Source organism: Embiotoca jacksoni, unplaced genomic scaffold (assembly GCF_022577435.1).
Source record: "Embiotoca jacksoni isolate LCO1_2020_lvr unplaced genomic scaffold, fEmbJac1.0.p SCAF_12, whole genome shotgun sequence".
Taxonomy (NCBI): Eukaryota; Metazoa; Chordata; class Actinopteri; family Embiotocidae; genus Embiotoca; species Embiotoca jacksoni.
Genome location: NW_027185252.1, coordinates 17,230,471 through 17,301,271, shown reverse-complemented (window position 1 = coordinate 17,301,271; position 70,801 = coordinate 17,230,471). Strand labels below are relative to the sequence as shown.

General features: G+C 41.9%; 5 protein-coding genes across 9 annotated transcripts; 2 read left to right on the top strand and 3 right to left on the bottom strand.

The window, feature by feature from the left end:
- The first annotated feature begins 23,481 nt into the window (after window positions 1-23,481).
- On the top strand, window positions 23,482-26,500 carry nanp (N-acetylneuraminic acid phosphatase). The gene is made up of 2 exons (XM_069145211.1): window positions 23,482-23,586; window positions 25,045-26,500. Exons 1-2 carry the CDS (start codon window positions 23,497-23,499, stop codon window positions 25,684-25,686), a joined length of 732 nt encoding a protein of 243 aa, XP_069001312.1. The 5' UTR covers window positions 23,482-23,496; the 3' UTR covers window positions 25,687-26,500.
- polr1b (RNA polymerase I subunit B) lies at window positions 26,500-34,557 on the bottom strand. The gene is made up of 15 exons (XM_069145210.1): window positions 34,016-34,557; window positions 32,589-32,756; window positions 32,341-32,487; window positions 32,115-32,247; window positions 31,867-32,003; window positions 31,371-31,594; window positions 31,105-31,276; window positions 30,240-30,411; window positions 29,868-30,149; window positions 29,627-29,760; window positions 28,639-28,809; window positions 28,394-28,550; window positions 28,118-28,314; window positions 27,781-28,031; window positions 26,500-27,640 (listed from the first exon to the last, which is right to left on the bottom strand). Exons 1-15 carry the CDS (start codon window positions 34,190-34,192, stop codon window positions 26,758-26,760), a joined length of 3,405 nt encoding a protein of 1,134 aa, XP_069001311.1. The 5' UTR covers window positions 34,193-34,557; the 3' UTR covers window positions 26,500-26,757.
- Window positions 34,558-37,415: 2,858 nt separating this feature from the next.
- On the bottom strand, window positions 37,416-44,478 carry ttl (tubulin tyrosine ligase). The gene is made up of 7 exons (XM_069145209.1): window positions 43,644-44,478; window positions 43,327-43,405; window positions 42,957-43,189; window positions 42,466-42,601; window positions 42,095-42,364; window positions 40,849-40,992; window positions 37,416-40,487 (listed from the first exon to the last, which is right to left on the bottom strand). The coding sequence occupies exons 1-7, from the start codon at window positions 43,810-43,812 to the stop codon at window positions 40,289-40,291; spliced, it is 1,230 nt and encodes a 409-aa protein (XP_069001310.1). The 5' UTR covers window positions 43,813-44,478; the 3' UTR covers window positions 37,416-40,288.
- Window positions 44,479-46,095: 1,617 nt separating this feature from the next.
- fignl1 (fidgetin-like 1) lies at window positions 46,096-48,818 on the top strand. The gene is given in 2 exon segments (XM_069144088.1): window positions 46,096-46,458; window positions 46,460-48,818. Coding segments are annotated over 2 exon segments (1,938 nt in total). The 5' UTR covers window positions 46,096-46,098; the 3' UTR covers window positions 48,038-48,818.
- Window positions 48,819-53,832: 5,014 nt separating this feature from the next.
- On the bottom strand, window positions 53,833-70,340 carry ikzf1 (IKAROS family zinc finger 1 (Ikaros)). 5 transcript variants are annotated; one of them, XM_069145203.1, is made up of 8 exons: window positions 70,215-70,340; window positions 65,821-65,874; window positions 65,538-65,651; window positions 59,123-59,392; window positions 57,427-57,594; window positions 55,755-55,880; window positions 55,157-55,291; window positions 53,833-54,707 (listed from the first exon to the last, which is right to left on the bottom strand). In XM_069145203.1, exons 2-8 carry the CDS (start codon window positions 65,858-65,860, stop codon window positions 54,004-54,006), a joined length of 1,557 nt encoding a protein of 518 aa, XP_069001304.1. In that variant the 5' UTR covers window positions 65,861-65,874; window positions 70,215-70,340; the 3' UTR covers window positions 53,833-54,003. The 5 variants fall into 5 exon arrangements, with proteins under 5 accessions (XP_069001304.1, XP_069001305.1, XP_069001306.1 ...); XM_069145204.1 differs by having other exon boundaries at window positions 55,157-55,288; XM_069145205.1 differs by lacking the exon at window positions 55,157-55,291.
- Window positions 70,341-70,801: the final 461 nt, after the last annotated feature.

The following is a 70,801-nucleotide window of genomic DNA, read 5'->3' as shown; positions in this document are numbered from 1 at the left end:
CGAAACGGTGATCCGAGTGACCTTAGAGACACATCTGATGTTAGTGCATTGTGTACATGGAGATGTTAATTTCACATGAAACCCACCTCTGTGCTCACACATACAGAAGACTGCTGAGGAGAACGTAGCACCAGCAGCTGTCCCCTTCTTCCTCCGCCTGATGAGGCCTAATCTTATCTCGTCTCTGCATGATGACAGTGTTGCTATTCTAACCCAAACCAGGTCTGTCATTAAAAGTCACTGAAGCTTAGTTGTCTACCCCCTTGTGTTTATCTGTTCCCCCCTGTGAGAGGTCAAAGGTGAAGTAGCACTCAAAGGGAAGCTAAGCCTCTCCTCGGCGACCCCCTCCCCTGGCCTGTCTTTGGTGTTTTTACAAGAAAATAATGATGACGGACAGTCATGCACGATAGGCTGCGGCCTGCAGAGGTGGAAGTCACGCAAAGTGTTGCTTCTTGTCCCATACAGACTTCCTATCTACCATATGAACTGAGGCAGCGATGTTTTACGAAAGAGAAAGTAGGCAGCTTTGATGAGCAGAAAGGTCAGGAGTCACACTTTAATGATCTCAGGATGGAGAGGCCCTTAGACCAGAGGTTAACAAACCTTTCAGACCACGTACCACCATGTGCCAGACCGAAGTACCATGGCTCACTACAGATTCCAACATATTTTCTCATAAAATAAAAATCACTGATTTAACCAGACAATATCTTCAGAGAGGCCAAAGATAAATTCCACTCATTCTGCTTGATAAAATCCACTGAGGATTCCTAATCCAACTGTGTCAAACTAACGTTAGGATCATGCTATGTTGGACGTGACGTGACATCACTCTACGTGGCTAAACCGTAGACTGTATATAAAAGTGGACGATGCTGTCGGGTCTGAAAAGTGAAGCCAATGCAGAATTGCCTTAATCTGTATTACTACCAGAGGGCCACTAGGGGCTAACTCCAAAAAAGGTTCTGACTCCATAGACTCCCATTCAACTTCTCTAATGAAATACAAAGTCAAATAAAATTTCCGCAAGTCATTATGGGGTCTGGCGGTGCATCTGAAAATCTATAATTAGATATTAAGCCTCAAAAAGTTTTATGTTTTGGAGGCGTGTCTGTTTGATTGACAGGCTGTGATTAGAGTCTGGATACACTGTTTGTATTAGCACTCGCTCAGCCACTCTGAAGGGAGGCTAATCAGTGACCAGTTAAGTGCGTTTGTCCCGCCTCTCCTTCACTGTGATTGGATGGCTGGCGACAGTTAACAGTTTTCAACACTCAGTGACCAGAAAAAAAATCCCGAATTAACCCGAGGTCTACTGCCAGTGGGATGGAGCAACTGCAAGCTTTTCCCTATGGAGGGTACCAGACTCATGTAATCATGCATTCAATTTGGGTCTGGCTACATCGGGCTAGGACCAAGCTCCAAAAACATCCTACATTTCCCTCAATGCAATTGCATGTTTTTCATTGTAGTTTCCATGCCTCGTAATGCCGATGTCTCCTTGTTTGTACACAGGTTTTGTGTTGTGACTATCTAGTATTTCGGAGTAACCATGATGACAACTTCACGGTTATTCTCTTAGACTTATAAAAGCTTCCTCTAGAGCTACAGAACACATTATTCAAGTTTTGACAGTGTATAAATTTGTGGATTTCACCTTTAATTTCAAATACAAACAACACAAAAAGAGTCAGAGCAGTGATAGTAAGTGGTCGTTATAGTAGGCAGAGGTCCCAGTTGTACAGAAGCCCTCAGCCTTTGTATCACTTTACAGATTGTTGTCTTATGTTTGTGTCTTCATGGCTGGTAAACCCCAAACAAATCCAGCATCAGTCCTCTGAAGCATTAAACTGTGACATATTTTGCCAGTCATGTGAAAACAAAGCGTGTATAAAATGCTCAGCCACAACAGTAATGATCCGATCCTGGAGCCCAAGAAAGTGACTGTTGCAGGCAGAGCTTTGGTTTACGTGGAGACGATCGAATGGACTGTTGTTTTATTTTTAATCTTTTTTTGCTGTTCGATTTTGCATCTGAGTGTCACAGAAACAGGGATGCTGTGTCGGACTTTGTTTTTACAGGAAGATCATGGGAGTATAATCAGAAGGTCATCTCTCACATCACCTGCTGCACTATATTCTCGGTTGCTGTCTCAGGATACCAGACTGGACTCTATTCTTCCCTCCAGAGATGCTCTCTAGCTGTTTTTATGTTTTCCATGGTTCTTCAGCCTGCATACTCTCTTCTAAGCTTTCTTTCTGATGGTTCTGGTAGCCTGGATAACAACACTGGAACAAATTCACAGTAAACCCACTTCATCTTCTGTATTTTGTTCCAACACAGTTTCACAGAGTCACTAAGAAGATACTGGATATCATTACAATCAATATATAAGCTGCTAACTGCTGGTCACACTATTATTTCACCTTTATTTTATTTCTGTAAATCCCTGCTGTTATATTTGGGATGAATGAATGAAGCTGCGGTTACTTTGGATGGGCTGGATTTGCCTGACTGTTTGTTAAGTTTGAGGATTTCATGATTTTTATTAATATTTTTGCTCCTTGGCATCATCCTGACATAGATCATATTCATCATTGGAAGGTTATTGCATGAACATGTGTTGTTAAGTTAATACGTTGTGTTAGAAAAGCATTGATTACTTAATTATTAAACTTAACCACCAAAGAGTTTTAATGAATATACCCTTATTTTGCAAGTTTTATTTCCTTATACATTTTTAAATGATTTAGGCCTATGCTTTTCCCCCTTTCTTACTGACCATATTTAAATGCATTTTATACATATTTTTAAATTTGCAAATGTATTTTTATTACTGTTCCAGTTACATGTTTATTCCAGAAAACATCATGTCTGTAGTAATTATTGTCATCAGAACACAAGTTGGACTTTTTAATTAATATTGCAATTTATCAGAAATTCGTTAACGTTTTATATGACAGTCAGTTAGTCAGTTAGTCAGTTTAATTGAATTAGTAAATGGAAACCAATGGAAACATGAAAGCCTAAAACACAACAACATGGCTTGCATAATTTTAAATTGTGATTTAAGGCTGAGTAATTTGTAGTTAGAGTCAAATACTTAAAATGTTTGGTATGGCCCTTTAACAGAAACTATCCCACTTTACTGATGTTACAGATATTTTGAGGACTGCTCTTTTTATTAATGAACTGATACAAAATGCATCAAGGACATCATGTGTCCATGAGTCCAGCAGGAAAGAGCCACATGAGAGTTTCTATTATGGTCTAATCGGGCTCTGAACTGTATATTCTTAGCTTATTGTTTCATAGGGGGTTGGTATTTCCTTTTCGCCTGCGGTTGCTGCTGAAACATCATTCACAGCCCATCAAATGGTGTCAGATGGAGGCTGATTAGCTCATCTAGGAAGGTCCCACCTGATAAAAAAAAAAAAAGAAAGAAAAAAAAAAGAAGGAAATTATGATTCAGAATTGTACTCAAGTACGAACATAATGAACTGGATTCAACTGTTTAAAGTTTTGAAACTATATTTCAATAACAATATATTGATATAAGATTATTGACACACACTTGAGATATTACAGCAGATACTTTTTATTTAAAAGAACATGATCACATTGTTTGTGTTGTAAGTTGATGTCCTTGTGAGCATACCAATAAAAAAGGGGCAAAAAGCAAATTGTGCTGCCCTGTTTTATATTAAAATCATTATCCCGTGATTCCTTTTTTTATCTGGCAAATGTGAACATATGTCAGGTGTGCATGTTTGTCTCTGCATATACTGTGGAAATAAATGTGTACATACAGTATGTTGTCCTTTGTTTATATGTTTGATCTATTTTTTTGGTTTTCACTGTTATGGTTTTATTGCCTTGCGTCTGCCCTTTGTAATGCAATTTGCAAATGTGTATTTATTTTGATATTATTTATATGTTATGTATATATATTATTATACATAATGCAGGAAAATATATAACATTTCTTCTTGAAGTCATCTTTAAGTGTTTTATCTTTTTTTTTTTTGTAATCAGCGCAGTCCTCAAAATATCTGTAACATCAGTAAAGTGGGATAGTTTCTGTTAAAGGGCCATACCAAACATTTCGAGTATTTGACTCTAACTACAAATTACTCAGCCTTAAATCACAATTCAAAATTATGCAAGCCATGTTGTTGTGTTTTAGGCTTTCAGGTTTCCATTGGTTTCCATTTACTAATTCAATTAAAGACTCTGCTAACTGACTGTCATATAAAACGTTAATGAATTTCTGATAAATTGCAATATTAATTAAAAAGTCCAACTTGTGTTCTGATGACAATAATTACTACAGACATGATGTTTTCTGTAATAAACATGTAACTGGAACAGTAATAAAATCAGGGTTTGTATTTGAAATTCATGCATGTTTCATATAAATTAATAAAAACAGAGACGGTCAGTCAGAACACTTGCTGGTAAATTGGTGTTCATTTGTACTAAAAACAAAAAATACCTACTGTATGATGACAAATATATCCCACTGCGTAATGTGTTGCTTCAACCCACACTGGAAACAAACTATTTCCCCTCCACCCACATCCCCCTTCCTCACTGAAGACTGAAAACAAAGTCGAGTCCCAGCGGATCGGATTCTATAAAGAGAACGAAGGGCGGAGAGCAGCACAGCAAAACATACCTTATCATCTGAGCTAAAAGAGAACCACAAACACATGTTCTGTCTATATTTCAGGTGGTTAAAAAATATATGACCGTTCGAGGGAAGTTAAACTTGTTAAAGAATATTTGCATTCAATTTTAAAAACAGTATTCAATTTAGCAAAAAGCAGCTTCCTTTTAGAAATCAATGTCAGTTCAAGATTTATCCGTAACAATGGTTTGTGCTGTGTGATCAGGCTTTAGTCCACAATGTCTAAAAAGATTTTGATTGTCACTTTGTATCACATTAGAGAGTGGTGGTGCAGAGTGAGAATGATGCAAATAGATTTATTTGTTTATTTTGGATGACACACTTTCCCTGATGATGGTGGAATAAATGCCTTGCATCAAAACAAAAGCTTCCAGGTGCAGCTGTTAAACTTGCTTGACAGGTATTTGTCCATTCGTCGTACTTGGTTGATATGTTGGTGCCCATTATCTGCAACTTAAACAAATCAAGCGACAGTCCCTAAAAAAATGTATTCAGCATATTTGCATCAAAGCGGAGTTGAAACTCAAACTCTCGGCGCCAGATGGTTGTGGGAGCTTATGCGATAAGAGAATGGTAGTGAAATAGCCCCTATAGCCAACCACAAAAGAGCTCCTGCTAAATAAATAACCGGTAAAGCGCGGTGGACCCCTGTTGTGTTTGGAGGAAACGGTCTCACGCACTCACACACACACAAAAAAGTCTCCAAACTGACTGAGACAGTGGCAGCAGACCTCTCGAGCATGACGTTCTCATCATGTTGCCACAACATTGTCAGAATGTCTCAGCTCCTCAACATGTTGCAGATAAAGGTGACACGGGGTCCGGGAACACTTGAACAATCGATCTGAAAAGTGGCAAAGGATCTCGGGGACATGGGAGCGTGAGCAGTGAACCATTCTGCCAATCGATGCTCTTAAATATCTTTACGGACGGAGAGAAATTTTTCAATTCAAACATAAAAGCTGCACCAAAAAAAAAAACAATCGATCAAATGATTAGGTTTAATGTGAAAAGAGTGACAAATGGTAAAAAAAAAAAAAAAAAAAAAAAAAAAAAAACACGCAAAGAATGATCACCTGAGTCCTCAGTTCCCTTCAGTTAAATCATGTTTTAGCATCTTTAAGTACATTGTTTTGGTTTTAGAGCCCACATACTTTAATATTCTGGTTCTCATTCACAAAAAGCTTTTTTTAATGAGGAGGTTTTGAGTAACCCGCTTCTGCTGGCCTCGCACCAAAGCAGCAGCCTGACGAACTTAGCTTCGAGGCTAAAATTCTCCTATTTTCCTTTGAGCCGGTGGAGACCAAAACAGCTCAAATGAGAATTCACATTACATTTCTCAGAATGACAGAAACACAAATGAATATTATGTTGCAACGTGTCTGCTGCATGTGTAAATGATAAGAGTTTGCTAATGTGTTAGCAATAACAACGTTATGCTGACATTGTAATCAGTGTTTGTTTTGCTACTCCCAAAATAAATAAAAAAAAATGATTGCTGCTTTAACTAAATTGGATTCAAATGAACTAATGTTCCAATTGTATTTTCCTTTTCTTTACTTTCTCCTTTTATTGTTAAAAAGAATCCTTGTGTCTTCATCATGGGCTAATTTACAAAATGCACGTGTGTGATTGTCACTGTGGCCCAGATGAAACTACAATACCAATGTTTACAAGTCTAATTGAGGTCAAATGTATGTAGGTGCCCGTCGTCAAACACTCGGGTGTGTCTAACGGTCGACACGCTCTAATTACTCAGACTGAACTCTAATTAGATCCTCACGTTGGTGCGTCTCCATTTGGTTGGACTCAGTCTCTCCCTCTTGTCTGGATTGACCAAGGGACCTCGAACGTTTAAGATTGTTTTAATTCAATAATAAAGATCTTCTGTTGATTATGTTTCCACTGAGGCTTTTAAACTGGATTGCCAGTCTCGTTTGAAAGCCTCAGTGGAAACATGTACAGTTTGATGCGGAGTACAAGTTTAGCAGAAACCTCTTTTTGGATGTTTTGTTTCCCACGCTGCCTCTGTGTATCCACCTCCAGAGTAACATCAGCTGCTGTGGTTGCCAAGGTGCTAACAAGGTGCATAAAGCACTGCTCTGATTGTGTTGGACTGTTTGTTTCTCTGACTTAAGATTCGGGAAAAAAAAAAAAAAAAAAAAGAAGTGTTGTCATGGCTTTGGTACTCTGGCAGGGAGGTGTAAGGCCGGCCTGTCAATCTGGATTACTTCTGTCTCAGCGGTACACTGACAGCCTCAGATAACTTTTACAAGCTGGAGGAACATAGGCTTCCTCTCTGTGTTTAGATTGACTCCCATGGACAGTGACATGGATTCAACTAGTGAGTGCATTCACAAAGTAATGCACCATTTACCGTGCAATAGAATTGCAATTTTCTCAGGAGGAAAAAATAACATTGCAATTTAAGCAAGCTGTAAGATTGTCGTGTACTTGTTTTAGCTTGAGAGATGTTAAGTGCTCCAAAAAAAGAAACATGAAGTCATTTATATTCACAATTTTGCAGCTTGTTGTATCATTCTCTCTCTGCAGACCAGACTCTCTTTGTTATGTATGTATATTCAGGCAAATTTATGAATGGTAATGTGAGAACAGTTTTTGCCATTCATAAAAGTCTCTCTGTGTTCTGCCCTGCATGCTTTTTTTTTTTTTTTTTTTTTTTTTTTTTTTGGCATTGACATTCTTTGAAGTTAACATTCCTGTTTGTAACCAGGTAATTGAGTGTGTGTATCAGGCTGAATGGAACACACCAAACTAGATGGACAAGGTTGCAGCGGCAGAAGCACGCGATGCTCTGTAATATTCGGACTCTTGGAACCACACACGTACGCACATAAACACACCGGCTGGGAGATTTGCTCTGCAGCTCCAAACACATTCAGAACACCTCTGAAATTAGCACCAGGAGTGTTTAGATGTTTAGTTTAATTATTTATTTTTTTTAAATCAAAATACAAAATGCATTTTTGAGTTTTTTTGCTGTTAACAGTATGAGCTGCCTGCTTTGTAAATGCTCCTTACGCTGCATATGATTTATGAGGAGCAGGGCTTGGCCCTAGCTGTTCTTAAGATGGGAGCAGACAAGGCTGTTCAGTGGTAAGATGAGCTGTCGACTAGTTATTGTTACAGTGCAACCATCACGTGCGGCGGCTCTGCCCCGACAACTCTGTTGTACTGTCTTCTCACGAAAAGATCAAGCGAGGGAGGGGGGGATTTCACAGAGCTGCGCAATATCTAATAAAGAATCTTTCAGAAGCTGCAATTACAGTCCGTGACATTAGAGGAAGGGATAGCTTGCATAGATATGAAGATTTTTGCTGAAGAGCTCAGCTCAGTGGGACAGAGCTTGAAAGGTTGTCTCTGCACCTCAGGAGGTGACAGTCCAACAGAAAAATGCTTACAAGGAGCATTTTTCAAAGACCGACTCAGCATGAAAGTCAGATCATCAACAGTTTTGGACCTGACTGAGACTTTAGACCTGCGTTGACCTGGTATCAACCTGTCAAGGGTTTTGTGAAAGCCATAATGGAATTCCTCACACCTGGCTAAAAAACACTGGTCACTATAAATGTCTGTTAGATGGTAACTTTCAGCAGTGTCTGTCTTGTACTTTACATTTTAAAGTAATTAACTTAAGGCTAATTTGGCAGAATGTGATTCTGTCGTATCTTTGTATCAGAACATAGAGTAAAATCAGACCAAAGGTTTATTCATTTTGAGGGAAATTTATACACAACAAACTAGTTTTAAGGTACGTTTGTGACGAATGTTTGGGTGGCCTACTTTGATTGTAGCTTTGGATAATTACGGGGTTGACAGTTTGATCCCCAGCACTCCAGTGCCATCCATCCATTTTCTTCCGCTTATCAGGGGTCTGCTTGCTGTGGCAGCATCTCAAGCAAGTTAGCCCACACATCCCTCTCCCCAGTAACATTTCCCAGCTCCCACTGGGGCATCACTCGGTGCTCCCCGGCCAGATGCTCATACAAAATATGACTTCAACCTATGGTGCGCCACTTTTACATGTAAATGAGCCTGAATTATATTCTAGTCCTTATCAAGTGGGCTCACACAATGCTGGTTAAGCCTACCACTGCCTGCCTCTGTATTTCACAGTGTACAGTTTTTAGACCTGGTGTCTGGTGAGACACTCCCGTTCTCACTGGATGAATGCAAACTGGACATGCTCTACGGGCAGAGCACGTGCACCAGGGACTCCCACCAGCCGATCTGGCTAACTTCCTATTTAGTCCTATGCAAATATTATTGGAATGGATGGATCGCACAGTGATAGCTAAAATTAGTCATTTTGCAGGGCTTGTGATGCTAAAATAATTTGTCCACCATTTAGGCTGTGGCAGCATGTGGTCAGCATGTGTACACAGTGTTTTTAGTGGCACAAGGAGGGGACAAAAGCTCCACATTTCCGGTTTAGGTAAACCTATATGTTTTATCAAAAAATATATATCAAAAGTCGCTTCCATCTCTTTGTGGTCTGCATGCATCTCCTCCTGGTACTTGTGCATCTCCTCGCAGTCATTTTTAATCTCTTATGGATCCTTTTGTGTCTTTTTGTTTTAGTTTTTTCTCTTTTTGCTGCAGTTCTGCATCTCTCTGTTGTCAGTTTGAGTATTTTTTTGGTGACTTTGCATTCTTTTGTGGTCAGTGTGCATCTCTTTCTGGTCATTTTTTTTGTTTTCGTTTGCCTATTTGTGATTAGCTTAAAATTCTCTATCGTCATTTTGCAGCTCTCAGTAGTTTTGACAAATTTGGCATCTATTTGTTCTGGTTTTGGGTTTCTTGTTCGTTTAATTGACTTTGTGACTCTTTGGGCTCCTGAGCTTGTGCCCAGTTGGACATGATAATGCCTCTTATGCAAGATGAGCATCAAGATTCTCCAAAATATAGGTCTTCTTGCTTCATGTTGCTGTTTTTGTTGGCTTGACTTCAAACTGGTGCCCTGAGGAGACAGTACCTTCTGTTCCTATTCTCCATAGAAAGTATTTGTTGGCTTCTGTTATTACTCTGCTGGGTTGATATCACTGTTAAAAATAATTCAGCCACATTTGATTTCCAAATGCTAAAGTTGTGGTGTCTCACTGAGAGCCACTAAATGAGTGTAATCCCTTTGATCGAGGTCTTTTCAGTGATACTTGAGCTGGGCCTCATCCTCCACTACAACTGAAAGAGGTGTTTGGTAATTATCAGCCTGCTGATGGCGGCATTGATAGCTTCCCATTGTGTTGTGTAAGTCTCTTCTTCAGTGTTCACGTGTGTGCTGAATTTAACACTTTCCCACGAACATTGTGACACACCTTTGTTTTCCTTTGTTTACTCGTTGCTAATTGATGTCAACATCGTCCACCTTCGTTCCTCCAACGCAACGTAAATGTAACAGAAGACCAGAGGAACTTGCAACACACAAGGTCAAAGGTTAATAACAAAATGCAGAATGATTCATCAAATAGGACGACGATGGGAGTACTGCATGTTCAATATTGCTGTGTCATCATACTGTTATTGTTCCATTACCTTGAGTGGAGCTCATTTCAGTATGATGTGACTCTACCTTCATACAACAATATAATCACAATGGACTGTATGTTTTTACAAGCAAAACCTCTGTCTCACCCCGGGATATTAAGCAATGCACCTCAAGTCGAACCGCAAGTGGAAGAGAGAAGAAACTTTGTGCATGAGGTTGACAAAATAAAACATAGTGTTTGTCACGGTCTCTATGCCCCGCCCACCCTTGTGCACCATCTGACATATTTACTGAAAAGTGATTGTCTACCTGCATATGCGATATTACCACGTTTATTTTTAACGCTGGCATTGTGTTTGCACAATTGGCTCAGTTTTGATGTTTGGTTGGAAAATAACCGTCAGTACAGTAAACAACACTGTGGTGCCATTTTGTCTGACTCTTTTTATCAAACCATTCATAAGCTTCCTGGTTTTGGATGTAGAGAAATGGGGGGAAATCTTCTACCCTACACTTTAACCTACTTTTCTTACAATTTCTAAGTCAAAAGCAGGAAGATTATTATGATTGACCAGAAACACCAGAAACAATATACAGAAGGAAATGCAGTTGGCCCTAATCTGAGGAATTCAAAGATCCTAAGATTAATAGTCGTCAAGGAAACCTTCATCCGAGATCCTTTTGAGCAAAGAAAAAAAAAATGAGTTCACCTGTGGTCTGTTCTGGATAAAGTTTCATCCTCAAATCAGGTTAAAACAGGAAAGCATTGACCTGCAATGGCTTTGTTGGTGTTAAAACTGTCAAGTCTGCAGGTGCAACAACAGAAAGAAAGAGCAGTGGGGCTTCAACCTGAAACATTAAACATATTTACTGTATACTATACAGACATGTCATGAGAAACATAACCCAGTGGCAGGATTAGGCAATAAGAACCGACAATTATCTCCACTCCTAACATGGCGTACATCTTTACTCTTGACTCACTAACATAATTCAATAACCATCGTCCGGGTCATCATTAGCTTACTAGCACACCATCGCATCCCTTAGGAAGCCAAGTCCCAACACATCATTACACAGCTGACTCACAATTCCTGAGTCATGGAAAATGATCTAAATCCTAAAATCATCTCCTACACGTACTTTATGCAGCCTCAGGTTATACATTATTCACACCAACACAGGCACACATTCTCGGAAAGTACACTCATCTCTAATGTTGATAGCAGTGGTTGATAAGGAATAATACTCACATCGTTTACTTATGTAGTGATAAAACAATGAAAAAATACTCAATTACAAGCAGAACTCCTGTATTTATAATCTTACTTAAGTAAAAGTACATAAGTACTGTCGGCCAAATGTACTTAAAGTATTAAAGGTATGAGAGCAGCATTTGAATGTTGTCATGGCAGAGCTCATCTCAACACATCATACTAATGAAGCATCTAATCTATGTGTATAATTGCATATCATAGCAACTGACCATACATAGGTATAAAATATTATTGCACTTCCACATTGGCTTAAATTTTTAGGCCTGGACTCGACATCCATTTTTATGTACAGTCTATGTTTCATATTCATTCAAGTTAGCTGAGGGCTAAGCTGTTAGCCGCTGGTAGTCTGTGGAGAAAATGCTCAGTTAATGGCATCTAAAAACAGAATCTTTGAAAAAGAAATAATATAAAAATGTACCATCCTTATGGTGGGAACATACTGTCAGGTAAGGTTCGTTCCAGGTTTGACAATATATGGATGATCTGACTCGATCTGATTGTGAACCCGAGGACACTACACCTCACCGACCTATAGTGGAAACCTGACTGCCCTAAGGGCCTGTCAAACTGTCACTCATAAAAGGAGTGACTTTAGCAAATGATACCATGATCACTTGTGGAAAACATGTATTAACTTGCCAGAGCCAACCTTTTGGAACCAACCCCGAGTGGCCCTCAGTGGTATTGTACATCAAGGTACTTTTGCATTGGCCTCACTTTTCAGATTTGGAAGCTACATCCACTTTTATATGCAATTGATGGTTTGGCTTTCTATAAAGTTGTTGTGGACAAATGTGTTCGCAAGGAGTCACTTACAGAAATATGCAGCACAAATAGGGAAATGTTTTCAATTATTTGGAGTCATGTTTGTGGGCAATCAACAAATACAAGTCCAATATTCACTCAGCTTTTAGCTCTGTGCTGGCGTCGACCAACTCCTATATTGCAGTTTAGCCACCAGATGCTAGATTCACACTACATTCTCCTGTGACATGTCTGTCTGCCTTTTGTAGAAGGGATTATCAGCTTCTGTTGCTGAAAACAGCTGCAGCTTGAAACAGGCTGATGAGCGTGGTGAGAGTGAACCAGAATAGTAAAGCGTGATCCATAAAAAAAACCACATTCAGCTGAAAGAAATTCAAATTCTGACAGAGATATTTATGCTAATCTTGGTCAAATTCTGTGATGTCAAAAATGTTTCAAAAACATTCCAGATGCTTTTACACTTTCCCACCTTGTCATGTTTTACTTATATTAACGCCTATATATTTATCATTCTACATTATGATTTCCTATTGTGGAGGAAAGTTACAAGGTACATTTACTCAAGAACTGTCCTTAAGTATAATTTTTAGGTACTTGGACTTTACCTGAGTATTTCTGTGATGCTACTTTGTACTTCCACTGCACTACATTTCAGGGGGAAATATTGTACTTTTTACTCTACTACATTTATTTGACATCTTTAGTTACTTTTCAGATTTAGATTGAGACGATGGATAATATAAACAAATGTTTTTCTTTAAAGATTAAACCAGCTGTTTTCAACCTTTTTATCTTCTGAGGCCTACGTCAATGGCAGTGCATAGTCAGGGTCACATTTCAGATGTCTCTGAGTTGTTAACAGCTCCATCAAACAGTGATTTATTTTTCCCCTCTAAACTTCTCACATGGTTTCATTAAAATGAATGTTTAAATGATCCAATATCTCAGCAAAAATCAAATATTAAACAAAAGTCCAAAAACTAAAAACAGATTTGTGTATGAACTTAGTTTTTTCTTCTGAGAACAGTAACTGAGGTAAAAGGCCATCTGGTAGTTTTAGTCTTTATGCTTCAGGGAGTCCCTGTGAGCAATAGGAAAACGTTTTATGTGCTTTAACCTATCAAAAAATATCAGGGGAATGTTTTGCAAGTGCTTTTACAATAACGTTATTGTTGTTGAAAATCCATTAGATGGTGGTCAGCTGTTGATAGCCTTGTCAGAAAGTGAGAACACATGATGAGACTGCTCCAATGACATCATGACTTCTCCAAGAAGAACTCAAACAGAAAGATAAGCTCTTCAAAAAGATCACAAGAAAACGGAGAGCTCGTACTAAAGCAAATGTCAATACCATGCATAAAAGGAGATGAAGAGGAGGGAGCAGGAATGGAAGAGCTGTTGTGACACTCTGGAAGCGAGACTCAAAGGGGAGATGGCTCACAGTGATGAAAGATGGAGGAGGACAGTGCAGGAGAAGGAGAAGGAGCCACTCTGTGATCAACTGTTTAAAAAACAGGAGGAGTGGAGGAAGAAGGCCAACGAGGAAGAGGAAGAGATCCAACTCCTCAACTCCAGGAACAACCAGCTTCAGGTACGCTGCCTCAGCTGATCACTTTACTTCACAACAACAGCATGTTGGATCTTAACAGCTTGTTTCAGACCTTTTCACAGTTCAGTACAATATAATATTTACTGTCTTTCTCTTTCCAGCAGCTCACATTCAACATGAAAGATCAGTTGGACAAGAAAGATCAGAAGGAGCAGGAGGACAAGGAGAAGATACATTTTTAATACAATTAAATGGTTTAGGCTCTATGACCCATGGCTGTAATACTGCAGTATTACAATCTTTGTTTTTGGAGGAACTAATCCCACAAATCACTTGTTTAAGACTTCATTTAAATAGGAGTGAAACTGATTGACGGGCTTGCACTCTTGTGTAAAAACTCTCAAAAAGAGCAGAGCAAGAGTTGATCAATGGTTCTGAAATGCAAAGAACAACTTTGAGAAAGAAAAAAAAAAGAAGTCCAGTGTCCTCTCTTAATCATATTCATATCAATCATTAATCATTGATTAATCATATTAATCAAGCAGATACAAGACATGGCAACACAAACTGTCTGCAGAGCAGAGCAGTCACAGAACTTTAGATCTTAATGATAGCCCCGTAGGGAGGGGATTTAAAATTAAATAATTTACTAAAACTTGACAATGAGATAGATAGAAGATAAAAGTTGCCTGACAATGCCAACTAGTTTAAGGAGTCTAGGTCTCCATAAAAACACAGGCTCTTTTCAAATCGGGGGCAGAGCAGCAGGGAGATAATAATTAAAGCATAGTAAAAACTGTTTATTTAAAATCTAAAAACCTAAAATAACTGCACAATTAAGAGGTTAAAATTCCAGTGAAATAAAAAGAACAGGTTAAAAACAGTTAAAAGTCCAGCTGAAAAAGGAACTACTACAAAATGAAAAAGAGCTCAACACCAGGTAAAAGCCTGCCACCGGGAGGGGAGTCCAGGTGTGGTTGTTTCTTCTGGCTCTTCTGGTTCAGTCACTCGTCCTCTCCAGAGTTCCTCCAACCACTAGTGATACCACCACCTGTCATCTTTACGTCCTGCTCCGTTCCGTGGCCATTTTTCCTGGTTCTCTGTCGTGCCCTTCTCTGCCCCTTGCTGTGCTGCTTGCTTTGCCTTTGCCTTTTGTGTTTTAGTTTGTCTTTTATAGTGGCTCCAGTAACTGGTGTCCACCTGGGAGGGAGGGGAGATCCAGCCCTCCTGCGACGCTGTTGGCTAGTTGGGTACTGCCAGCACTCACGATTGGTCCCTTTAGATAAAAAGAGCCTCATTGAGGTAAGAGTAGTGTCCAATAGTATGCCTGGTAAAGTCTTAGGTTATAAAAAACATGCAAATAAAACACCATAATGCAAATAAAACCACCCATGCTAAAATCAATATAAAAGCAAACAATGATTCATAGCAAAATAAAACAAACGATCTACACAGCAAATATGGCTTACTCTCCTCCTGATGACATTAACCTGATGTTTGCAGTTTTGAAAAATAGATTTACTTCCATACTGATGCTTCAGTATTAATAATCTAATGATGTAATACATAATCAGTCAGAGGGACCAAATGTTTTGCTGCTAATACTTCTGTACTTTTACTTAAGTAGGATTTCTCACACATGATTTTTACTTGTAATAGAGTATTTTTACATTGTTGCAGTGGTACTTTAACTCAAGTAAAGAATCTGGATGCTTCTTCCACCACTGCTGTCCGTTAAGACTCAGCACACTCTGCTCCGAGGACGACATGCTATAATAGTTTATTATTATTACCATACTATGATGTGCAAACTCAGTGGGCCATAGCAGGGCTGATCATTTGATCTCCCTCAGCAGATAAACACTGCAGCTGTGCCCCCATCACGGACAGACAGACACACAGGTGTAACTGTGGTGCAGCAGCAGAGTTACTGATGTTACTGATGAGAGGAGGAGGTTTATGCCTGCCGGACAGAGAAGGCCTCTTTATTTTGTCCGTCAGTGCCGCCATACTGACAACAAAGGTTCCCTTGAGCTTCTGCGGGCTGGGTCAGAGGCCCCGTTCCTCTCAGCCAGGTGAGATAAAAGAAGGGTCTGGCTATCAGTGTCCCAGGGGAGTCTGTCTGCAGCCCTTATCAGCAGCTGGTGTCCTGCTTCATGAGAGAGGCCTGTTAGAAGACCTCCAGGGTGCTCATTGTGGAATGTAATTCACCAGCATTAGACAAAAGAATATCTTTAAAATTACCTATGTGTCTTCCCTTCATGTGCTGTAGATATATATATCTATATATATACTATATATATAGATATATCTCTCTCTCTCTCTCTATATATATATATATATATATATATATATAAAACTTCACTCTCAGCCTGTACTGTACCCCGTTTGCAATGGTACTGGTTCGTACAGTTTGGAGAATGCTTGCTTTATTGCCATGGAAACAAAATCCACTTGATCCAATTATGTAATGGAATAAGCCATATAGTCACCGCTAAAAGAAGACATTTTGGCAGACTATTCCCCAAGGCGGAGGACGCACAAGAAACACAACTCCATGCATGATCCAAATTACCACAACCCTGTTGTTGCATCATGTGCATGCCATTATGTCATTTCTGTTCAAATTTAAACCCAAAACATCATGGAACAAATCAAGGGCAAAGGATATTTTTAACAAAGGTGACACATCTTTTATGAATCAATCTTAACTTACATCAGTTTTATATAAATGACTGATAATGTGCCACTTTAATTTTTTCATTTATTTACATTGACACGATGTCAGTGTTTGTCAGAGGTTAGGATCCATTTCTAAGTTTATCTGGAGAACAATCATTTTTCACAGATTCTTAAGAATTTCATTTCAACTTCCATCTCATTATTAACTACATAATCTTGTTAAACGCAACTATGATTTAACTAATAAACTTACACTGTAAAGCACAGATAAATCCTTATAGGGGTCAATTGTTCCTCCAATACAAGAAACATGTTCAGAACTGTATCACAAATATTTGGCACTATAAACAGAAACCAAAATCTTCATCAGTATGGGAGTTACTCCAACTATCACCAGCTGTACCTGCAAAGATTTATGTAACTAAAAGTGGGTCATAAGAGGCAGGTAAAGGGGATTTCTTTCAATCTGATAAACAATCATTTATTTGATTGATTTAAGTGATTTTCATGTCACAAATTTGCACAGAGTGGAGATACGGAGAAACAAAATGAACAGAAAGAACACAGACTATTAAATGTCAGCTTTGAAGCACTTTTTTATTCTCTGAGGAAAAAGGAAACACTTTTCCTCTTCTTGACTCTTCTGCCAAAGTTATATGTTGGAGGTGACGGGTGGATGATCTCACAGTGAGCCCTCATGTATACAAGGACAGGCGGGAATGACACACAGAATCCATATGGAGTCATGTCTCCTCCACGTCAACGCCAGACCCTCCATCTGACAGCCTCTTTTAAACCTCTGCAATTGACACTGTGCACGTCATGTCATGAACACTCCTCCCTGCTGAATTAAAAAAATAGAAACCTTCAGATGGAAAAGTGTCGAGCAGCTACATATCGTCTGCCCTCTCCACTCCCTGTATTTCAGCTTCGCACGCAATGATCCAGTCAGAGAGGGCCAAGGATGGGGGGACTTGATTGGGTTTGTTTTCTCATCCTTTAGCAGAGAGCTGCAGAAACATCCAGGGGCAGATGGCAAGGAAGATTTAAGAAGAGAGAAGATGATGGATCTGTGTATTCTACCAACTCTAAAAGGTTTAATAGTGTTGAATGTGTCAGATTGCTAAATCTGGAGACATTTTAATAGTTTACTTTTTTAGCTTCAGAAATTTTAAAAAGTAGTGAAAAAGAATAATTTATGTGGCGAAGGACACACAGGCTTTGTAACGTCCTGGAGTCTCCATTTGCTTCCCAGCAACCTCACGGTCATTTGTTACTGTGTGCCCAAAAAACATAACAACAACTTGACATTTTTACTTCTTAGTTTTTTGACAGATTAAACAAATAGAATAATTTATTGACTTGTGAGCTTTAGAGATGCTCCTGCAGCTGGAAGTTAGACAAACACAACCAGGCTAGCTGTTTGCTCCTGTTTCCACTCTGTATGCTAAGTTAGGTGATCAGGCTGCTTCAAGTTGCTTTATTTTGCACAAAAACATGAGAAGTGAGAGGACACTGGAGCACTGGTTTCAGAAATCTAGATGAGGCCTGATTCTGGTTCTGTTAGCTGGAGTACTCCAATAGAAACCAGGAAACCAGGAAGCCTCATTTCATTTCTGAATGATCCTTGTTGTTAGAGAAATGAGTGACTGAGATGTTGAGGAAACGGTTGCGCACACGTGATCAGAAACATGAACACTGTCGAATCAGGTTTCTCATGTTCCATCTAAATGTCATCCCAAATAAGAAAGACTCAAAGCTGAACTTTGAATGTGCATATAAACACACTGAATGACAAAAATTGGTGCAGTTCTTTCAAGAAGGTTCCTCTGGACATCCGTTTCCTACACAATTAACTGAACTAACTCAGTTCTCCAGAGCATAATCTCCATTTCAAATTTTGTCTCGTGAAAATTAGGCTAATGTATAAAAAGAATGGTTAAATTCCAATAGAATATCCAATAATTCACAGAAAATTAACAATAATTAAGGAAAGCAAGAAAAAAATTGTTTTGTATTGCATAACATTTCTTAGAGTGCTTAATGTCAGTCGTCATATCATCCCTGAGATTTGGGTTACAACATTGATGAAAATCACTGATTTACATGTAGACATTTATGATATAAACTGAGACATTTTGTAAGACTTTATGTTCAACTTCAAAGCTCCATGTTTCAAACCTTGTTTGAGCAATCGCGGGAGTTCTTGAAAGAGCAGAGCTGCTGTCAATTGATTGAAACATTCAAAAATAACCTGGCACAAAGGGTTTTTCCAGAATAAATGTTGTGTGCAAACCCATGATGTCAGAGTTTCAACATGACACAGGAAACAAAAGTCACAGATTACCGACAAAACTCAGCTGACAGCTTGTTGGCTCTGAAGTCGACTTTGTTTCTAGTGTTGAATTTAGATCTTCATTTAATTTTTTTAGCCTCACTTGAACCTGCAGTGTCCCGAAACAACCGAGCTCTTATAAAGCATTCATTTAGCTCCAGACCTATTGATTAAAACTGTAAAAACTATAAAGACCCTTTAACATTTTTTACTACAGAACTGTTGGAACTCAGAATATGAGATTAAATTGGTTTTCCCAGGCTACAGTTCACCCGAGTCGCAGGTTGTGTCTGTGGTGTGGTTTTCCTCGAAACATCAAGCCTCTGATCCTCCGCTTCACCCAGTCAGCTGTCTCAACCTGTCCCATCTCGTCCTCATCCAGTCAGCCTGAAAATTGCACCACTGGGATACAGTGACGTGATATAGAAGCTCTAGTGCAACTCCTCCGGGTTAGTGGAGCTCCATCACACGCACGCTCGTATCAATTTACTCCAGGCTACTCATACCTCAGCATGAGTCCTATTCTGTTATATCAGTGTGTATGGAGTGTGCTGGAGGTCTGAGTCATCTAAAATTGCAAAAAAAAAACAAAAAAACATGTGTCAATAAGTATAAAGAGCTACATTTTCACTGTCCCTTTAACCAAAATCACCACAAGTTAAGAGTTAAAATAAGATTTCTGGCTTTAAAAATACACCTTGAAAGATGATAGTGTTTTATTTTTAAGTAAAAAAAAGAAAAAACATTACTTTTCAAGGAAGTTTATTGTGTCTTTAAGAGACATTTCTGTCAGATCCGACTTTGCTGTTTATGTACTTCTCTTGGGACATTATAATTACTGTCACTGACATGCCAGCAAAGCACTGCCAAAGAGCTCCTCAGGTTGTTGCAACTTGTTGGTCTCTGACAGAAATCAAGAGTCATAGATTATTATTATTATTTCAAGTCACAATTACACAGCAATTTTTTTTAAGTTTGAATTAACATCCTGATTCATTTATGTCACGTGATTTATTTCCCGCTGAAACACAAACCAGGAACGGAGGGATCAGTTGATGGCAGTTAAGTTGTGAGTGAAGCAGGAGGACAATTTTTCAGAAATCTGTCAGCAATTTGTTGGATTTTTTTTCTGTGGCCCTGCTGCAGGAAGGAGAGACTGATAAATAAAAGAGGGGAAAAAAAAAAAAATCATTTTCTGAGTTATTACTTTCAAAACATGAATTACGCAATGCTTTTAGATATATTTAGGCCATAGTATGACATGGAAATTGAACTTATAAGATGAAAAGACACTTTTTATTTTGACTTTCTGACTTTTTATTTAATGACTATGCATATAATAAAGTTCTCTTGAAGTTAATTTTACCTCCAACTGTGTTGTTATTTGGCACATTTGTTGGTGTGTTGTTCTTCCCCTTTATTTTAGTTTGTGTCTTTCCTTTATATATTCATTTACCTGCATTATGTAGCTGAAGTACTCTGATGACATCATTTCAGCGTGGAGAAGAAAAAAGTTTCAAAATGAAATCTATAATAAAGATTGGAGGTGTGGGATTTGGAAGAGGTGGAAAGAGGCAGGGAGACTTTATGAATAATAGAGGTGCATTATGGAAACTGTTGAATCTAGTGTTTTTGAAGGTAACAAACCTCATAGTTGTTGTTGTTTTTAGTTTTTTTTCCAAGATATTTTTTCTTTCTTTAAAGGTTTTTAGCCTTCATTGAAAAGGGCGAGGTTGGAAGATACTTTGTTTACTAAACAACAGTAGAATTTACTAATTTCACATTACTAATACTTACTAATTTCAGATTTTGAGAACTGTATTTGTATGATACAGTTTATAGTTTTGATGGATGATAAACTTGTTTCACAACTAAACAAATTCAGACACCGGTGCCACATCCATGAAACGTGAGTGTCTAAAAAGAATCTCATTCTCAGTGTGTGTAGTACAAGTTCACACGCTTCACTGTGGATACTGACTTCACATCGTCCCGGGCAGGACGGTGGAGAGATGATCCTCCAGGGTTTGGGTTCTCAGTGCTATACTCCAGTGACCACACATAGCTTGCCTCCCTCCCTGCTGCTGCGCTGGTTCAGTGGCCGGTCAGGAGAACTCAGGTGTATCAGCACAGAGACGGGGGCTCCTGGCAGCCTGCCAGGGAACCACGGGAGGTCTTTCATAAGCGGGAACACTCACAGTGTCCACGAAAACTAAGCAAAATGGATCATTTATGTTGATTTATAATTTTTCAGACTCACCAAGTTGCCACCATTGGCACAAGTGACTTAAGCAGATCAAACTCATGATCTGACACAATGTTTACGAGTGAGAGAACGCTGGAGGCCCCAAACACACAATTCACATTAGCTTCTCAGAAAAGCATATCGCTCCCTGATCGTGGAGAGCATTGCATAACCGCCTGAAGAGGCACCATCCTGCCCCAGATCATGTTGTCTTTGTTTGTGTGTACGTGCAGGTTGCCAACCTGCCATTAAGCACACCAGTGTTTCTCTATTTAGACTATAGTTCATACATTCCCCTGCCCATGATAAAAATCTCACATCTATGTGTGTGTGTGTGTGTGTGTGTGTGTGTGTGTGTGTGTGTGTGTGTGTGTGTGGGTGTGGGTGTGTGTGTGCGTGGGTGTGTGTGTGTGTGTGTGGGTGTGTGTGTGTGTGTCAGAGGTAAGGTTTCAGGATTTGAGGGAAGCACCCTGACAAAAAGAGAGGACAACTGAGTCCAAGTTATCGCAGCAGCATCGCCGGCATATTTGATCCAAATCTCTCAGAACTAAACTAAAGAGTTTTTAAATATTTAGTGCAGTTCAATGATCGCAGATAATGAATTTGGTGACACCTGGTCAAGAGTGACGCAGATGAACTATTTCTGTGTGAAAGAATCCTCATATCTGATGACCTTCACACTTCCTATTATATGTCTGTTGTCACGTAGAGCTCAGGACAGGCCAATAAAAGTCAGAGCAGGCAAATCCTCTGACTCCTAACTAATAAGCTCCTTCCTCTGATGGCCTGAAGACTCACCTGTATCTATGGCTTACACTGGTCCCATCCAGGCCTGACAACACTCCAAATCTAAAGAAGGAGGGTCATTATTACCTCATAGATGAGTGGAAAATTAAGACATATCAAAGATTCTCGGGTGTTATATTCCTGCTACGAAGAGGTTGTAAGAAGAGGAATGATGACTTTAATAAGTGGCCTTTAAGGGGGATTCGTGCCCAGCTGAGAAATAGCGTGTGACTCTGTGCAGCCACAGCCACCCACGCAGATAAAAGAGGAATGGTGTCATGCAGACAAAGACACCAGGCCCCACCGGTACCTCAGATGCCTTGCACTTTCTTGGAAGAGTCACAGGAGGACTGTTAGGGAAGTAATTTGCCTCCTTTCTCTCTCTCGCTCTCTCTCTCTCTCTCTCTCTCTCCCCCCTCCTCCTCCTCCTCCTCCTCCTCCTCCTCCTCAGAGGGGAAATTCCATCTTTACACTTGTGAGTTTGCTCTTCATACACCCACTGTTTATGTTTCGCTTCCCCTTTTAAGTTTATGGCATTTAGAAAGAAAACATTTGGAGTTCATTTGCTGAACGTTTGTCATCTGAACAAGCATATCCTTTGCATGCAAGCAACAGGTGTTGTTTGTTCTGATAGATAATAGCAGGTTAGGCCTCTTACGCCATTTCTTGATTCATAATTTATCTCTGGCATTTTTGTAATTTAGTGATTGAAATAATGAGGCCAAGTTTCTTTTAAAGACACAAACACCTGAGCTGAAATCAGAATGCTCTCAGGTAATGAGGGAAAGTATTGTTGTGATTTCTGATTATTAGGTTTGGTACAGTATCGTGCAACAGGCCTGCACACTGTTGCGTGTGAACCTCTGGCTCACTGCCAGATGACAGACAGAGTTAAAGGACAGGTTGCATGAGAATTGGTTTTATTTTGAAAGAGTTTATGTCACGGAATATGTGTTTCGAATTGGCAATATGCACAGTCCACTGTCACGCAAGGCATTTATTTTTGGTCAAGGTTGACACTAATGGTTTCCCGTTCATTTTGATTATCATCACCTTTCTAAAAAAAAAATCCCTTAGTTTCTGTCGAGAAATTAGCAGGAAACAGACAAAGTGTAGTAATCAGAGAAAACGTTTCAATGGAAAATGATGCATGAAGCCCAGTGCAATAAGGCAAACAACTCCATTTTGGAGCCAATAATGACTTTAATATTCCCGTGATGATTTTTATTGTTTCAGTGTTTATGATTAATACTAGGCTATTTATTATTATTATTTTAGACAATTTTATTGCGATTTTTCATTTGTTTAAATTAACGTTAAGGTTAAATATTTGAAAAAGTAACATTTGTACATTTGTAGTTTTGTTTACAAATGTAGGCCTATTTATTAGACTACATTTCCTTTAAGTGACGCAGTAAAGGTTTGCGCCAAATTTAAGGTATTAATTCCTTACTGGGTCGGTTGAAATAGTGTACAGAGCTGAATTTACTGCTGGCAGGAATTGTTTGTATCTTGATCTAATAGCGCCACCGCGAGGATGAAAGTCACACGTGTTAAATATCTACTGGAACTACAACTCCCGTCGGCCCCCTGTGCAGCCGGCAGTACTTCCGCAAACGACCAGCGTTGTTTTGGCGTGAACGCGGAGTGACAGCGTAATGGACGGCCCAGCTGTGAAGGCGATCCTGTTTGACTTGGACAACACGCTCATTGAAACGAGTCGCGCCGGTGCGGTGGCGATACACCAGGTGATGTCGAGTCTGCACGTGTTTCGTGTGGCATTTGAAGTCCACTCCCGCAGGCAGTTTGTAACGCCAGCCAAAAAAAAAACAACAAAAAAAAACGTCGACTTGTTGGTAACTTTCTCTAAAAACATGAAGAAACATGTCATTGAATGTGGTCGATTCGGGCTGCTTTAATGACTCGGTTAAGCGACAGTTCAAATAAAAACTGGGCATATGCTGTGTGTTCAGTACTTCCTGGTCGATTGAATAGCATTTTGTACGGTGGCCGTGAGGGGCGTTTTCCATTGTTGTATTGTAAATGTGGGACTGAGATACGACTGCAACCATGACGGTGTCACAGTGAACCAGCTTTGCTCCACAGACAAATTGCAACATTAAAATGCTGCTTACCTATTAATGCATTAACAATAAGCATGCAAATCAATAATATACCACTGTATTATAATTAGGATATTTACACTTTTGATCTTTGAAATGTATTTTATTGCTACTAAAATGCACTTTTACTGAAGTAGCAGGATTTGTATTTGTAATGGAGTTTTTACATTGTAAAGTTATTACTTTACTTCACGATATGAATACTTGTCTCCAGGGCAGAATGGGGTTTTAGAGGAAGTCACGAATCCAGAAAAAGTTTATGATCTCTATATTAAGTAACCAGCAACCCTGTGCACATATTTGATCATTTCAACGCATAATGCCTAAAAGTGCTCATCTTTTTTCTTTCTTTTTTACTGCAAAACAATCAGGCGTTGATAGTCATAGAAAATAGGCATATAGGCTTGAAGTACAGTCCACAACAGACCTACTCAAACTCACATGGATCAATGGATAAAGCCCATTTGATATAATCCATGGCCCGCATTAAGATGCCTGTCTGGATACTGTTTCACAGTTTTCGACTTTAACAATTATGGATGTAAACCAGCTATAAGCCCTTCATGTCAGCTTGGAATAGTTTTCATACTATCATAACCAGACTTGTACTGTTTTACTGTTTTCATCTTGTATTTTGCTGTCGGAAATTGATAACATAAAAGAAAAGTACATGGTTAGTTTATCCAATGTATTAATATGTATATATATTAACATTAAGAGTTATTTGTAGCCATTAATTGAGAAGATATTCTGTGCGGACCCCAGTGAACTTCATATCCGGCCCGTTTGTGATTGAGTTTGAGTAGCTTGGTTGACAGAAATAAAATTTAAAAAAAAAAATCAAATATGTGAATTTTTTTTTTTTTTTTTTAATGATCTGACTGCTATTAACACTTGTACCTACTTTTATTTTATTTTTATTTATTTTTTTATCAGAAATGTATGTTTACACATAGTAGCGGGTTGCTATAACCCAGACTCACTTAAAGAGTCCTCAGTCCCCGGGCTTCTCCCACTATTGACTGTTTGCACTGTTTCAGAAAACCACTAAATTCAATTTTCTGTTTTGTGTGAACCTTCCAGACCAGCGAGCTTTTGAAGACAACGCTGGGCCTCGATGATGAAACCGTCCGCAGCATCTGTGACAAGTTCAAGCAGAAGCTTTTCCATGAGAGCTTTGACCCCTCAGCTGGCAGATCCATAGATGATGTCCGTGTGCATCACTGGGAGGAAAGCCTCGAGGAGACTGTAGGCAGTCGCTCCACGCCCTCTCTGGCAGCTCAGTGCTACTACCTGTGGAAAAACAGTCGCCTGCAGCATCTCTGTCTGTCCCTTGAAGTGTGCAACCTTCTGAAACAGCTGCGCAGCAAATACCAGCTGCTGCTGGTGACCAACGGGGAGACCCAGACCCAGAGAGAGAAAGTGGAGGCCGTCAGATGTGAGGAGTTCTTCGACGCCATCGTGGTCGGGGGAGAACATGCAGAACAGAAACCGTTCGTCTCCATCTTCACGTTATGTTTCAACATGCTGCAGGTGGAGGCCCGGGACTGTGTTATGGTGGGAGACTCTCTGGACACAGATATTCAGGGGGGCTTTAACGCCGGAGTACGAGCCACGGTTTGGATTAGCAGTGCAGAGGGTGTTGTGTCAGATGGTTCAGTGAAACCAGACTACACCATCCCCACTGTGCTGGACCTGCCGCGTATTCTGGCACAACTGCAGTGAGGACAACTGGTGACGACTGAATGATGAGGACTTTCGTTTCATGTGGGATGTTGTGGATATTTTTTAATTTAAAGATGGCTGTCATGATAATTTTTCAGCTTTCAACAGGGGTACTTTTTATTTTAAAATGATTTTAAACACTAGCCTGGTGCCAGGACACTCGGGTATTGACTATTATACAAAGTGGTGGAAGATCCTCAACTTAAGTGCAATTCTTTTTTTTAAAACATGTACTTTGAGTATTTCTATTTTCAGCTTGTTAAATACTCCACTACATTTCAAAAGGAAATATTTTTTTACTCTGAATGAAAACTACAGTTGCTCTTCACATTATTATTTTCCATAAACTGTTTGTAAAACACAGCAGGTTGTTAAATATTCAAATAAATGATATACTGATGGTAAAGTTAGTTCCACCTCAGTAAAAAGCGACTTGTATTGATTCAAAAGCTCCATCGGTGTCTGAACTCCTTAAGGGAATGTGGCAGAGTGAAGGATCCTCATGATGGGAAGCAGAAGGAGGAGGAGGAAGAGGAGGAAGGCAGCTAGAGCAGAGTCTGCTAAGTTCATGAAACTTTACTGTAATGTAGCTGTTGGAACCCAGAAAAGACTGTAAATGAAATCTACTCTATCATATGATAAAATATCTATGAGCCAGCCTTAACTTGTGCCACCAGTCTTGTAATATATCAGTCACACTTTCTTTTGATATTTTAGGAAATGTTTCCAATACTATTTGAGGACTTTATCTTTTAATTAGTTATAGTCATACTTTTTCTTAATGGATCGGAATCCACTTAAAGAAGAGAGCAGTGGTAGCACACCAGTTTTATTCAACACTCGGAGTGACTGTACATTAAAAGATTCAACATCATCATACTCACATAGTTGATCTTTTTTGCAAAATCTTGATGAATAAAAAAAAACCTCAACAGGGAAAACATCTCAGCTGGCGGTTCTTACATCGTGGCTTAAACAAAACAAAACCCACAAAGAGAAGTTTGACAGTTTTCTCTGGATTGTGCCCGGTTAATATTAAGCTACGCATCTGTACTTTTCTTCTTGTAAAATTCACTTCACATCTAATTTGACTTTGATGTTCATTGCAGCGAGTTCAGCTACAAAGTAGCGGAAGACATAAGGAACGGACACCGTGTCAATGGAGTCACTTTTCCCACACAGGGTGCAGACAGTCTGGCGGTGGCGCATGGCCGACCAGTAGGGCGGCGGTTTCTCTAACAGAGGCGAGAGGAGGCTGCCACAGTCAACGCACACCTGAGCCACGGAGCGGTCCGAGCAGTTGAAGAGCCGGTCGTGGAGCAAGAACGAAGAGCCGTGAGCCAGCAGGGCGTCTCGCTCCATCTCCCCAAACCGGATGCCTCCCTGGATGTTCCTCCCTCCCACCGGCTGATTGGTCACTTTGTCTCGTGCTCCCGTGGTCCTCACCTGAAATTTGTCAGAGACCATGTGACGGAGCCGCTGGTAGTAGACGACGCCGATGAAGATGTCGGCCTCCAGCTCCTGACCGCTGAGTCCGCTGTAGAGCCGCTCCGTGCCGTAGTAGTTGTAGCCTCCCGCCCGGAGCATTTCACCGAAGTACTCGAGCGCCGAGTTCTCATCGGAGAAGGTGAAGGGCGTGGCGTCGTGGCTCAGGCCGTGCAGGGCGCCCGACTTGCCGGCCATGCTCTCGATGAGCATCCCGATGGTCATGCGAGAGGGGAAGCCGTGCGGGTTGAACAGGATGTCCGGGGACATGCCGGTCTCGGTGAAGGGCATGTCCTCTGTGGGCCACAGGCGGCTCAGGATGCCCTTCTGACCGTGGCGGCTGGCGAACTTGTCTCCGATGGTGGGGTTTCGTGGCACTCGCATGGTGATGCAGACCCGTTTAAAATGGCCTGATCCAGTGTCGTTGCTGCAGATCTTTATATTGTCGACAACACAGGGCTCCTGGCTCCTACAAACAGAAGAGGAAAAAGTTCAGAATTAAATCGACAATGTTACTGAATTTGGTTTTTTAGACCTATAGATGAAAATAAAATCTTAATTTCAGATTGAAAGTGTGGAGCTGATGATGAACATTATTCTGACTCTTACTTGTAGAAGGTGACGGAGGCCTGGCCTGTGTTGAGGTTGATGTGGCTGTAGTACGGGTCTCCGTACTGAAGTGTCGACCCAATGTGAGGAAGTCCATCCGCGTCCAGCTTGTCACTGACTTTGGGGTCACCTGGCTTGGTCCCAAACACCACGCTGTCTTCTCCCCTCACCTTGTCTGCCAGGTCCACCAGCTCCGTCTTGTAGATGCTTCCGTGGGCAAAGCCTCTCTCCCACGATGACTTGTTCACAATCTAAAACAATCACAGTGGGTCAGGACTCGTATCGTATATTCATTCATGTCAGGAGAGTGGAACTAGGACCATTGTGTTTTACTCACCATCGCGTCCTCCATGTCGTAGCCTGTGTAGGATATGACGGCCACGATGGCGTTGGTGCCGCTGGGGTAGTTGTCCAGGTTGTAGTGGTCGTACATGTGGGGCCGGACCAGCGGGCTCTGAGGGGTCTGCAGCCGGTACAGCTTGTTGTCGGAGCGATCCATGAACGAGTGCAGGGGGAAGCCCATAGTCTGCTTACCTGAACAGAGAACGAGGTTACTGAAATATTTCAATCTCCACCGTGTGTATGTGAGTGTTAACGGTGGCCTGCGACGTACTCATCTGACACTGGTACATGTTCCTGGGACTCTGGTTGTGGTCTGAGTAGGGGATGAAGCTTGCCACCACACTGAGCATGCTGTGAGGGAAGAGCTCCTGGTGTGTGGTTACTCCTGCTTCAATCTCCTCTTCCAAGATTCCCACATTGATGTAAAGCTGAAAAAAGACAGAAAAAATGTCAGGTGTATACTGTAAATCTCATAACCACCATATCATCTTTTTAAAATTACAATTCAACACGTACCTGTTCAAAGGTGCCGATCAACTCTTGCTTGCCCAGAGCCAAATTTTGTACGGGGCGCACCATGCGGCACGATGTTGTGAAGAGGAACAGGCCGGGATATAAACTGGCCTTTCCTGTTTTAGGAACCAGAACAATCTCTGTCCAGGAAGGCACCTTCTTCTCTCTTAGCACCTGGAAATATTTGTTGTAAACATCAGCTTTTCGCACAAATAATATGGCTGGGTGACACTTTACAAGGGGCGATTGAAGAGCTCACAGCACCGTGACATGCACAGAGTAGGAGAAGCTACAACCTTCCCGACTAAGTAATCCAAGTTACGTCGCTGGAGCAACATCAGCACCTGGGTTACGCAGGTTTTTGTGACTGCTGGTACGTGAACATTCGCTATTTCACATAGATTTTGTGCCCCACTCTGTAAATCGGCAACGGAGGCCGGAACAGAACGGAATGATTCGGAACGTCTACAGCAATGAAGGAAACAGCTGGGCGAGGTATTGTGACTCCTGTTCCCCTTTCAAGAGGGGCAGGACGTCCAAGACCAAAAAAGGCGCGTCACGTCCGGAGCAACCAGGTGGGTTTTTATTCATTCACAGGGTTGTACTCTGTGAATTCATCCCTCAGGGTCAAACTGTCCACACGGAGCCCTCTGGTTCTCCAGCATGACAACATGTCTGCTCCCAGTGGGTTCAAAACACACAAGGTTCTCACCAGATTTGATTCCCTGTGACGTCTTTCTGTTCCCCAAAAGTTTTAACACAAATTCTGATGGTCGTTCTCTTCTCAAGTTTCAGATCCATTGTGAAATTGCACATGCACACAATGTGCGTAACTCAGGAGCTGATGTTTATCAAGCAATGTAACTAGAAATCCTTCCTCATGAGGATTATATCTTCTCCCTACGTCACTCTGGTGCACCGCATTCACACGCAACACCAAGTCTCTCAACTGTTTTTATTGCACCTTGTACGTCTTCTATAGTAAACGTACCTTGAACCTGCGCAGTGAGTCGACCAAAGCTGAAGCTAAATCGGCCTCCACCCAGCCTACAACAGCCCCATCCAGGATCACAGGGTAGCAGTCTGTAAAGGCGAGGCCAGGAGATCCATCCACTGGAGTAACACCTGAGGCAGCAGAGACAGGGAAGATGTTAAACAACACATTTCAACTTACAGACTCCCATTCGGTCCATTGTGTGTTTGTAGAATTGTTGCCTGAAGTTAGTGCTCACCGAGTGAACAGAGCAGAGCGGGCAGCGACATGGTGGCCAGCGTGGGTGCCACTATTTCACAGCTGGCTGTCATGTGGTTCATGAGTCCACACGGCTCTCCGTCCGGAGTGTGGACCGGACACAGGAAGCCCCAGGACTCGGGCAGCAGCTTACGGACAGACGTGGTCCTCATCTTGGCGAACGCCGCTCCTCTGTGCACGCAGCGGAAGTGCGACAGGTAGCGGATGAAGTTGAGCTTGTCGGCCACGACACACAGGCCCGTGTCCTGCAGCATGCCGAGACCTGTGGAAGGACGGAGGACATTTGTTTTAAACGGATGAACTGAACTTTTGAACCGTAACATGGAGTCACACTCAGCTCAGGTGGCCGCACCTGTCTTGGAGTGGAGGTTCCCAGTGGCCAGCAGATACTCAAAAGGTTTGGTCAAATCGGTGCCCATGTTGAACATCTTCATCACATTTTCATTGAGCAATCTTCCGGTCAGATTGCAGGCTCTTTTGTCAAAGGCCAGCTTCACGGACACCAACCATGCAGTCAATCGCTCCTGTGAAAACAAATCACTTATGACTTCAGATTTAAATGGAAAATTAAACTTGATGTTGCCATTTCAAATGTGTGAACAGAAATGTGCTGCTTTAGTTCAATATACACAGTTTTCCACAGAGTGAAAAGTTTGTTGTAAAAAATAGATGATTTCTTCAATAAAAGGGAAAAAACATGACTATAATATTTCTGTAAGGGTTTGATAAAACTGATCAATGACAATACGAATTTAATGTTTGCTTTACCAAGTACTAATAATTCCATCTTTACAAGCTCATGAGAAAGAGAAAGTACAAGCAGTGGTGAGGACTGTTTGAGGGCTCGGACACGCTGCGTACACGATGGATCATGTTTGTTGTTAACAGTTTAGAGCAGCAACACGCCACCTGTGAGAGAAAAGCGTTGCGTCACGCTGCTGTAGCGCTTCATCTGGAATTTCATTGTCTCACCTCTTTTACATGTGATGCGCTTCGCTTCCAGTAAGAATAGACATGAAAAAGATCTGCTGATAGTGAGACTGACATCATACCAGCAATATTACTTAAAACGGACAACTTTTACTGTATTGTCAACGTCTAGGCTCCATCTGAATGTCTAATACATTCTTTCGTGAGTGAGCCGCAGCCAAACAGTGAGGAAGCAGCCAACCACACAGGCAGGCGGTGTGTCCCGGGCCCAACTTCAGAAGACTTGCCTTGAGGAACATGAGGTAGAGCTGACCAGGAGTGAGCACCTCCTGACACATGATGCTGTCGGGGTTTTCCTCCATGCACTCATGCTTGGCAAATGCGAAAAGCTTGCGGGTCATGAGACACAGCAGGTAGAACTTCCCGGCGTCGGACTTCAGGTGGATGCAGACACACTCACTGATTTGAACAGAACACAAACAAACAAGTCCTTTTACTAAACGGACCAGAAAACATATTACAGTGTGTTGCTGCGTGTGTCCTGAGAGCTCACTTCAGCAGGAAGTTGGCACACTGCTCGTTAGTGTACCACTCAGGAAGGTTCATCTTCACTCTGAAGCGCTCTCCCAGGTAGTTGAGCACCTTGCGGTGGGTGGTGCAGCCCTCCTCCGAGACTATGCGCAGCATCTCCGATGCACAGGTCTTGTAGAAGGAATTGTCCTCGAGGCCTTTGATCAGCTCCTGGTAGATCTGGAAGTCTGTGAAGTCCACCAGGGCCTGAAGACCACAGGAGAAAATAAGCAGTTATTATTACGGCACCACAAGAGTTATACTTACTATTGCTGATTATTAGATGTTCTATAATAAATAATGAAAATTGAAATATCACTATTTCAAGTTTCAGCCTGAAGTGCACATGATTACTTCATGGATTGTTGGAAATTTGAAACCCTGACATTAGTTTCTATTTTTACAGTTTCTGGCAGTAATAACTGGTGTCATTGTGATGATTTGAAAATAAAGAAAACAGGGTTAACCCTGATTAATACCTTCAGTGCAAAGCCTAGTGGGAGGAAGAAGAGCTCCTTCTGGTAGATGAAGTTCAGCATCACAGTCCCGTTTTCCAGATAATGTAGGTTCATGTTGATTGCTGTGTGCTCTTCTCTCACACAGCGCATAGAAATACCTGTGAGAAGAAAAATATGATGACGTCCATCTTAATAGACATGCAGCTCTAATTGTTTAAGTGAGAGTCGTTTACACCGTGACTGTACATTATCTTTAAGGTTGTATTTACCATACTGAGTGTACCCCTGACCCCTGCTCTTCCACTTGGGTCGTGACATGACGATCGGATAGTTCCTTCTTGGCATTATCAGCATACGGATAACCTTCTCAATTCCATTCACGATGAAATAACCTCCCATTTCCTGTGTAGTTAAATGGAGTTTGAACAATAATCAGTAACCGGGTTGCGATTAATTAATACCTGCTCAGTTTACCAGAGGAACTACCAAACCCACCTCTGCCTCCTCACGGTGCTCTACGAGCTGCTTCGGAGACATGCCGTGCAGGTTACACAGCTTGGACCTCACCATGATTGGCAAGTGACCCAGGGACTGCTTGATGACGCCTTTGGGAATTCCGTTGACCGCCCAGTTGACGTCTGCCTGAGAGGACACGCATCCAATCAAAGCTCTGACACGTGTGTCATCATGTCAGGAGGTCAGCAGTGAATTGGAAGAATAAAGCAGGTTTATTCTTGTCTTACCACGAGCTTTCCTCTGTAAGAACATCGTCGCCCCCTGCACTCGGCCGGGAACACCTTCATCTCCCTGCAGATGGACCCTTTGGCCACCACCGGGTTGAAGATGGCGGCTTCAACAAACGTGAGGCTGATCCTGTCATTTTTGAACGTGAACTCCAGCGGCGGGATGGCCTGAGGAACACGTCACGTTACAGGAAACTTTACCAAAGAGAAGCCACAGGCCGAGCATGACTGCAACTAAACCGAGTTGTCAGAGCAGGAACAGTGAAGGTGGAATTGATAACAGTAATAAGACGTTCATCTGGTTCCCCTGTCTGTTTGCTGTGCTTTCTGGGTCACTTTGAGCCATTCTTCATTCACCCTGCTTCCCCTGTGGTTCTGGATTTTAGGTGAAAATGGCTGCTGTGAAAAAAAGCTGTTCACATAATGACCAAAGAAAAGGCAGCAGCAGGGACTCCTTTATTTGCTTTCACTGAATGTCTTAGATGGTCGACAAGCAATTTATATTAAATATAAAACTATATTTAATATAAAAAGTTTTGCGCTTTTAACATTAAAGATATAAGTACAATGTATGCTACCTGTTAATTTTCAAACTGCAGTCCACTTTAAAAAGTTAACATGACTTACATGAGTCTCAACTGACATTAACTTTAAGAAAAGTCACTGTACTTGGAGGTTAGTAATGACCTTATTATATTAGTGTTATAATCTACTTAAGTACAAGTTGATGTACTTGTACTTTACTTGAGTATTTCCATTTAATACAAATGTATACTTCCACCCCATTAAATCTCAGAGGCAAATATTGGACAAGTTCCTCCACTACATTTGTTTGACAGCTTTAGTTACTTTTAAAATGACAGGTGTTATACTGTTCCTGCTAGTATCAACTATGAATATCTAAATTTAGTGATTTTGAATTTGAATGTTTCTGATAAACTGAAGGATTAGATGTTCTTTTGTGGGCTGAGAAAAATCCTCTACTTTTTAAGGTCAATTAACTATTTCAAAACCCACTTGGATTTTCTGGAAGATGCTCTGTTTTTCTGAGGTTTTCAGAGATACATGGTTCTTACAAAACAGAAACACAGAACCTTATGAAATATGATGCATCACTGTAGATACAACTGAACAGCAGTGCATAAAGTAGTTCAAATAAGCACAAGACAACAGCATTAAAACGCACATAAATTCAATAGTAATATTAATTAAAAAATAAAACATCACATATGGTATAAAACACTGACAAGGAGCATTTACTGCAGAGTGTGCACTTTTGCTTACTTTAAACTTTTTACTTTGTTGACAATATGTACATGTTTTGCTTAAGTTTAAAAAGCAGGACTTTAACTTAACATTGGAGTATTATCATTACTTGAATACTTCTTATATTGTTGACAACTTCGTGAAGAGAGAGTTTGACTGACCTGCACGAGGCGGGTCAGCCCGTCAGTCATCGCCTGGTCAAAGGACTCGATGTGAGCTTTGGTCAGGTCCTGGACAGCAGCGTGCTGCGTGTCCTTCAGCTCGCCAAACCTTCCCTCCGTCAGGTTCTTCAGACTCGGAGCTTTGGGCATTTTACTCCACTTCATTGAAAAGTCCATGGTGCTTGTTTACCACATGGGCACACTGACACGGGAAGTACATATCACTTACACCGGAAAGGAAGTCTTCTTCTGCTGCTTTAATGCTGGTTTAACTGCAGGATGCATCTCTTTTGATGCTGTCAGCGCCATCTGGTGGTGTCCGTTAACATTTCTGTTGTGTATTTCTTACGTCATAATAGCCGCTGTATATTCTGCATATTGAGAAATTTAGAATTCTTCATTTTAATCGACGCGTGCTCTGATTAGTTTCAAAGTAAAACTGCTAAAGGTGATTATGCAACTACTGTGATGGATTTAAACTTATTAGAAATATAAAACACAAAAAAAGACAACCAAATTATTTAACATAAAGTTTTTACGAGTTGTTTAAACCTATCAAAAAATAAGTTATTCCATAGAATTAATTAAATAATAAGTACCATTGCTCCTGTCCTCCAGGTGGAGGCGCTGTTGGACCAACATACAGCAGCGGTTTTAATGGAAAAGAGAAGCTCGATAATGAGTGTTGAAGGTGCTGGAAGATGTAAAGTGTTGGTGTTTGATGGTGTGTGTTGTCCCAGTAGTTTGTAGAAGAGTATAAAAGACTGGGTCCCGCTGTATTCCTCAGGCTGCACTGCGGCGTCTATTCACAGGCGCGATCCCACTACTGAGCGGCACGGGGGCTTTGACCTGCTCCGTTTCCGACCTGGACCGGTGCACCCCTCCTTAGACGACCTGGTGGTCCCGGGCTCCCCCAGGAGAACCATATCGATACCGAGCTTAGCGCGGACACCCGATCGGCATAGTCCGCTGCAGCTCAGAGCTCCTGAGCTCCACCGATCCTCCAGCCTCAGCCTCCCGGGGACTTGGATTACAGGCGCGCGCCACCGCACCCGGCGAAGGAGCTCTTCATTCATACCGAGTTTGTGCTTTTATTAATGTGACGTCATGACGGAGCACGCGCCAGCGGCATCTGGCGACGTAAAGAAATCCTGCAGGTGAAGTGTTGAAGGCTGATCATTGACTGAACAACTTTACAGATTGTTCACAAATAACGTTGAAACTTTATAACGTTGAATCCTGCAGACATCAGTCAGTAACAAGATTGTAAGATGGAACATATTCCAATGTTTTAGGTCCTCAATGAGGCTGTGACACTTACAGTAGGCTATATCACACACATATACTGTTTTAATGCCAGATAGGAGATTTCAATACTTTAACAACATGTAGTATTGCAGTATATGTGTGTATATATGTATAAAATATATCTGCCCCAGAGTCGTCCTTGTGTCTGTCTTCTTGTCTTCTAACTTAAAACCAAACATTTTAAATTGGCAGGTTGTTGATAAAAATACTATTATATTGGAAACAAGTCAAAATCTTCCAACGAGGTGTATCAGAGGAGAATCAGGTCTCACCTGCTTTTATTAGAAGATAAAGAATCTCATCAAAAGCAACTCAAGTAACCAAACAATCCTCATACAAGGCCCTCATTAACCGAAACAAGTCCCTCATACAAGATGTTATACAAGGTGGTTTGAAAGCCATTAAAACATCGGACTTTATAGAAGCACAGAAATGCTAAAGCATAAATGAATATACAGTCAAATAATCATGAATATAATCAACTGATTAAATGATAAACTTTCAGACTCAAATATCTGCTTGAGATCTAGACTGTAAAGGCCAAAGCACGTGATTCCATCTTTGGTTTTTTTTTTACCTGATAATGAGATAATGAAGCTGATTACACAAACTGTCTGATATGTAACTATAGCAACCAAATTAAATGGCCTGACATAATATTTGGGCTGAATGAGTCTTTAAAACTTCACAAACTTCTTCAGGAAAAACCTTCACACACATCCTGAGGAATAAACAATCACAGTGCTGTCTTAGTTTTAAAGTGTTGACTAATGGCTTCATTACAGATCAGTGATAATGTGTAATACAGGCCGACATGAGTGAAGCAGCAGCAGTGATGGTGTGACTGGTGTCGTTGCTCCTGTCCTCCAGGTGGAGGCGCTGTTGGACCAACATACAGCAGCGGTTTTAATGGAAAAGAGAAGCTCGATAATGAGTGTTGAAGGTGCTGGAAGATGTAAAGTGTTGGTGTTTGATGGTGTGTGTTGTCCCAGTAGTTTGTAGAAGAGTATAAAAGACTGGGTCCCGCTGTATTCCTCAGGCTGCACTGCGGCGTCTATTCACAGGCGCGATCCCACTACTGAGCGGCACGGGGGCTTTGACCTGCTCCGTTTCCGACCTGGACCGGTGCACCCCTCCTTAGACGACCTGGTGGTCCCGGGCTCCCCCAGGAGAACCATATCGATACCGAGCTTAGCGCGGACACCCGATCGGCATAGTCCGCTGCAGCTCAGAGCTCCTGAGCTCCACCGATCCTCCAGCCTCAGCCTCCCGGGGAATTATTATTCACAAATAACGTTGAAACTTTAAGCACCAATTTATAATGGAACATATTTTACATCTTCACTGAGGACGTAACACACAGACATGCACATTGTTTGAATTCTTTGGAATTGCGGGACAAAAAGTAGTATTTGGGTGGAATAAGCCTTTAAAAAGTGTAACCTATGGTATAAATATTTTTTAAAAACAAGAACAGTATAGCAATGAAACAGCTGACAACAATTAAACAATTAGCATAAGTAATCATTTATGGTTGTTGTTTTTTTCAGGAAAAAATATTAAATTCCTTTATCAATGATGTCAATTATTCAATTACGGAGACCATATGATTACCCGAAAAGTTAATAAGTAGTAAATTCAATCATTGAAATAATGGTGACTTGTAAACAAAAATGAAAAATACATTAATCCCAAAACAAATGTATTTTTTTACAAGAACCAAAAGCTTCTTCCTCTCTTCTTTCTCTTCAACTGATTTGAGTTGTTCAACTAATTATTTTTTGAAATTTCAATAAAAAATGGTTTAAATACAGTAACTGACCTATCAAAGTCCAGCCTCAGACCACCACAGAATTAAACCAGTTCAGAAATAAAAAGTCCACTTTTATTCCAGGGTTTTTGTATCATTAGATCAAAGTCTACATGTTTCAGTGACCCTGCATATTCTGAATGTCACCCACAGTCACAAAAGTGAGCTGCATTTACAGTCCAGGAAAAACAGGTGTCCCTCAGCTTGTGCAGTGTTGCTTCAAAGCCAGAAATATGTATTAGAGATACACCCCAACATTCTGGATGAAGGACAGAGGCTTGATGATAGTAATATGTTTTTATTCTACTAATATTGTTTCTGATAAGACAAATGTTCATGCAAGAGTTCGGATAAAACATCACCTAACAAAAACACAGCACACATCCCTCCGAGTTTGTAGTGTTTGCCAATCGATCGACCAGATTCCAGCAACTACAAAACATTAGTGACACAGAAAATACATCAGAAATTTTATCTTTGGTAAAGATGAGGACGTAGAAATATAAAATACATGAGAAAAACATGATCTGATGTGCAAAGAAACTCTGGATAAGAGAGCATGACATCATTGAATTGAACAGAGGTCTTGTAATGAATGAGGCCTGTTCACCACAGTACAAAGAAATGAAGGTGCTTTTAAATACTGGAGGTCCATTGCTTCTTTTTTTTTTTTTTTTTTTTTAAATCAATATGCAATTCCCTCTAAGGCACCCTTCCCTTTGATGGACGTTTCCCTACAAATTGAATTCGAAAACAATACCGATAGTTTGTTTTTAAGACAAACCCATTTACTACTTTCATTAACTTCCTCTCAAACGTTCAAACATGAATCAACCTGCACGGCTCTTTCATCTCGTGTCCTCAGAGACTGGGATTAGGACATCCCGGGAATTAGTCCATCTCTGACATTCAGCCACTTACACCCCCTTCATTCTTCAGAGTCTTCTTGTAAACAGTGATAAAAACAAAACAAATAAATGCTGACGGTTTCCCTTAACTTATGTTACACGCAACATGGCAAGCGAAGTCTCACATGTCTGAACGGAGGTTAAAAGAACACAAAATTATGACATGATGACACACATCCTCCAAAACTGAAGCCCGAACGATATATATTGACCTCGATACATGTGCACAAGTATCAGCACACATGTTGGCTGATATGAAAACTCTTTTTACAGAACATAATGAAGAGAACGATGATTGGGGTGAATTAGAAATTGCCCTATTAGTGTTTTTCTTTATATAGTTATTTATAATAATTAAATTCCCAGTGTAGTTTACTGCTTCAGTGCCCTGATGCAAACTGTTTCAAAGCCTGTCCCAATTACACGATTTTGACACAAGTGTCAAAATGTTTTACAACATCATTTGATGAGTCATTGCAAAACACGAGTTAATTTATACTGTACCTACAGAATATATTTAAAGAATATCGGCCAATATCAGAATTTTCTTGAGTCTCTAATCTCGGTATCAGCCCCAAAACTCCAGTATCGGTCGGGCTCCAACTAAAACCACATACAGTGACATAATTTGAAGTGCAGATGAAACGCGGCATTTGTCTCCTCGATGTGCAGCCGTCAGACATTTCAAGCTATCCGAGGAGGAAAAACTAGACCTAACAAACATTTCTAACAAACATAAAATAGCGCTGACGCGAGTCATGTTGGATAGATACACCTCTAAAGGTGTCGTCTACTAAAGAGATTTAGTTACAAAGAAACGGCAAATATTTAAGGACCCTGTGAAACAAGACAAAAAAAAAAAAAAGATAAAACGCAACGCTGCTAAATGTGAAACGAAGAGTGTAGAAAGCACCGTGTGCTCGGACGCACTCGGCGCTACTGACTTTTCTTTGGTAATGACGGCATGTTTTACAGACCAGTGTGTGAAGCGTGAAGTTGGATATTTTAGCCTTCCTCTGCTTTGTTATGCTTTATAGTGGCGAGTCAGTTTCATTTCAAGGGGTCTTTAAACGCTTTGAACAACCAAAAAGACACTCTGTACAGTCTACTCTACTTTCATATCAACAGTTCAGGAACAAAACCCACACAACACTTCACAATGACAGTCGGGTTTTTCATACATCAGAAACAAAACACAGACTTCACGGCAGTTCTTCTCAGCAGACGGTGCTGTTGGGGGGGCTTGTATGCTACATGCTGTCACACAAACATGCTCTTTTCTGAAGTAATTCACTAAAAATTTGCTCGTAGCAGAAGAACTTTTGGGAGCTCTCGTTTCCCTCTTTCCTCTCTGCTACCGTGAGGTGAGCGGAGTTTGTAGGGACGGACTTAAACCTGGCTTTTCTTGGGAGACGGTCTCCCTGCTCACTTGTGGCACCCAGCTGCCTTGAATGTAAATAATATGTCGCGTCCACATGGTCAAGTGAGGAGGAATGTTATCGTTCAAGGCAAACCTTGACATCTTGAATGTTTGGCTCATCAGACACATAAGGTTAGTATATTAGTCATGATAATGTTTAAACAGCTTCTTGATCACTGTTAGCCCTCCTCATTCAAACTAATTGGTCATGGTGAAGCAATAAAAAAAAAAAAAAAAAAAAAAAAAAAAAAGTGGTTGAATAAACAAGAACCGTGTCTGATGAGAAAACAGCACTCAAAACTCCTCACGTTCCCTAAGATCTCACATGTCAAGTTTAATATTGTTTTTTGTGGACTGATTTCGACCGCGCTGATTTTTTTTATTTTTTTTTTATGAGCAACAGTGCAAAGGCTTATAGAACAAGTACGAGTCACTATAACAGAGCAAGCTAACTGGCAGTCTTTTTAAGGGAGCGTGGTTGGAAATGTAAGGCACTACAGTCTCGGGTGGAGCGTCTCTGCATCCTTCCCACCTCCGTTCAGCTGCTCGGGGAGACACTGGAGGTGGAGCTGAGGGAGGATGGAAGGAGGTCTGTCCTCACTCAGAAACTCACAGGACGTTTACAGGAACACTTCATCGCCATCCTCACATTCGTAATATGCATAATCAAGCAGAGCAGAGATCACTTCTGCACTTCAGTGAATTCCCTCGTGAATTATGGGGAATTCCACGTGTGCTACTTCTCGGTTGCGGTTCGGGAGTGAGGACAGAGCGTGGAAGAAGCTTATAGCGCACAAAGAGACGAGGGGGGGCGTTTGTGCGTGTGCTCACAGTCGGGTGAAAGGGCCCACGTGAAGAGGCCCTCTCAGTTTGGGGGAGGAGCAGGAGTTGGTGGTGAACATGGAGGAGGGGGAGGAGGAGTAGGGTGAAGAGGAGGCAGATGAGGAGTCGCTGCCGCTGCTCAGGGTGAAGACGCTGGAAATGGCCACATCCACAATACCTTGACAAAGTTCTGGATATAGTTTCCTGGAGGAGGAAAAGGACAGTAGAGGTGTTCATGTATGTGAATCTGATTTTTTTACATTTCAGAATCTGATCTTCTTGATAGACTGTCCACATTATATTTTACAAATGTTCAGATCAGATCTGATCACCCGGGTGGCAATCCTCTTTTTTTTTTTTTTTTTTTTATCTTATCCAAATTGGTTGCCATAGTTATGATACTGCACCCGGAAGTAGAATGACTTGAAATAAACAGTCTGTTCTGCAGCTGTTATCATCAGTTTGATGTGAAATCTTTACATATTTCTAAATGGAAAAATAACTGTGGTAAAGACAGACACAACTGATGCTGAGAAAGGAACATTTTATCATAAGTGGTACTGACTGTGCGCAGGCTGGAGCGCCATTGATCTCAATGAGCCAAACTTTGAAGCTCTCGTCCACCATGAAGTCGAACCCAAAGAGCTGGAAGCTCTGGTAGGACAGGTGCTTGGTGCTGATTGCAGGCTCAATACACGTCAGACAGCTCCTGTGAAACCAGACACAAAAATCGTCTCAGATCACCTGGCTGTTAAAACCAAAACAGGGACAACTTCATATCACATCCGACACGACGCACTTAACGAGGAACACATTTCAGGGGTGAGTTCATTGTTATAATGAGCAGACTTCTACTGTCCTCTAGAAAGGATAATGAAAAGTAAAAATGCTTCCTGCTCAGGTCTTCTCCCTGTAAATGATGATAGGAGGTACCTAATAAACATCAGTAGCAACTCAGCGACTTACACTAAGATATGAGACAACATCTGCTAATTAGTATCAAACACCAAATGCAGCTGAGCTTACAGGGATTCTCATGAGCTTTTCAGGTATTTGACAATAAACCAAAGTAACAGAGAAAATGATGCTAAATTAGTTAAGAGAGCTGTAACAACTTTCATCTCAGGGTCTAATCTAAAGATATTTCACCATCACCCATCAATATTAACCTCATCGCGGCACTAAAGGAAAACTCAGGGGATTCCCAAAGATAGCAGGATTCAAACGTCTGTCCAACATCTCACAGCAATTCATCAAAGCTGTTGAGACATTTCAGTCTGGACCGAAGGCGTAAAATTACCTGTGTGGTCCTAAACGTAAACCGAAAGCGAACAAACTAGTAATTACTGCTGAAACTGGGTTATGTTTGGTTTTGTTTTATTTTATTTTTCCTCAAGAGTCCCATAAAAGTCCCACAATTATCAGGATGTTCTTTTTGGCGTGCAGCAGAAAACTTCTCATGTATTTACAAACTGAAATCAGCAGTTTTCATATTCACCAAAAGTCCTCAAACTACAACACAGTTTGTTTGTATCCAGCTATCTAGAGGAGTGAAATGTACTGCCCAACTAATTTAAAGTAAAGAAGAATATGTTGTTTATTCAAAATGTCTACAGGGACTAATCTTACAGTTTTTTTCTGTAAAATAAATATGCTCCTTTTTCTATTTGCGGTGGAACACAGACTGATCTTTCAATCTGAAAAGCACGATGCCTTTCAGTGCGTTCAGTTTGATATTAGAAAGCAACGCTCTCCTTTTTCTTTGGTGAGATCTAAAAATAAAATCAGCAACACAACCGATGAAGACCTACTTTATGATCTGCTTGATCTGAGGTAATATGGAGGCCTCCAGGGTGACGTTGTGAGTGTTCAGCAGGTACAGTCTGAACTCATCGAAGAACATCTCGTTCCCCTCCTCGTACCGGCCGTAGTTCTGCGACTGCTCCTTCTGGATGCAGTGGTTGGTCAGGTGGCTGGTCGTGTCCTGGAGGTCCGAGCTGTTGTAGGGCTCCGAGGAGGTCCGCAGCACGCCCTCCCGGTATAAATAGATGTTATACTGATGGTCCACCACCACCCAGCTCCTAGCAGCAGCAGCACAACAGAAAGAGCTAAGTTACAAAGTCCAGATGCACCAGCAGCTTCTCTGTAGGGTTTGCTTCTGCATTAAAAAAAAAACACCTGCCTGATGTCAAACTTCCGATGTCCCGGCTCCAGCAGCAGCGGCTTCTCCAGGTACTTCTGAATAACATGAACCTGTCCCTGATTGTCAATGTACTCCAGCAGCTGATTAGCATCGTGGGATATCAAAATACCAGCACCTGTTGCAACAAAAACATACATGTGTTGAGCTGCCACTGAGGCCACATCCTCAGTTTAGGACACAACACTGAAGTCAGCTTCCAGTTCGATTCTTCAGGAGAAAGTTAAAGGCAACCTGACATGCGGCTCTGAGCAACTGTCTGTCTGTCCTAGTCCTGGTAAATAATACAAGCAGTAGGTGGCATTAAACAGTATTAAACAAGGGAAACTATTGCATTTTACAAAGCTTGACTTTTCACAACCAGAAAACATGTCATGTTTTATGATAATGATCTAAGCAGAAATGAAAAGGAAAATGACCGGCTGAGGCCGACAAGTATTTAAACGGTCGAAAAAATGGATACAAGATTTTACCTTTAGCTCCAGCGGAGGACTTGGCTATCCACACCGTACCCTCCCCACTTTCCTTTTTAGCATGATAGGAGGCCAAGAAAACTTCCCGCTCATCTGTCTTAGGGTTGCTCTTCAGATGGCTGATGCCGTTGGTAGCTGGAGCCACAGGCGTTTTGAAGTTAGTGGGATAGATGATGTAGGACTCTGGAAACCAGTTACTGGAGTCGGACAGCTCTGGGCTGGTCTTTATTAACCTAATGGAAAAGAAGGAAATGATCAGCTAATGCAATCCCCACCTGAATAATTTACTCACAGACGAGTGAATTAGTGACATGAAATGAAGGCATCACGAGACATTTATAGATTTTCCATTGAAGAAACAGATACACACTTGACCAAGGAGGCCTTTCTGCACAGCTTGTCTGCCCCTCTGTAGTAATTCACCAGCTGCACCAGTCCTGGTTCATGTCCTGGAAAGTCAGAGTGAGGAAATGATCAAATCAAACATCCACATGTGCGCACACACACACACACACACACACACACACACACACACACACACACACACACACAGGCCAGACTGCACATCTTAAATGAGAGAGTCAGTGTTTCCACAGGATGCAGCCCTGCAGCGCTGCAGTCTCATCCCGAGTGGGTGGACACCAAACACAGCACACACACACAAACAAACAAACAAACATCATTTACCCAGACGTCCAAAGGGCAATCTGTTCCGTTCCCCGAGCATCAGGTTGAATCTGGGGTTGTCTCTCTTCAGCCTCTTCCATTGTCCAGTTGAGAGAAGGATTTTGGAAACTTCCGCATAAACAGTGCTGTTGTCGTCCCGGGTAACAAAAGTGTACATCGGGGTATTCATCGCGCCACATAGACTACAAAGGGAAGTGTATCATATAAAAAAAAAAATAATAATAATAATAATAATAATAAAAAATTATATATATAACGATTCAGCGGCTAAATAAGTGTAAATAACTATTTGTGCGGCTGTCTGGTTGTCACTGCAGCAGACAGACTGATCAGGGTTATCTCCTCCGTCCGTGCCATGATGATGATGAAGATGATGATGATGAGGAGTCAGTCATATCCACTCAAACTGCTGCTCCGAGGCTCCGATTCAGCAGTCTGGGGTTAACACGTATTTACAGAAAACACCATTACATGTGAATAACTGCAGCATCATAGACCTCGGCGCTCAGGGTTCCTCCAGCGTCCCCAGACCAGGGTGTGACCGACCGACCGACCGACCGACCGCTCCTACCGGCTCCCGGTCCCGTCTGGGTTCACGAACATCGCGTCTCCGGTTGAGCTAACGCTTCAGCTAACGGTCTGCGACCCCTGCGAGCTGTTGTCCACGGGAAGTCTTCCGGTCCCCGTCCTCAGAGACAGCGACAGTAGTAGTAAACAGTGGGCTGCGTGAAACAATTGAATTGTTAGCTGCACAGCATCACAAACACAGTCTATTCTCCCACCGGCGGCGGCGGCGTGTGCTTTATTCTCGGGAGCTGAGCAGCAGCCGCTGTCATCCACTGTCGACGGCACGAACACGAAGCTCCCCGGTTGTGGTTAATGTAGTTTACGTCTTCTCTGATATCACGGATAGTTGACGTTGAATCGTTTCTTATACACCATAACTCCAAACACACACACCTTTAAATACAATGTACATGTGAGTTTACTTTCTTCAAATTATTTCTCTCGAATTCAGTGTTTGATTGGATTTTTTTTAATATTGTGAGAACTACATTTCCCAGAATACAGCGCGGGACAGTGACCATTTCGTACCTGCAATTGTTTCGCGTGTTTTGACCACAAGAGGGCGGTGTCGACCTCAGTGTCAGCAAGCACAACCTGAGTCCCGTTGCAACCTCCGTCCGGAGAAATGAAACGTTTAAACCTACAGTCTGCGGTCTAAACTCAAGAAAAAGGTCCCCACTGTGTATGAAAGTCCAGTTCTTTATAATTCACTCATATTTATCAAGACGTTTTTTTTAATGAAGTGTTATAATACCACACTAATAGACGTTGACCGGTTACTGGGCGGAGCCGGAGAATAAATGGAGCACTCCCTTCTTGTGCCCCGTCCCAATATGTTCAAAACGGTTTTTTGCTTCGGTTTTTCTTCCTCATTGTTACGATGCTTTTATCTTACGTCAACGAGCTTAATTTAAAAGAGATAATTATGAGTTGTTTGCGCCGGTTTTCCTGTATTTTATAAACGCCCTGCTGAAAAGGCACTAATGTAGGTTTTCTGATACCGAATCGGAACGAGACAGGAAGTCGGCAGGAAGAAGAAACCGGTGGCGGGAAAAGGCGCTGATCTGCACGGCGAGTTAAACTTCCAACAAGTAAACATTGAGTCTGCTGAAGTTGTTAGCGGTGGGGCACCTTTTTATTTTGTCATAATATAATAAGAAGATACCACTGATAGTAAGTGACGTCCCTCACACTCAGTGCCGTGGCTCGTTGTGGGCTGCCGGGTGTTGTTAGTAAGCAAATTAAGCAGGTCCGGTCCATAGAGGACGTGATGGAGGCAGTCAGCTGGAGGAGAACCTGAAGTTAAAGGAACAGTGCAGCAGCTTTTGTGGTGAAAGTCTCTGTAGTAAAGCCACATATCCATTAAACTTGATAATTAACTTTTACGAGTAAACGTAGTAATTAGTAACTACTCGTAACTTGGAGGCAGTTGTTTTGTTCTCTGTGGTCTGGAGGAGTTTAGTCAAAGTAAGCTTTTTGTACAGAGGTAGTATATCATCTGGTTCATGGAGAATAACAAAGCCTGCTTTCAAAACTGAAGTGTGACGTTAAAAACGTTCATTTTCCAGGCAGAGGAGGAGACAATGACGAAAGATTGACCCATAATTCTGCCACAAAGGACACAATATTTCAGCCTCTGCTGTTTGAATTGTGATTGTGCTTTATTTTAATCTGTTCTTCGGAGTCCCTGAACACTATGCAAGAGCAATACTGAATCGCTGCAGGGTCCCGGTGTCAAATGTAAATACGTACTGCTGAATGTGATGCAATGAGCTCTAACTTCCTGCGTGTATGGGTCAGGAGTGGTGTGATCCTTGGCTCTCACTGAGGTCATGTATTTTTAATAACTCTGGTCCCCTCTCCTTCACCAGGCTGGAGCAGGCCAGGCATGAGTGGCGCACACCTGGACGAATGGCAGAGGAGGTCCTTTGACATTTCATCTGGCAACTGCACACCTGAACAGACGGCCGATGCCTACCGGGCCCACATCCTCTCCATTCAGTATGCATGGGCAAACTCCCAGCTCTCTCAGGCCGGCATGGCCAGCCTGCTCAGGACCTACTCGGAGCGCTACGCCGCAGTGCTGGACTCGGACGACCCCCGCACCGGCCTGAACAACTATGCGGAGAGCGCGCTCCATCTGGCCCGCAGTCAGAGGAACCACAGCGACAAATGGGAGTCGTCCCTCACCATGGAGAGTGTGCTGGAGCTGCCCAGCGTGCAGAAGATGGTTCAGGCGAGAACAGCGGGGGGGGGGCTTCCGAGTGGCACCAGCAGATGTTAACGTACCTGTGGGACAAGAGAGCAGAGGCAGCTCCCTCTCTGCTCCCTTTACCGGCGTCAGGTCAGAGGCTGCATTGTTTAAAACTGGAGGACCACCGCAGCCGAAATCAGAGGTCAACAACACTGCCAGTAATCCTGCAAATATTCCTGACGAGAGGCCGCGAGGCACTGATGGGGTCTCGGGGAATCCAAATTTATTCTCCCGACTTCCGGCCCGGCCACAGTCTGTGTTCAGTCATCCTTTAGTTCCACAGGTAAACCCGGGCCCTGCAGGGGCCACACAGAACCATCAGTCCTCTTTCTTTCCCACTTCCAATCAGTGCAAGCGGAAGAATTTCTACAGTCCAGACGGAGGTGACGGAGGCAGGGGGCACCACGGAGGTCAAGGTGCCGCTGACCCGCGAGCCGGGAGCAACTTCAAAACGGCTCGAGAGCAGTTCATCGTGGACCAGCAGAAAAAACAATCCCATCAGCCCCAGAGAGGGCCGACACCTGGCATGGCCGCCGCTGTGAAGAAGTCTCTGGGTGCTAACAGGCCTCGAGGTGCTTTTTCTAAATTTGTGTCACCCATCCCGCGACAGGAAGAGGAAGAAAGCGCGGCGAGCGGTAATTCCAATCAGGAGCCTCAAATCCTGGACGAGCGGCTGAAAAACTTTGAGCCGAAGATCGTCGAGCTGATCATGAGCGAGATCATGGACCACGGGCCTCCCGTTGCCTGGGACGACATCGCAGGCCTGGAGTTCGCCAAGACCACCATAAAGGAGATTGTGGTTTGGCCCATGCTGCGACCCGACATCTTTATAGGCCTCCGTGGTCCCCCCAAAGGCATCCTGCTGTTTGGACCCCCGGGCACTGGGAAAACTCTGATAGGAAAATGTATTGCCTGTCAATCAGGTGCCACCTTCTTCAGCATCAGCGCTTCATCACTCACATCCAAGTGGGTGGGCGAAGGAGAGAAAATGGTGCGAGCCCTGTTTGCCATCGCCCGCTGCCACCAGCCTGCTGTCATTTTCATTGATGAAATCGACTCCCTGCTGTCGCAGAGGACAGACGGGGAGCACGACTCATCACGCAGGATCAAGACAGAGTTCCTGGTTCAGCTGGACGGGGCTGCCACGGCAGATGAGGACCGCATCCTGGTGGTGGGAGCCACCAACCGGCCCCAGGAGATCGACGAGGCCGCCCGCCGACGCCTGGCAAAACGCTTGTACATCCCGCTGCCCGAGGCGGCCGCCCGACGGCAGATAGTGACGAACCTGATGGCCCGGGAGAAGAACCAGCTGAGAGAGCAGGAGCTGGAGAGCGTGGTGACGGCCACGGGGGGCTTCTCCGGGGCCGACATGACTCAGCTGTGTCGAGAGGCAGCGCTGGGGCCCATACGCAGCATCCAGCTCAGTGACATCGCCACAATCACTGCAGATCAGGTGCGACCAATCCTCTACGGCGACTTCCAGGAGGCCCTGAGGACTGTACGACCCAGTGTGTCAGCGAAGGACCTGGAGCTGTATGAAGAGTGGAATAAGACCTTCGGATGTGGACGTTAAACTTGGCTCATTCATCATCTTCTGCTGTTCAAGAAAATACTTCTAAAGATCTTAAACATGCTCTTTATTCCACACAAAGCACATCGAGTGGATGGACAAACTAACAGAAGCACTATCGTCTCTAAATGCAGAGATATGTGTTAGATTTCATTACACCGAGCCGGTGTTTCTATTAATTTGCCCACCTGGTGTGTGTCCAACAGTTTGTTTTAAATGACACAGTTAATCTACACGATCAGATGGATATTTTGTGACCCATTAACATCCCTCCTTCTGTTCAGCCCGATGGAGCTTAGAGAGGTGTGTGTGTGTGTGTGTGTGTGTGTGTGTGTGTGTGTGTGTGTGTGTGTGTGTGTGTGTGTGTGTGTGTGTGTGTGTGTGTGTGTGTGTGTGTGTGTGCGTGTGTGTGCGTGTGTGTGTGTGATGCAGCCGTACACTCGTGCTGAGACCGTTTGTTCTCACCACAGTCTGCATCCGAATGACTTTCAGGCGTTTGTAATGGCCACGTTGTTTTTTTGTTCACACTGATTCTCCTGTTGCTTTGTGATTTGGTGGAAACATAACTGTGTTCCAGACGGAAGCGGAGAACTTTCTAGCAATTTGCATCCTTTTTTTTTTTTTGCAACACTTCAAGGATGAACATTCAGCATGTTTATCATTCTTTTCCAGAGTTATTCTCACCTGTTTCATGTCCAGCAGGTAAAGACTTAACCTTTTGTCATTAGTTGAGTTTGTTTCAGTTGATTGCATGGCCTGAATTGTATTTATAATAAAACTCTCATATCTGCAAAAGTTTGTTTATGTGTCATAATTGAAATACAAGCAGTAAGTGGATGGATGGATGGATACAGAGAGAGATACTTAAATCGATACTTAGATAAATTGATAGAGGCCTTATTCATCCATTTATCCAGTAGACCATATATATATATATATATATATATATATATATAAAAATACAGTTAAAAGACATAAATAAATTAACAATTAAAATAAACAACCAACAAAAGTCATGGTAATATTTCAATAACAGGGCTGAGAACAGAAGGATTACTAAAATCAATCCATCAATAAACAAATAGATGAAAAAGTAAACAGAGTTCCTTAAAGTCCTGGAAGTCATGACTGAGCTGATGCACAGTCCAACCGAATGAGGAGACGGAGATCAGAGACAGGAGAGGAGCGGGACAAGCAGCTGTCCAGGTCATGAGTCCCTGGCTGAGGTGTTGTAAAGCCGGATGTTTGTAGGTAAAAAAAAGGTCTAAACCTCCCCAGTGTTTCGTGACATTTCTGCTCCTGATCCTCCTTCCCATCTGCTCCACAGAGGGCAGTGTGATCACTTCAACCTCATGGGGGGAAACTCAGGTAGCTCACATAAATTGAGCGGCAAATAGAGACAATAAAACCAAAATTACTTAGAGTTAAGGAATCATATCAATACATCAATTTACAAAAAGTGGCAGTTAAAAAGTACCACATAGTCCTCGAAGGATTATTGAGTGGGTGAGGCCGCTTGTCATGGAGTCTCATCGTCCTGAAATGTTCCTGATGTTGGTTTGTGCTTATTATATCCGCGGAAGTTGGGCAACACAGAGAAAGTATCCTGGGTCTCGTGTTAAAAAAAAAGAAGTCTTTGCCTCCCTTCCTGTTGGTGATTAAGACAGCAGTGGACTCAACAGGAAAATCTGTTACTGCAATACATCCCCTTCATCACACAATAAGCATGTGCACCGTTGTTTCAGCGATGATCTTTATACATAGACTTCAGGGTTAAGATTTGATGGAGACTATTTGTCCAGTTATTTTTTACTGCTGTCAGTGTCAGTGGATCTGAGACACACACACACGCACACACACACACACACACACGAACACGCGCACACACACACACGCACACACTGAAGAGTCCTTTACCAAGAGGTAGTTTGGTCATCAGATTTTTAACATGGTGTTTTTCAAGCTGAACGCCTCACTGCTCACACATCCTCTACCACTGACTGAGACGATTATAGGTTGTGCACACATGAAATGAAATTCTCATGTAAATTTAATGAACAAATCTTAGAAAATCTGGAAGACCATGAAAAAAGACTTTCATTTATTTTTCATCTTTTTGTCAAGTCCCTGATAAATATTTCAGACTGGTGTGGTTGGCCACTGTGTTGAAACTTTGTTGAATTAGCCAGCAGTGAAAGTAGTCACACAAGCTCCCCCGCGGGCCGCTCCGAACACGGGGACTCCTCACAGCTGGACCGGGACAGATGCACAGAATTCCTCTGGTGCTGATGGGATCTATAGAGCCCAGTGAGTATGAACTGAAGACGCTGCCATATGGTGTGAGCTTGTAGCTCAATTTGTCTGCGGCTGTGCAGCCGTGCTCACATCTGGGGCGTTGAGTGGTCACAAACACACACATCATACTGTAAGGTCATTCCTGCCTATTCTCAAAGCTTCTTATTCATATCTTGAATGCTGACATTTTGAATTAATTTAAAACGGTATAACCTGAACCTCTTGTGAGGATTTATTAGAAGTGCTGTAAGCTGTCTGTTTGGTAATGTTATCAGATTGTTCAGGTATGTTCAGGCATACATGAAGTGCTGATGTAAGAACATTTACTGAAGTAAAAGTATCTCCAAATAAAAGTCCAAATTAGTATTTAAAGTTCAGGTCTTTCATATTTAAATGAACAGCTGTGGGACACACGTCAATGTACTGGAGGATGCCGCCAGCGTCACGTTTTGCCTCACCTAAGCGTGAAAAGAGGATTAAAGAAGGGAGGTCAGCGACAGAGTACAAAGGTGATAAGGTCTGAGTATGGTTGCCTCTTAGCAAATTCAAGGTTGGTGGTGGCTAAATATAGAACAACCTCAGGACTTTCACTCTGGAGAGCCGTGTTTGAATCCGTGAAATCGTTGTTGATTTCTTTTAAGTAATGTAACCAAATTACTTACACAATGTAATGTTTGCCCAAACCTAAGGCAACTTTCATTTTACGCCCAGGAGAGGAAAAATGTGACTTGGGTCAAGGACACATGCGTCCCAGACCACCTCCGAATGTGGCCTGAGCAGATCGAATCTCACAGCGTCCTGAGTTTGTGCACACCTGTAGTTCTGCTGGCTACTTTTGAACTGACCTCGTCAGAAATCAATACTCAGCTTAAAAAAATGCATAAAAATGCCAAAACTTTTCACTTATTTTCTGAGAGGATGGGGCCTTCATGTATGGGGATGTATGTCAAGTTCTTTAGTGTGCTCGCAAAAAACAAACGGGATCAACAGTGTGACTGAAACATGAACCTCAGTCCAGATCTTGGTCCAGACTTTCAGGAGTGAAAATGCTCTCAACACAATCAACTGGTGGACTGACTGGTGTAGAAAGAAAACGAGAAATGAGTCTTTTGTAGAAATGTTAACTCGCAGACATCTGAAATGTGACGGGCTCCAATCGCACACTGCTTTATTGTAAGCTGTCACGAGCCAGACCGGTTGGATAGCACTTCTTTGATATTGTGATCTAAAATATTTAATGTAACATCTTAATCTGAGAAGGAACTGTAAAATAAAAGTGGTGGAGATGAAGTGTGGTAGAAGTTTAATTAGTCTACTTTCCATCACTTGGTCTAAGATCATAGACCTTCATTAATTCAAGTGTATCTAGTTTTCCAGTCACTCTTCTAATAAGAAATATTTTTAAAATGATCAGTTTACGTTCCTGAATAGACTTCCACTTGAAGAAAAACAAACAGAGGCAATAAAGAAACAGGACCAGATTAACCAAGTCTCCTGTGAGTTAATTCCTGTGAGTCCCATTAATGGGACACAGTCCTGTGAAGTGTGCTAATATTGAGCACTACCATCTTGTTGGATGCCGTTAACCCCACAACTGGAATCGGGTAAATCTGCCTCTTGAAGGAGTATTTCAGTCAGCAGGGCTGAAAGGGGAAGTGAGATTTGGGATTCAGGCAGGGCCAGATTTGGTTGGCCAAATTATCCCTCTCATGCAAATGCCCTTCCTCCCTTGTTGGGTCCCAGTCAAGCGTGCGTGTGTGTGTGTGTGTGTGTGTGTGTGTGTGTGTGTGTGTGTGTGTGTGTGGGTGTGGGTGTGGGTGTGTGGGGGGGGCTCAGCACTGGCCACAGCTGCTTCCCGTTTCTGCTAAATCACACAGCAGCCATCTGGACGCGGCTGCCTCCGCGACAACACCACCGAGCTCCTCTGCCCGGTCCGACCGAGCCTCTCCAGACAGCCTGGCCCTCAGAGCCCCGGCCCCGGCCTTCTGCTCCAGTGGCTGATCCTCTCCGTCCCAGCTCGCTGCTGCTGCCTCTGAGGACCATCCGGACTCTTCAGGTTCTTGGACGCGGCATATGTCCATGCATGCTTTTGTATGTGTGTGTGTGTGTGTGTGTGTGTGTGTGTGTGTGTGTGTGTGTGTGTGTGAAGGGTCTCCACACTCATGCACAGCATTTTTTGTGTGTCCTGCTTGGCTACCAGCTCTTTAACACAAGAATCCCAGTGTGGTCTGTATGTTGGCCTCCTGGTAGTTTATTAGATAATAAGGAAAAAATTTTTTTTATTTATTTCCACAAACCACTGAAGAAGAAATGAATATTTGAATAAAATGTGCCCTTTTTTTTTTTTTTCACTTTGCAACCACATATCGGTTCTTAATTGTACAGTGTGTGGAGACGTGTGTGTTCGCCCTCGTCTCACTCTTAATTGTCTTATAGTGTGCTCAGTGTTTGTTTGCACATATGCCAGTCATTCCCTTTTTCTCGGCTTTTCTTTGACAGGTAGAGCTGAGCATCTTGAATGACACGTAAACTTAATTATTTCAGCAAGTCTGAGAAAGTAAAGAAGGTAAAAATGGTGGAAACTTTCTGTTAAATCCAAGAATCACTTTCTTAAGTGTGACCCTAATTTACTACAGACTTCAAACACTTTACTGTAGACATTTCCATATTCTTTGACAGGGGGTTAATGTAGTTCACTACATTAAACTCTTGCCATATAAACATACATATAAATATAGAGATAATTCCAAGTAGCTGCCTCCATTCATTAAACAATATCCTTTTCTTCCATCAATGTTTTTTCTTTGTCCATCATTTGAAAGACAAAACACTTCCCCGCTCTGTGTGCATATATAAAATATCCTTTATTGATATTTTGCAAGCATAAAGCTCCCTTCCAATGAGGTCAACTTTCATTTCATGAGTCAAACAATTCTTAGCCTTCAGGTATAAAACAAAAAGTCCAGGATAACATTTTCTTCTGATAACACGAAAAACTAGCTTCCAGCAGCAGTCATGGATCACCTCATACACATTTAGTACAGTTGAACAGAAAAAGATCCAGCTTTCACTACTCTATGAGACAAACATCGATCACTGTAATAAATACAAAAACAGACAGGCGTGGAAATGTTCTTATAAATAATAATGTGGGTTTTTACAAACAGAAGAGCAGGTTCAGGCCTCGGACAGAACGGTGGATTTCTCTACACAGATTGAGAAGTTTTTACTGATTGTATTTAATGTTACGATGGCGTCGCCTGCGGAGGGAATCTTTTTTTCTGTTATTCAGAACAGATGTTGGTACAAGGATGGATGTAAATCTTATTTTAAATCTAGAAAACAAAGTTTCTAACTGTTTTTCACAAAAGAAAGAACACATTTTTACATTTCATATTTATGGCAACTGTAAATACAGGCTTCATTAGGAGGGAAACAACTGTATTGTTTTTAATATTTTGTTTCCTTAAAAAAAAAAAAAAAAAAAAAAGGTTTTCTTTTTGAGCAAGAACGAATGAAAAAAAAAAAAAAAAAAGTTTAATAGTTGTATACATTTATCTGTGGTCAACAAACATGCATGCCTGGTATAAAAACACAACACACAGACATCAACGGTGTATTTTACATTTTGTATTTCTATGCGTTTATTGCAGGTGCATGTCTGTTGGGGGGGCTCAGTAGCGATGCTCCCCTCGTGTAATGTGAGAGGAGAACTCGTATCGATCTTGACTCCGGTGACCGCAGAGGTTGCACTCGAAGGGGTCTCTGAAGCCGTGGCAGCCCATGTGGATGGTGTACATGACGTGGTCCAGGAAGAGGACGCGGCAGTGTTCGCAGCGGTGGGCCCTCACCTGCTCCCCGTCTGCCGTCACCACTTTGAAGCCCTCGGAGGCCATCTCCATGCTGGCCCGGATGGCGTCGTACTGCCTCTGCTGCTCCTCCTTCACCAGCGGCAGCACGCCGTTCCTCACCCCGGAGGTGATGTGGTTGGTCAGGTAGATGAGACCCGTGGCCGCTCCGCCCGGACGGTCCCCGTTGTTGCTCTCGGTGTCCGTGGAGTCCTGGCCGCTTTGGCTGGGCGAGCCGTCCTTCTCGCTGGACACCGACTTGGAGTTGGAGAGCAGCAGCAGGTTCTCCGCCGCACTGTCTTTGGCCGACAAGCCCGTCCCCACGTGGCCCTCTGTCGGCGGCTTGTGGAGGGAGTACATGGAGCCGAGAGCCACGTCGGAGGAGGAGGCCGGAGACGTCTGGACCAGGGGCCGCAGCGCCTCGGCCCCCAGGTAGCTGATGGCGCTGTTGATGGCCTGGTCGATGACGTGGGGCTGAATCAGCTCGCCTGCTCCGCCGTCGTAAGAGAGGTCGGACAGACGTTTGTCTCCTGAGGGAGACAGAAGAGCTGAGTGAGGGTCGCAGTTTACTGACACACTTTCACCTGCATCCTGTCATCACACTGAGCCTCTCTAGCTGATTTAAAATAACTCGCCGTTGTTGTTGATCTTTATCATTATAATTTCCTTTGCCTCTTAACACTTTATTTTTCTCCCTATTTTAATATGAAGATTTAATGTTAAATGAATGCACAGAAAATAACAGTAAATATTAAAACAGTTTTTTCTGATAACAATTAAATTCAAGTCCCTGATCCGGCTGTACTGCGTGCACTGTGCAGAGCCAGCGTGGCAAAGCTGAAAACAAACCTAACCAGCACAAATCACATTGCAGCTTCAGGTATGCAGCTCTCGTAGGTGCAGCATGTTACATGTATTTCTTTCAGCAAGAAGTAGCGACATTGTATTCACACAAAAGGAAGCAGATTGGAGCCCTTACCAACAAACTTCTGTGGCATAGTGCTCTTACGTTTGGCTACATTATTAGCTAGTCTGTCTAGCACCAAGGCTCTGTCAGATCCCGTCTGGCTTAAGTCTTCCCTCTGCTCATTCTGGTTGCTTTCTTCCTTTACTACTGGAAAGCAAGACAGAGAAGTAGATTTCAGAGTCAAAGTAATTCAGAGTTTGTCTCATTTAAAGTGATGACACATGCCTGATGGGGTTTTCTGACACGTGTGAAGCACTTGGTCTATAAATACAGAGTTTGTTCATGCTCACAGATGACGGCAGATGATGTGTCTCTAAGTTTTAATGTAGAGCTTAAAAGATGACAATACATATAAAATATCAATTTATGACTGCATAGTACATATGGATAAAAAAACAAAACAGAATTTCATACTAACAACGTGATCAGCTCTGCAGATGTTTTGGATACCTAAAGAAATGACAGTAACTTGACGGTTTTTTTTGTTGGTGCACTTAGCAACACAGTCAGCAATCTACGCTGCTGTTGTGTGCTCACAGTCCCGCGCTCGATGTGAAGTAGGTCGTTGGATTTGTGTGAAAGTTAAGTGCGCGTCTCGAGAGGCACCAACCTGTGTAGATGCTGTTCTGCAGCCCCATGCACTGGAGGTAGTTGTGACACCTCTCCTTGTGCTCCTCGAGAGAGCTGCGCTGCTTGTAGCTCCGCCCACAGTAAGCGCACTTGTGGGGCTTTCCAACTGCAAGACAAATGTCATGACAGGAGTGTAAACAGAGCCGTGCAATATTTGATGTCAGGGCGGATATCAAAGTGACACGACATGTTTAAAGTCATTTAAAAAAACAAAACAAAAAAAAACAACTATATAGCCTTTAGTTAATCTGCTGTTTTACATGTCAGGTTTCTACTTCCTGGATAACCACAGGAGGGGATGGATGTTACATTCACACTTTAACTGGAATAAGTAGAAGAGGAGAGACTCGGTAGAAAGCGTGAACAGAGATCAGAGGAAGAGCACCACCTATAGAAACGTCACTGACAAAAGGACCTGACTGTAGTACTGCCCACTCTTTGATTGACATGTGATCACTACACATTCTCACCAATACATTTTTACAACTTTTCTGTAACTTTTCAGAATATTTGACTCAATTTGTATGAACCCTGTCTATGGGAGGTCCTTCTCTGTGTTTTGGGATGGCAGGAGTCTGTTGTAGACACTGCTGAGGTCATGTCCTCAATTTGGGAGATAATTGTGGCTGAGTTTACATTCCAGATTTAAAAAAAAGTGTATCATGGTGGGTAATTTCTCTTCCACTTACAAAATAGAATAAAAACAAAACAAGGGATTGAATATTTCCTCAGCAGAAACTTATATGTGACCTTACAGAGAAGAATCAACGGTTGTGGTGTAAATTTGAAATATAAATGAACCATGGAATAAATGAAATATGAAAAACGTACATATGAATAATAAAAATACTAATGATGTCTGGTCAGAATTGCTTGAGGAGCTTTCTGGTTACAACACTGGGCCTGAACAATTACCACAGCTTACTCCTCTGAGCTGTAGAGTTACACTGGTGTCCAACATGAAACATGTTCTTTAAAGGAGACATGATTGATAAAAATCTGTTTTAATAAGTGAAACTTTTCAAACCATTATTGAACAAAGGAACCAGTGAGCTGAGGATCACAGTCAGGAGGGAAGTCAGAGGAATTGAGTGACAGGCTGTTAGTTTAAATCTTTTCATGGGATTTGTTGACAATAACAAGTATATTCATGTGACATAATAAGAATCATATTAATAACATAAATAGTGCTCCTGTCCTAAATATCATTTGCGTAGTCCACCCCTGTTTGTAAGCCTCTGGTACTTTCCAAGCAGCTTTACTTTTAATTGAATTCACCTCTACTGCGTGCACACCAGGATGTGGAGGCAAAAAGTAGTTCAGACAAATTATCTTTTATCCAGATTGTGATGCTTTAATTATCATCACACTATTTTTGTGTGAATGCAGCTCAATGTGCACCTTAATGCAAGTTTAAAAATGATATGCATTTCACTGTTCAGAGCAAGTGCACTGTTTACACCCAAATTTCATTAACACATACTTCTGCAAAGCGTTTGCAAAAAAACAAAAAGTGACACCATATCAACACCCTGTCAACTTCCCCTTATATAACTCTGAGGTCTCGCTGCGCGCGCTGCAGTTGTCGTGCCTTTTGTAAAAGCTTCCAACCGCGTTCCTCGAACTAATATGGGTGTTCGCTGTGTACTGACCCGAGTGGGTGCGTAGATGGCCGCTGAGGGCGTCCCTCCTGCGACAGGCGTAGCTGCACAGGTGACACTTGAAGGGCTTCTCCCCCGAATGCAGCTTGATGTGACGCAGCAGGTTGCCCTTCTGGGTGAAAGAGGCGCCGCACTGGCTGCACTGGAACGGACGTTCTCCTGAGGACGAGAGCAGACACACAAGACACACACACGTTACTGCAAAGGTGCAGAAAAAACACACAGGACAGCAAACTGTAAACAGAATATTTGTATGTTTCAATGGCACCCGGTTTTATATGTTTATCAGTTTATAATTTTGTTGTTTCTTCTTGATTAGACTGATCTGACTCTGTTTGATGCCTCCACTGACAACAATAAAAGCACACCGTCTTGTTCTCTGCGGATGAGCGAGCGGGCTGCAGCGGGAATGCGGGGTCACTGCACTACAAGCACGCCGAGCGCCAGAACAAGCTGGATGATGGAGCGTCTCCGGGGCGGAGAGCGATCCAGCAGCCGGTGGGAGGGTTTCACAGCAGAGTGACACTCCATCTCTCCATGCTCCCCCTGCCCCACCGACTTCTGCCGCTCTGATCGAACAAGAGCCTTTCAGACTCAGCCTGCCAGTTCCGTAATGCACCATTGCCTAGGTCAATTTGATCTGAAAATCTCATTTTTTCCTCTTCTTCGTCTCTAAAATAAGAGCGGCACATCACAATGCAAATTCAGCCTCATTTGAATAAAGCGAAGGAAACACTTTGTGTTGAGAGCCAGTCTTCCTGATCAGCGCTTCTGGAATAAACCAATATCCAGTCTCTCCGAGTGTTGTGGCATTCTGTGAGAACGTTTTAATGTGGCTTTTTTTTTCAAAGGCCCCCCATAAAATAAGAGTCACCAGTGAAGCAGCAAAAATATATAAAAAAGGAAATTCATTAAAAATGCATTTCAGGAGCAAAGACTCACCACAGAATATTTTCTATTTAAATAGGAGGCACTTCATTATATCTTTTATTGTACTTTCTTTTGCATTTACATTAGTCTAGTGTTCCTTTCTTCCATTTTGAGTTTCATTAGTTTCTAAAGCTTGACAGTTAAGTGCCTTTTTCACAAATGTTCCCCACCACTGGTTTGGCTCCATTACAATAGAATATCAATTTTGAATTTTGAAAAACTTTTAATAGTCAGATAATTGTAGCTTCATGAAGATCCCATTTAATTGCAACAGATATCCTGTTTCTCAACTGAGGCATGTTTTTTTTTTTTTTTTCTTTTTGGACCAAGTTTGTCTTTGCTACTTTATCGCACAATAACTTGATCAGCTTGTCATGTGGTAATTCAGAGACCTTTAGATGAACATTAATGAATGCTAATGGTATATTTAAAGTCTATTTCACGCACGAAAGGAGGGTCTGCGCGCATACAGCCAAATGCAGGCGTGCTATTAACTACAGCTACAAGAGAGTATAAGGGAGACTGCAAGTTTATTTCTAAGAATCTATCACTAATGTTTGAGTGTATTCAAAGAGGACACAAAGCTACTAGATACTGCTTGTGTTAGTGTAAAAAACAGTCGGGGACAACAATTTATTTTCGGGCTTTTCAAGTCTAAAGAAATACATCAAACAGACACCTTTCTCTCATCCATCCTCTCATACGAACAGTGAACATGGGTGCAAAGGAAGGGCAAGAAGTGATGCAGGCGGCTTACCGGTGTGGCTTCGCTTGTGCACCATCAACACATTGGGGCCAATGCAAACTATCCCGCAGATATCGCACTTGAGCTTCCCGTTGGGCAGCCGGATACCGCCGGCCGAGGAGAAGGCCTTGGCTTCGGGGCTCGGCTGTGAGCCGTTCACCTTGGCCCCCGAGGAATCGATCACGCGCAAGTCTTCCGCGCACTCCTCCTCCTCCACGCCATTCATGTCACAGGCCAGCCCACTCTCCTCATCACTGCGAGCCTCAACTTTAATGTTACAGGCTGGAAAAGAGGGCAAGGAGGGGTGGGGGGGGGCCACGGTTTAGAATATACGAGCATGCTTCTGTCATGATGTTAAATACTAAAGATGATGGGCAGTTTATCAGAGTAATATTGATACTGTGACATGAGAACAGTTGTTCTAGTATTGTGCTGAAGCCTCACTGTCCTCTCAGTGAATTAATATCTCATAAATAAATCTTTTTAGACATATAATTTCTAAAAGTTATTTTGTAATTCTGTCTATTATTTAGTATTGCTGCTAATTTTATGCACACTTTACCTGACCAAGTTCTGTTGTTTCAGTGATTAAATCGAATTTCAGTAATTACATTTTTCTCTCTTATTGTTCAGCCTTTTTACTCATTTATCTTCATTTGTCCCATATTTATTTGTACTTTTGTTTTGTCTCACTTGCAGATTCCTATTTTTTAACCTGCAGAAGAGATGTTACGTACCCAAATCAGTTACACGCTCATATAAAGACTATGACGATGCACACAAACTGTGATTTGCAGCTGAGAAAAATTACTTATTTTGTCAGTATGATAAAATGTGTCCTTAATTCATTCAGTGTGGTTCATTTCTTAACTCTTCTGTTGGGATAGACACTGTATGTAATAACACTGAAACAGCATTATACAATGGGAAGGATGACAATGGCTTTGTAATGACAAACCTCCTTTAGTGCACATTGTGACATCTTCATGTGAAGCGGGACGCTGCGTCAAAACTTCAAAAACGTTAGCCTCCTATTTTATTTTTCTTAATTCAGCCTTAAAAAACTCAACAAACAGCAGCTGCACATTTAAAAGTTATGCTCGACTATTTGTTTTGGTTAAAGCGGCGTTGAATACTTTAAACGGATATACAGGTGGATAGCATGTGATGAGATGTAGAAACACACCGATCATCACAATCACACTTTGGTGAGGCGAATGACAGCAACATAAACAGGAAGCAGAGACACAGGAAGCAGTGTGAAACTAGGGACGAGCGCGGTATCTGTCAGAGCAGCAGAGTGCGATGAACACAGACGAACACAAACACTCACTCACACGCGGCCTTTTCACTGTCAGCTTCATTTCCAGGCGGCTTAATTACGTTTTTGACATTTTTACATTTTTTTTTAAAAAATACAGAAAGAAAATACTACATGAGTGATGAATGTTAACTAACATTTATGAAACAGAAAAATGTCTAGAATGTTATTTTGATGTTCCCAAAGTGGTCAGAAAAGAAAAGTGTCCCATGCCATGAACTGCCAGCTCCTTTCTTTTCCCACCAGAGATCTTTAGAAATATTTAAGAGAACTGACCGATCATGCAAGTCCCACAGCTACCAGCCTGTGGTTTGCATGTCACCGTGGCAGCCTGATTTCCACACGCCTCTACCTCTGTTTGTACAACAGAAGAGGAAGAAGTGGAAATCATGAAATATAGGAATCTATGGAAAAGGGGAAGCTTTAGAAACCGGGCCTGTCTAACTGAAATACCAAGAATTATGGAGAAGTGACAGAAAGGGAAGCTGGGAAAGGAATTGTAAAACAGCCTGTAACTGAAACAGGTCTGTTTTCACCGAGAGTCACGGAGGGAGAAGAACTCCCCTGTTGTATGTTTGCCATAGACGGCGGGAAGAAGAGAGACAACTGGGTAGTTGTAGATGTGTAGACGTGGATGATCGCTTTTCCGATCAAAGTCACACCAGCCAATCGTTCATCTCCACACAATTTTAAAAATGTTCTTTTTCATGACAAACAATCTGCTCATCTGTTCGACTGTTGAATTTTTTTGGACAAGCTAAGATGAGATAAGAGAGACACCAGCTGTGCATGCGAAGGAAAAAAAAATGCTTCTCTGTCTGTTAAAATAAAACCTCTAGATGTAATACTGATGATGAGTTATGTTACAGAACTGTGTGTTAAATTGACAAACATACCACACATGCATCCAAAATGTCTTGAGAGTGCCACGACGGTAACAATGAATGTTAAATATATGTTGAAACGTTTCCCTGACGAGGTTTTCTAGTTTTAAAGGCATCGAGAGATACAGCAGCTCTCAACAATGTTTATTTTAACCATTAATCTATTTAAGCAAAAATATTTTAAATGTTTTCCCTAAAGTTTAACTATTAATTTGGATGATTTATTCATTACTTTTAATTCAATATTTCAACCATTTGTCATTACTTTTGCTTTTTCACTTCCTATTTATACTTTTAACTATTTCACCTTTTTTCTGTCATTTTTTAGTTAACTACTGTAACTGTTATCATTTTAATTGGCCTTTTAACTATTTATCTGTCACGCAGCAAACATTATTTAATGGATGATTTCGTCATCCATTAATTTAGCTAACAATTTGAACCATTCATTTGTTTTCGGCTAACGTAATCTATTTCAACCTTTTATCCACAATTTTCAACTCATCATTTTAATCTTAATCAGTTTTTTTTTTTTATCTAGTTACTTTTACATAACTAATCTATCTTGAAATTAGTTTTCCAAAATTCATCAATAAATGTGAACCATTTAACTAATCTAAACATTAACCATTTTACATTTATTATAGCGATTTATCAGTTTGTGTTGCTTTATCTATTGTAACCATTAATCTGCTATTTATTTTACCAATGTATGGTTACTATAAGATGACAATATCAGCTGTTGTTCAGTAAAGGTAATTCTTTAAACTTCTCTGCTGGCTCACTGTTTGTGCACACTTTCACATTCAGGTTCAGGTAAGTCAATATGACATTTTCTCTTATTCAAGCTGCAGTTTTAGTTCTTTTTTTTTTTTTTTTTTAAATTTGGCTACTTTAGCTTTTTTAAAATCTTTGCATATTCCCTCGTGCCAAAGGAAAAATAACTGAAGACATGTTGACACCTTTTGTAACATTTTGAGAAGCTGAGTCCAGTTGTGAACGTATCCTACTCACTCATTTCATATTTTAAATGTAAAAGAGACTTACAAGCTGCACAGTAACCACAGTCAGGCTCCATGTTGCATGTGTTGAAAAACATGTACAACGTTCTCACTACAACCACCAAGTTTTTTTTTCAGATATCAGCACTTAAATGATGATGTAACTGTGTGCAGGAGGCATCAAGTTAGTTTCATTTGTTGAGCTTGCTCTAATTTAATGTTTTAGCCACAAAACTTCTGACCACCACAATTTTGTGGCAAAATAACTTTTTTCCTTTTAATATTAATGTACTTGGTATTTTTATGTAAATTAATAAATGTTTTAATTGAACTTTTCTGTAGATTTCTCTGCAAATGTAAATATAGAACTGATCCGGGAATAAACACTAAAACAGGACTATACTGTCAGGAAACTAAAAGTTTAGAACAAAGCAATACATCAAATCTTTATGTTGATTTCTTGTCATTTAACATTAACAAGACTTTCAGGTCATCGGCTAAACTGAAGGGAACCATGAACGCTGCGCTGCCACCCACTTCTCATGGATTTGGGGAAGTTGTGACTAAATCGGGAGTAGGAAGAAGGCTTTTACTTTATATCATGTTTGTCATTATCACACATCCTGATTTGCTGGTTTTGGGAAGCAGGTGTCAGATCATGTAGTAGACAAACAAAGCAGGTCTCAATAAAAAGATTATAACCTGATGTGTGGAAGTAATCTCCCCGTTACAGAACAAAGGGATAACACATGCTGTGGCAGAGAATGGAGAAATGACAAACACTGGGAGAAGCGACCAACTAATAAGAGGCTCGAAAAGACGCAAATTAAGTAGTTATAGTAACGGAGATTAATAGTTAATAGGAAGCAGCATAGCAAACGTGTGAGTTGTGCAGCGGGGAAACGCAGGGAGCCTGCTGGAGGTTCCTGTTACTGACTTGTGCTGCTCTCACTGCCTGAAAATAACCCTGAGTGCAAGGTAGTGGAACCACATGTGTTAAACCGCGCCAGCAACACGCTCAACACAACTTGCAGGAACACCAAAAAAAGCCTGCTTTTCCCCTCATGCATTTTTTTTTTTTTCATTTCTTTTCTGTAACTCGCCTCCATGTTTTCAGGAACTAGACAGCTCAGTCTCAACTGTCTGAAATAGCAGCGGCTCCATCTGAATCACGGAAAGTGAAAGAGAAATCATATCTCCGGGATGTTGTGAGGGGTAATTTTACATCCTTGTGACTTTAACAGAATATATCTCCTTTTCACACGGCAATATTGTTTTTTGGGGGGTGTTAAATCACTCGACATTGAGACCGAAAATTGTGGATGACACTTTGACATATAAACCTCTCCTCTGCTCAGAGTCCTCTCAGAGTAGCATTGTGAATGTGCGCCAACAGTGATGATCCCAGGCTGTGAGGACTTATTTGCAACAGGAAACAACGTGGGTTTTGAGGTTTTGAGCTTTCGATACTTTAAGGCCCCGTGTCCCACATTTAGTCCCCCTGTTTTTTTTATTTTTTCAAGAAAGAGAACTGAGCAACACATGATCCTGGGTGATAATTATAACTCGTTCAGGCTTTTATCACAGAGGCAGCCATGCATAGATGTACCAGATACTTGCACTTCCCTTCTTTTTCTCTGTCCCTATATAGACACCCACACCCACACGCACACACACACACACACACACACACACACACACACACACACACACACACACACACACACACACACACATGTGAGGGGAATGAACAGAAACTCACATATACTACATATAGTCATACATGCAGGCTGCAAGCTGAGCCCTCTTTACGCTCTTTACAAGCTTCCAGTGAAAGTCAGTCCACTTTATCATTTCCTCAGCTCAAACATGGCTCTACACATGTTTCCTAACTGGTTTTAATTGTTTAGATGCCGTCGCAGCTCTACAGCAGTAACATCGAAGTGAGCGCCTTTGTGTGTGTGTGTGTGTGTGTGTGTGTGTGTGTGTGTGTGTGTGTGTGTGTATGTGTGTGTGTGTGTGTGTGTGTGTGTGTGTGTGTGTGTGTGTGTGTGTGTGCAGGTGTGTGACCTATGCGGTGTCGTGATGTGCTGATCTCTCTGAGCTTGGCCCTGTTCCTGAACTCTTTATCTCTCCAGGAGTGTTGAAACTGTCTGATGGCAAGTTCTTCTTAGGAAACTCTTACACATCCTATTTCAGTTTCCTCTCACATCTTATTTTTGACTGTGTGCTGCTAATCTTTTCCGTTATCTGGATAGGTGGAAAAACACTGATAGGATGGCTAAATTAGAGACATAAAGCTTTTTTTTTCTTTTTTTCATTATGAAATACAAAAAAATTTCCATAATTGCACCTCTTTTGAATCATTAGCTGAAAATTGTCCTTAAATTTAACTGATACTTTATATCTGTACTTCCTATTTGTTTGACTTTTGTGACGTGTAATGATGTCATAAGTTAAATCAATAAATGAAGGTCTCTCGTGGATTCACTTCATCTTAGAGCATCTCGGAAACTGTGATGGTCCCTAATATTTTGAAAAGTGGGTACGATGTGCTTCAAAGTGTTACCAATCTATGCCTCCATCATTTAACTGATTACGTCCGATTCATCTTGCTGTCATGTGAAGCCAGTGAGCCTTTCCTGTTCTCAATAACCACCAATGTTCGGAGACATGAGATAAATACGCGCCGCCGCTGTGAGTCCCTCCAGCTCACTTCATCCTTATTTTCACCATAATATTCCCTGGCTTGCTGTTTGCAAACTCAAATCAAGGCCACATTAGCTATTCCTTAAGATTCGGCTTATTAATGACATGCCATGGATCAAAGGGATTTTCTTTTTTTTCTTTTTTTACCTTTCCTGCCAATGACCTAAATGTGTCTCTTCACAGCTTTAAATTAATTTTTCCAAGGGATTTGAAACGGCAAATATCTCCCACTGGATGTGCATGGGACTAAGTTATAAAAAACATGCTTTATGCTTTTTTAATATATATGTTAGGTTTTTGATCCGGACATGACTTTCATTTAACCGTTTTACACTGATTTGGATGCTTTGGGAATGAAGGCTCTGCAGTAGTTTGGATTCCTTTTGATTGCTGCTTCATGGGATAGACTCGACCTGATGTAGCTACCACACGCTCAAATTAACACAATTTACACAAGCATCAGTGATGATCTGACTGGATGTGGGTGCGTTTGGTGGGTAGTTGCCTCATACCTTTGTCCCCTCTGTTGTTCTGCTGGTGGGCGGAGCTGGCTGACAGGTCCTCAGGGACCGCCATGGGCTCCTCTGCCTCCTCGGACACTTCGTTGGCGGGGGGGCTGTCCCTGCCTGGGGAGACACACACCAGCAAACAGCCGTCACTCACCACGCAACCCCTCGCCACGATTCATTCAGGAGGAGCAGAATTACCTCCGCCTTGTGTAAGAGGCTGCGTGTTGGCCTATTGTATCTACTTTGTGCTCTCTACGGCTCAATCATGCAGTATGTGAGCTTTTACCTGGCATCTGGGCCATTTCCTGGGCCTCCTCCGTCTCCATGCGGTGCAGGTACTCTAATGGGAGAGAGATGGAGATGTAGATGTGTATAAGTTTAATCAAGTGTAGGCTGAGGAAACAACATTATAAAAAGCGCAAGTGGAGTAAAGGGTGTACTTCTCGGCGTGACTCCGTCACCTCAGTGAGATCACTGTTGTCACAGCCGCAGACACACCACTGTCCCCCACATTACATTACAAAGCATTACAGACATTTTCATTACAAGTCTGACAGGGAGACTGAGCTTGGAGAGTGGCTTGGCTCCGGCTGATGGGGCCCGCGGGTTGCTGGGAATGGGCTTTCAGACCACATTTGTTATTTATTGTTAATTTCCTGCCACGTAATCATCCAAAAATGCAAACTGACTGCCGCAAAATTAAGCAGAAAATTAACTGGCCCCAGGTCACCGAGGATGCGGGTGTTTGCCGTACCCAGCTGATCGGCGCTCGTGTTCTCTCTAATTTACTGAGCATGCATCGCTGAGCCCGCGGCCTGAGCGCAGACACATGCAAGCCACAATCAGAAACAAAGAGAGGGAGTGAAAGAGAGAGAAGAAGAGAGGGAGGCAGCGAGATATGGTGGCAGAGAAGTAGATAGCAATGAGAGGGCAAGAAGTCAGAGGAGCAAAAGCAGCAGGAAGGTGCAGAGAAAGAAAAGAGGCAGAAAAGCAGGCCGAAGGACAGAGAACTTCTCCTTATTTATTAATTTTTTTTCAGCAAGACGAGGCAGTCGAGTCCAGAAGCGATCCTCCGGCCAGGGCTGACTATCTGAGGAGTCACCAATGCTCGTGGCCCCATTAATAATGGATGGCCCTCAAGCCTGCAGCAGATGGGCCCGACAGCCTCAGCCCCAGCTCCGCCACTTCAAGAAGCCCTCAGTGGGGCCGCTGCCCAGTCCAAGCAGCCACACAGGGAGAAGTGAAGCTCCCGAAAATAGCGAAACGAGCCCAAGGGAGAAGGGGAACCTAGGCCTTCCTGTTTTACTGACAGATGGCTCCACACATTTGGAACAAATAGTGGGAAGCGACCGGGCCGCTATGTCGCAACGCACAGCGTTCTGCGGAGTGAAGTCAGGGAGCTCGGCGGCCTGCAGACGCCCAGGATGCAAGTGTAAGGGGGGGAGGAAAAAGGGGGGGGGGCAAAGGTCACTTGTGCAGATGATTTGTTCAGCACAACACGGGGGTGTTGCGTGTTACTGTGCTGAGCTGCGACTCTGCAGCGCCGTTCTTCAGCATCTGGAGTTTGGAGGTCGGGGGCAGAGGGAGGTATATTCTCATGTGCCCTTTTTTTCTGGGCAGATGGTGCAAAGGGAAACACGGATGTGTTGGCGGGGGGGCTTTGACAAAAATACACAAAAAGAAAAGAGAGTTCCTACATTCAGCCACAACCCACTTGCAGAGGCATGTGGAAAGTAAAGTGCGTGGAGAACATTCAGGAAGTGGCTGTTCTGTTCAAGCACAAAGTGATACTAGTTTCATGCTGCTTGTATTTTCTACGTGTTACTGACACTTCTGTCCTATTTTAAACACTTTTTGCATATAGTTTTATTTGTACCTCAACTTTTAATTTCTGTGCCTCATGTATTATGTGATAAATCGTGTTTTGAAAATATGTTTTTTGATAAAAACCAGGTGCTCATTGTATCATAAATGTAATCGTGTCAAACTGAAATGAACTGTGTGTGTGTGCGTTGGCGTGTGTGAGTATACGAGCTAGGGGCAGGTGGAATCTTTGAGATGGAATTCGTAGAGGACTTTTGACACAGCGCGCGAGGGGGCTGGAACAGTTTTGGTCGCGACACGTCATGTGAGGAGAGGCAGGAAGAGGCTTGTGGGTTGACAGAATTCTCGGTCGTCCTCATGTGTCTGTGTTTGTGTGTGTGTTTGGGAGGATGGTGGTGGGGTCGGGGGGAGGGGGGGGGCGCTGGGGGGGATAGAGGCGTCTGCTCATAGCGAGGTGCACAGCTACACCAGGGAGCAGGGTGGGGATTAGAAACAACGCAACCGTTAACAGATACTGAGGACCACGCCAGCAAAGTGTGGATACTCAGGAGAAAGCTTAAACGCTGCTGCATGTGTGTGTGTGTAGATAAAATTGACATAATGCTTATTTAAAATAAACTGGAAATACTAGAATACATGGATCAACACTCACGTATAGAAATAAAGGACGTAATAAAAGACATCTTTTGAAAGTTTAAGTTAAAGTTATCTTACTTTAACACTTCTGCTACCTTTAATGGAACAATTAAACATTAAAAATCAATAATAACATTTTGTATTTAGCATTTGTATTTTTATATATGTTCCTATGAGTAATGAGATGTTTGGTAGCAATTAAACATTTAAACCCTTTAAATAGCAGTGTTATATCATAAATAGAATAATTTATTGCACACTAAACCTGACATCACTGATGCATGAAAAAAAAGGACCTTAATTCTAATCCTTTCTAGTCGCACACTAAAAGTTTCCTCTTCAGGCAAACTTAGTGACGATTAATGAAAATATCTGGATTAATAATTGTGACTCCCGTGGGTTTTATGAGAAGTAATGAAGCTGTGGGCGCCCTCTTATCGACCATTAGGGAGAGGAGATTGTCCTACACTGCCGAGCGATGTGGTGCATGCTCACTTTTGTTCATATAGAGATTGTCATCAGCGATTCATGAAATGTATGGGTGGAAGTGGGCACACACTGTTTGCAGATGTGTTTCTGGGAGTCTATATGGAGGGGGTCGAGGGGGAGAGTAAAAGGTGCTCTGGAGAGAAGTTTCCTTCATTTGCATTTGACACACTTCACTACTCTGCTATTCACACAGTACAATCATTTTAATAACTGTCTGTCTTCCTCTGCCCCCACCCCTCCCTTCCCCCTCCTTTACTTCTGTTTCGACTGACAAGAAAGATGTCTATCTGCAGACTGACTTTCAGCACTTCTCTTTCCAACTCAGCAATGAAAAAGTCCTATTTGTGCAGGTACTGGGGTTCATTTACGCATTATAACATCTGAAATCAAACTTTTTTTTTCACTTTTTGGCAGGTGTTAGTTTGCGTTTATTATGTTATGTCTGATATTAGTGAAATTACATTATTAGTAAAGGTAATAAAGTTATTTTCAATGTTTCAAATTTATAGAAGAACAGCACTTTGTTTGAAAATATAGTTAAAAGCATTTATACTTATTAAAAATATACAGATGATATCAAATGCAGGTGCTGTCAAGCAGTTGAAGATTTGAACAAATAAATGACAAACTCACTGACATTACATCACACTTTAAAGATAGTTACAGTTATGATTGAGTTAAAATTATTCTTAATTTGAGCAAATGCAAACAAGGCGTAAAATATTATGTAATTAGTTTGACACTAGGAATTTTAGGTTTTATGTTAAAAAAAAAACAAAAAAAAAATAATTTATTTCTTCAAGTTTGACAGTATTTTTTTTTTTTTTTTTTTTTTTTTTTTTTTTTTTGTCTGGGCGTTGATGAACAACTTTCAAGTGTGAGCAGTGTAAAAAGTTTCATCAGTCCAGCCTACATCTGAATTTCTCCGTCTCTTCACACAGACGTGTGACAACTAAGTGAGACTGTGAACAGGTGAACACAAACTTTAACGGTATGGAAAATTATCAGATTGGTCGATTACTCATTTAGCTGAAAACAGGCTATTTAGATACAACTATTCGGTGCGTAGTTATTTCCTGCTGAAGCAGCGCTCAAATATTTTTACATACGGTTTCATTTTTTCACTGTAAACAAATTTGTGTCTTCATCAAAAAGTAAAAATGTTTTCATGAAAATGTGTTGTTAAATATTTTATTAAACTCTGGAGTGTGCGGCACTATCTGAAGTTTACACACACAAGTGCGCACATCTGTTGCAACAGGTGCTATAACGGGACAGGAAAAACAGTGAAACGGGTTAAAATGATGCACGCGTAATGTAGGAAGTCTTTGAAATTAATTTCACATTTTCATTGAAATCAAAGTGATTGGGATATCATTTATCCATATTTTCCCAAAAGAAAAAGACACATGGAAAATGGGGAACATTTCCACAACTTCCCTTAAATTACCGACCGGAAGAAGTAAGACGGTAAAATTATTCTATTTCGCCGTAATTAATTTTTGAATATACCCTTGTTAGTTGATCCGTTAAATGCCCTGCCAGCAGATTACGCGCACCAAACGGGATTTTGATGCTGCGGCGCACCTGCACCGAAACTACAAGGAGTCTTTTCCAGTCAGGCGCAAATGTTTCCTAAAAATCTTGCGCGCATACGAGCTCAGTTTAGAGGTCTTGACCTAGCCTTAGAGATGAGTGTGGAGCTGAAAAGCGCGGTGGAAGTCACTTTACCTGCTATTCCTTGAGTTTGCAGTATGAAGTTCTTCCAACTCTCCCCGGCTCCATGTGCAGAAGGTCGCAGCGCCGCGGCGGCCCCATGGAGCTGCGCCCTGAGTCCCTCCCCTCTCCACTGCACTTCCTCGTTCCAGCCCAACATGACTAGGTCTCTGAGCTCGGCTGAGGCATTTTGCTTGCTTTTATCCACAGTCTGCAGCGGGGAGTCGAGCCACCGAAAACCTTGGCACTTGCTTTGTGCCGTGCCAATAAAAGCTGACACCCAGTAGACCATTACTGGCAGCCATGCATGAGATGGGATGAGGCGAGCGAGGAGAGTGGACCATTCATTGTTTATTTATTTCATTCACACCGAAGAAGCTGACTGGGGGTTGGGGGTTTGGGGGTGTGTGTGTGTGGGGGGGGACTCCTCACTTGCATATTGGACAGCTCCCCTTCTGTCACCTGTTCTGGCACGCTGAAGTAGTCCATGAAATTAACACAAGTGTTTTCGTTCCCATGTAATGAGGTTTTTTTTTTTCTCTTTAATGTTTCATCCATTTGACTTCACTCTTTTCTCTTTGGTCCCTTCGCTGTCGAAGCCT

What these genes read in the sequence shown, in the direction of transcription:
- ttl (XM_069145209.1), bottom strand. Translation starts at nt 43,812, where the DNA reads ATGAATACCCCGATGTACACTTTTGTTACCCGGGACGACAACAGCACT. An exon ending in CAGATCAAGCAGATCATAAA is followed by an intron (nt 40,993 to 42,094) that starts GTAGGTCTTCAT and finishes CTGGTTTCACAG; the next exon opens with GAGCTGTCTGACGTGTATTG. An exon ending in GGCGCTCCAGCCTGCGCACA is followed by an intron (nt 40,488 to 40,848) that starts GTCAGTACCACT and finishes TTCCTCCTCCAG; the next exon opens with GAAACTATATCCAGAACTTT.
- ikzf1 (XM_069145203.1), bottom strand. Translation starts at nt 65,860, where the DNA reads ATGGAGACGGAGGAGGCCCAGGAAATGGCCCAGATGCCAG. An exon ending in GAACAACAGAGGGGACAAAG is followed by an intron (nt 59,393 to 65,537) that starts GTATGAGGCAAC and finishes CCTCTTTTCCAG; the next exon opens with CCTGTAACATTAAAGTTGAG. An exon ending in CCATCTACGCACCCACTCGG is followed by an intron (nt 55,881 to 57,426) that starts GTCAGTACACAG and finishes TTTGTCTTGCAG; the next exon opens with TTGGAAAGCCCCACAAGTGC.
- polr1b (XM_069145210.1), bottom strand. Translation starts at nt 34,192, where the DNA reads ATGGACTTTTCAATGAAGTGGAGTAAAATGCCCAAAGCTCCGAGTCTG. An exon ending in CTTACAGAGGAAAGCTCGTG is followed by an intron (nt 32,488 to 32,588) that starts GTAAGACAAGAA and finishes GTGTCCTCTCAG; the next exon opens with GCAGACGTCAACTGGGCGGT. An exon ending in TCTACCTCATGTTCCTCAAG is followed by an intron (nt 30,412 to 31,104) that starts GCAAGTCTTCTG and finishes TTGTTTTCACAG; the next exon opens with GAGCGATTGACTGCATGGTT.
- nanp (XM_069145211.1), top strand. Translation starts at nt 23,497, where the DNA reads ATGGACGGCCCAGCTGTGAAGGCGATCCTGTTTGACTTGGACAACACG. An exon ending in GTGCGGTGGCGATACACCAG is followed by an intron (nt 23,587 to 25,044) that starts GTGATGTCGAGT and finishes TGAACCTTCCAG; the next exon opens with ACCAGCGAGCTTTTGAAGAC.